The following is a 60,948-nucleotide window of genomic DNA, read 5'->3' as shown; positions in this document are numbered from 1 at the left end:
AGCTTTTGGTCTCCTGGCCGGTGCACCCCCCGCCCCGTGGCCTCACCGCTCCCGGGGGATGACGGTGGCCGCTGCCAGGCGACGCCATCAGACTCTCCCGCGGTCCCGGATACTCGTGGGCGCAGGGAAAGTCAGCGCTTCCGTGGCACCCACAGACAAGCCCCACGGCGCCAAGCGAGCTCTCCCAGTGCCGAGGAGCAGCCAGGCGGGCAGGGCGCGATCCCTCCCGAGAGCGCCGCTTCGCCGGGGCAACGGCCCCGAGCACCACCCCCGCCACCGGGCGGGCTCCCGGGGACTACAGCTCCCGGCATGCCTCTGGGCCGACCGCCCCGCTCACTTTTTTCCCGATAGCCTCTGCGGGGCGGCGCGCATGCTCCATGTGCGGCGGCGGCGGAGTGCGCGGTGGGTGGTGGCTCCGGTGGCGGGGCCGCGGCTCCGGTGTTGGTGCCGGCCTCAGGTAGGGCGGGCACCGCGCGCTGCGGCTGCGCCCCGCGGCGGGCCTTGCCGGGCTGGGGGGAGGAAGGAAGGACTGGGTCCGGTGTAGCTGCTGCCTGCGGTAGTTTCGGTCCGCCGGCTGTGCCTGCCGTGCCCCGTCGGTGAGCCCCCCGCTCCTGCCGGGCGGCGGCGCGGCCTCGCCCGCTGATTGCGGCGCTTGAGCGGCGAACGGGATCGCGCCCTGGCTCTGCCGCCTCCGCCGCCCAGGCTGCCCTTGCCTTGCCTTGCCTTGCCTGCCTCGCCCCAGCGCTGCGGGCAGCGTGCTGGTTCCTGCCCGGACGGCGGGAGGGCTGCGGGGCTGCCGGGTACGGGTGCGCTTTGGGGTGGACAGGGAACAGTGGCGGCCAGAAGGCGCGGGGAAAGCACAGCTATGAATTACTTGAATCCTTTGGGTACTACTAGCCAGCAAGTCTGAGTTTTGGTAGAGGCCTGATAGCTGATAAAGTTTGGGCTCCAGTGTTTTAGTTAAAGGGGTATGAAGACATCTTTTCAAATAAAAAAAGAAAACTAGTAACCATTTCAGGCATGTTTATCTCTTTGTATTTGTTTGTTCAACAGCTGTGGAGAGCTGAAGTGGATTTGCTTTGTTTTGTTTTTAATGGTAAGAGAAAGGCGATTATAACGTTATCTTTGTACTTTTGTCCTTTTTTGGATTAATAACACTTTTCAATGTTTTTGCTATCTCTTGATCGGTATATCTTTGATATTTAGTAGGAGAGTGACAAGATACAAGATGCCTTGCACTCCTTATAGTTATGCAGTTTGTATAGTTATGCAGTCACAGCACAACTCCAAAGACTTCTATATCTCAGCAAGGGGTTGGTTAATTGTAGTTCCATATTGGGTGCAAAAAGCAAACTGTGTAGTTAGGGAAGGGAAAGAGACTGGGTTATATTTAATGAATGGGTAATGTTACTAAAAATGAAGTTAAGTATGGTTAGGTGTAAAACAATTATTTTTTAGTAGCATGGACTTTTTTAGGTGTAGGAAGTGACACAGAAAATAATGGCACCTTAGCCACAAACTAAGCCTTCAGGAAATGAATCCTTCTGTGGCAGGGAAATTAATCCATTGATGCTGGAATAACATTCTGTATAGGAGGCTTTTTTTTTAATCATCTTCATCATCTTAACCAGCTGTTAATGCCGGTATAGCTATTTAATGTGCTTTATATAATACGCAACTGCATTTTTGAGTGTTCTCTTGCAGAATCAGCAGAGAACACGTTTCTACATTTACTGTTAGTGAAACCATATCTGGGTTGTAATTGTGTAGTGCAGCTACTAAAGACCATTGGTGCAGAAATAAAAAGTATTTGGATTTGAGGTGGGCATTGAAACTCCAAAAGTGAAAAAAGAGTAAAAGCAATTGAAGTATTAACCCCACACAAAATGAGAAAACATTTAAAATACAGCGTGGCTTGGACCAAGTAAATTAGTATGTTTTGCATCACCTCACATAATGAACTATGTCTAAGTGAATCTTCTTTTAGTGGAATAGATACTTACAGTTCTGGAGCCAAGGAATCACTTCAGCTCCATGGTGAACAGTTTGACCTACTCTGATAGAAGAGTTAGGCATACATGTTAAATCACAGCTTTGATAACAGTGTACCCTTGCAAAGACCTAATAGAAAAACTGCACCATGAAAAGCCTAATGGAATGTTATTTAAAGTACATAAGAAATCTTATACAGACCCAGCATACTAAGTAAGGACAGAGTAGCAGAGTCTAAAGGCTGTGTTTTCACCTTATACCTCACATGTAGCTTTTGTTCATTTATTCTTTGGAGTAAACAAGCATACAGTTTGTGCTGTTGCATTTCTGGAACAGTGAGAGTGGTGATAAGTGTTATTTTAGAGACACTATTTTTGCATCAGTGAGGCCACAAAAGATGTTTTATGTAGTTGCTCTAAATAGGATGGGCATTATTTTGCTACTGTTTAAACGTAGCAAAAACCCCCTAAAGGCTTGACCTTGAAATGTGAGATTCTGTTACTGATTTAAGTTTCTAAGTTACAAAGTACAAGCTAGACCTGTGTGGTTTGTATTTCAACTGGTGTGTACTAGTTGCCATATATCCACTCAGAACAAATTGAAGCTAAACCACCAGCTAAACCAGTAGCTTCTTACCCATTTTAAATTGTGTTACATTTTGGTCCTTGTTTGTATCAGAGTAACCTAAAATATCTGGAGTGTTAGTCCAGCTGCCTGGTCGCCCACAAGTTCTTTCCCCGTGGGAGATCTTTCGTCTGGCCTGCAACACAACCTCTGACTTTGTATCAGAACTGCCAGTGCTCTTCTAGTTAATCCTTCAGAACCATGTGAAGAGATGGCTGCAGGCCTTCCTGAGCAGTGAAGAGTATTTCTTAGTAGTCCCATGCCTCTTGATCTGGTAGCAAAAACCTTGCAGAAGGTTTTCACAATAAATTTTTTCTTGTTATATTTTTCCTGGTTTAGGATTTCAGCAAGATGAAAGGGAAATTCAGGCATGTTTTGTATTATTTCTCCTCTCATCTTCCCAAATACTTCTTGCTTTCTAGATCAGATTCAAGCCAAATCATTTAAATTTCAGCTGTGCAACTAAGTTTTTTCCTATTGGAGTTGTACCTTGGAGTGGCATGAGTAGATAAAGTTTAAGGCTTTGTTGGAAAGGCAAAATAGAAACAAAATTATGATCTCTCTCTGTCAGTAAACATTTGTAATAATCAGCACAAAATGTTCACTTTGACTCAGAATAAAAATAAACAAAGGTTAGCAAGTAGGCAATACAAATTAGGACATTAGCGGAGCCTCAAAAGATTAATTAAAAATGCTATTTTGAAGTGACTGTGCTATTGGTTTGTATATATCTGCTGATATTCATCAGTTCAGCTACCAGCTCTTAGATGAACTAGTTGCTTACCTGTTTAAAAATAAAAATAACCCTAGGAGTGATTTTAACGGCTTTTCACTTTCTTCCACCTTTGATAATTTGAAGGTTTCTGTGTGAACTGTAAGTGATGTTCTAAACAGTTCAGAACCTTCAGTGATTAATAAAGTTTGTGTCTCTAGTAAATAAATCTCTAGTATTGCCTGATTATTTTTTAGTAAATTGGCATGACACGTTTCAATCCATGCAAGTGCCATTACTCAGTAGAAGAAAAAAATTTAAATGTATGTTTAAGTTTCTAAAGTTTGATAGTCAGATGTGTCTAACAGACAAATCATAGTTGTTCCTGCAAGGGTCTTTTAATGTAAGGTAGCAGATAGCTAATGATGGAATGCTAAATAACTTTTGCATGTTTTGGGGATTGCAGCTGTGTTCTTGCCAAGATAGACACTTGCCATTTTTTTCTAAATTGATGGACAGAAAATGGCTTCTGCACTCCCAAATTTCCCAACTGAGGATATTCTTAGACCATCATTATGCATTTTTTATTTGCGACAGAGGTTTTCTTATGCAGACTACTTCATCTTGCAACATGTGGTGTGCTAAACCGTCCATAGTGTCATGGATTTAGTAGCAATCATTGAGAAATGTGTCTTCTTACCTTCTAAAGGTGCTTTGGCTCTTTTGGTGGTTGTTACTTGGTTTTTTGTCAGTGCATTTTTTCAGTTTTGTGAAACTTTCTTACATTTGACTCTTGCCTGTTATTCTTGAAGTCTGGATGAACTAATAGAGTGATCTCAAGAAGCTGGAACAGGATAACTATGTACTTTATGAGCCAAATGGGCTTGAGAGTTCTGGTTCTCTTCTGTCCTTTCCATTTAGTGTCTCTGTACAAATGTGAAAACGGTGCTGTGCAAAGTGCAGATTTCTGTGCCAAACAGCCTAAGAGATTTAGTCCAATGATAAGCTGTTTTGCACAGACTGGGTATTCTTTTTTTTACAGTTGGCTCTGATGACTACTGTGCATTTTCTGACTCTTAAGGTTTACTTTGCTGTTCATTGTTTTCAGCTGTATATTCTTCATGACACGGTCAGATATTGTTGTAAATTAAAGCATCCAACAGAAGTCTTTGTAATAAAGTATGCAAAGTACATGTCTGTCCTGATTTCATCCAGTCAAATGGTAGCTCTGTGGCTGTGCACTAAACCACAAGCTGGCAGTCATACAGCCCAAGGGCTGCTTAAAGTATCTCAGGGGCAGTCTTAGTAGCTGTGAAAGTAGCAGGTAGGTGAGATGAAAAAATAACCTGAGAGTTGGTCAGTCTGTTTGCAAGTTTAGGACTAGGCAGTGATGTGGTTCTCCCTTGCAGCAAGTCTGTTTTAGCAAAGAAGTTGTTAGGCAGCATTTTGCAGGTGTTTATCAAATACATCCATCATTGGAAGTGAAGTACTGGCCCTTGCAAGACCATACTTGGCTTGATCAACATGTCAGTTGGTAAGAAGGAGAATATATCCACTCACATGAGCAGCCCAGTCATATCAAGGCTCCAGCAGCCTCTTGCATGTCTGTGATTTGCAAGCTTCTCAGTCTAATATACTCCTTACATGGATTCTTTCTTTCCAACATCAAACTGATAATAGATTAGTTGGCATGAAAGTTATTTTGGTTGCCAAGAAGCAGTTGCTGTTTTCCACTGAGTTTAAGGGCAGGCATACTTTTGCCTGGCTTACCAAGTACGGGTGATCTTTTATAAACCTCTGATTTAGTTTTGCGTTCTCAGCATGTTGATGATCATTGCAGGTTTGGAGCTTGGAGTGTGAGGGTGGACCCAGCTACAGTAGCAGATAGGAAGTAGTAGTTCTGATTGCAAGACTTGCTCAAAATCTGCATTGTTATGCTAACATAAAGGACTGCAATTTTATTTATGCTTTAGGTCAGCAAGAACATTAAAAGTACTCTGTAATCAGACCAGGTGGAAAAAAGTAATTTTCCTAACTCTGTGTATCTTTACAGTACATTTCAGGAAAATAAGACCTTAGAATGCCAGAATGCAAGTCAGAAGGAGTAAAGTACCTGTACTGCAGTTTTGTGCAATCTACAGGTTTTATGTGGCCTTACATTTCCCATTTTTCTCTTTGTGCTTAGCCTGGAAGCAGAGTGCTTGAATATGAGGGCTTTACAAGATTCCCATTATGCCTCTCAGTTTTCAAGACCTAGTGCTTTAGCACACAACTAAAATTTGAGAGGGGTATGGTGTGATGCTTTAAAGGTTACTAAGTTTGATACAGTTCAAGCAGTATGTTGGGTGACTTGCTGCTAAACCAGAACAGTGCATTTTGTTGCATATATTCATTGCCTACAGTAAATTTAGTAAACCTGTTCAGGATTGTCTGGAGTGTCTGTGACTCAAATACTTGCCTTGAAAGACCAAGGTATAGCCATGTATTTGCATGTAGTTGTAATTGTATCTGTGATTGAAATGTGCGAAGATGAATTGCGATAAAAGCTTTCCATGTTAAACGTGGATATTTTCTGGAGTTCTCTGATGGTGGGCTAGCCACTAAAACATGAACTATCTAATAGCTTAAGAGTTCACTTTCATTCAAATGAAAACAGTATTTTCCCTACAGCTGTCATGTAGGTAAGTGGAGCTCTGTCAGGGAGCAGCATGGTCAATAACAGTGTAGTGTGGAGTTCTGGGTGGAAGGAATGCTAGAAATTCAGAGCAAAAAGAAAGGCTTGTGGAAGCATTAGTATCACCTGGGATTAAGGGATAGGTATAGTAGATGTTTTGACATACTTTTTCATGTGTGGAAAAGTGAAAACCTAAAAGTTGAAAGAGCTAATAATTAAGGCTGCTTAAGCTTTTCATTTTGGTAAGATGCAGTACTTAGAAATCAATTTTGGTTTTTTGCTAGTTGGGTAACTAGCTGTTTCTGAATAAGTATTGTTAAAGAATTAGAAGTCACCAAAACCCTACTCACCTAACAGAACCTTTTCTTAAAGGTTGAATTTAAATAAATCTTACAGTTGGTTCTGTGTGGTAATATTACTATGTCACAGTATTTAAAATAATAAAGGCTAGTATGTTGGAAAATCCTGATGTTTATTGTAGGTCCTTTTCAGATATCACTGCTTTTCAGTAGGATTAGTGAACTTCAACAAGTAGGAAGTGGACTCTTTAGAAGCTGTTGCAAAAAAGGAATTTCAAATTCTGGCAGGGTAGAAGCATAATGTTTCATATCCACCTTTGAAGGGGGATCTAAAAAAGTAATGAGTTAAAGTTCAAAAGTATATTCCTGTAGCATGCTTTGTTTTCTTTTTTTAATAAGATTTCTCTGTCTGCGAAGAGGATCGCAGACATGTTCAATTGTAAACTTATCTTAGTGTTTTAAAGTAATCAGATCAAGCCCATGGTAGGGGGATTGGAACTAGATGATCTTTAAGGTCCCTTCCAACCCAAACCATTGTGTGATTCTATGAAAAAGGTGTCGCAACATCCTTCAACATTATGGTGGGTTTTTTATTTGTTTTTGTTAATTACAAAGGTGGTGGCAGCTTTAAAAAAAAGGCTTTCTTTGTTGAAGTAACAATAGCCAGTGCTCCAAGTACTAAAAAAGCCCTTAACTGCCATTATGTGAGGAACACCAAATGATTTGGTTTGATTTCTTTGAAATTATATGTGTCCTGGTTTTCAGTTTAGCTGCACCTGCATCTTGTTGTATGTGTATTCCTTCCTGTACCTACTGTTCCTTTGCCACTAGTTGTGGTGGTGAGTGATTGTGAGCTCTCAGGTCCAGCCTCCAAACTACAAACAAGATCACCTATCTAGATCTTTGTGGCCTGTATTAAGAGTTCAAGAAGGAAGTATTAAGAGTTCAAGTGTGGAGTATTAAGAGTTCAAGAAGCATTTGGACAACACTCTCAGGCCCATTGTGTGATTCCTGGGGTTGTCCTCTGCAGGGCCAGAAGTTGCACTCAGTGATCCTTGTGAGTCCTTTCCAGCTCAGCATGTTTTATGATAAATCTGAACACAATTTTTTAAAAGCCCAGTAGACCAGAGGAAAAAAAAAATCACCAGAATTTCAGTGTTTAGGCCAATAAAGCAGACTGTAGCTTTCAAATAGCTCATCAGCTTTGATGTGTGAACTGTGATAAACATAAGGCTGCAGTCATTATGTATTCATGGATCCACATTATCTGGCTAATATTAGCTGCTCTGTGTCCTTACAGATGCTCCCCCTCTACAGTTTGGGGGGGAAAATACTCTTGTTCAGTCATGTCCATTTTCTCAAAATGAAGTTAGTGTTCAACTGTCTGTAGCTTTTCAGTATCATCAGTCCCAGCAGTTGGCAGTGGTCTATGCAGATTCACTAATGGTCAAAAGAAATACCTTTGACCTGTAGTTACCTTCTTACTCTTCCGAGGCAGAGCAGTATTTTCGAACAACCCAATACACAGTAATTTCACCTTTTGATCAGCTCACCCATAGAATATTATGTAAGTAATCATAAAACTGTTGATTAATAATTTCTAGAGCTTAGGAAGTTAAGCAAGATGAGAGAAAATAATACAAGATAAAGTTAATTTTGGTTTTTTGCATACTATTTTTTTTAGACAGTAGTCTCATGAACAGTCCGTGACATCAGAGCAACTGGCAGAGTTGAGGAAAAAAATGACCTTTTCATGAACTTCTACAAAGAATGCTAATGAGCCTAGTGTGACCTTCAATGGTAAGTTTAAAATTATTAATGTCCTTTACCTGTCCTTGAACCCCTGTATTTATGAAATTCTACAAGTTTCCTGTTTGTTCATCAGAACGTTCGAAGTTTGGTTTAGTTTTAATTGATTTTGAAATATTTTGAGAAACACCTTTAAATCTAAACCCCATAAATAATTGACACAGTATCTGCCTCATTGCTAACTAAGAATTTGTATATGTTAAATTACTCAGGATTCCAGAGAACTTATTTTTCATAGTTTATCAGTTTACACCACTCTCTTGAACTGCAATAGCTGTCTGCAAAATCTACATCACAATTTATTATAAATGCTTTTTTTTCTTTGCCCGCAAGTAAAACATGAAAAGTAGCAGTGTATCTACCTTTTGTAAGGCTTTTTAAGGGTAAGATATTTTAATGAGCGTATTTACTTTAAACACTGAACCATGTTACATGTGTGACTTGAGGAAAATCTTTTCTATCTTACTGATTTATAGGTATGGAGTGTCATTAACTTCTAAAGTGTTCGATGTCTTAATTTGACTTTTTAAATCAAGTTTAGTAAGTAAAGCTACTCAAGTTTCTCTACGTATATTTCAGTTCCTGTCCATGAAACCTCCTTGAGAAGATGGCTGACGTAAGCCTGAAGGAAGCTGCACTAATAGTTGGTGTGGTGGCAGCCTGCTACTGGAACAGTCTCTTTTGTGGGTTTGTTTTTGATGATGTTTCAGCAATTTTGGACAATAAAGATTTGCATCCTTCTACTCCATTAAGAAATCTGTTTCAGAATGACTTCTGGGGCACTCCAATGTCTGAGGTAGGTGGTTTGTGAAACACTTTGAAACATTTAGGAAATTGAAAAAAACCTTGCAGAGTGTTTTTACACTTCTTTTCCCTAGTGTGGTTTTAACGGAATAGCTTGGATTTGATGGAATTTGGTGCTGTTAGTGTTTTGTACAATAATATCAGGAACACGTGTAGTTTATATTCTTTCCCTTTGTTCAATAAAAGAACTGGTAAGAAGGTGAAGTTGTACTGACAGCATACAGCTGCATGATGTTATTTCCTATGTAATTGCAATATCAAAATTGAACAACTCTGACCAATTTCTTTTCTCTTTTCAAATTAGATAATGCCATGCAAGGGCATTTATTTCTGAATGCAACCTGGAAGGAAAAATAACACTTAAACAAAAAAGCTTGGAATTAGAATATTGATTCCTTTAAATTTATTTAAGTGTATATATATATATATAGATATATAGATATATAGATATATAGATATGAATTCAGAGTTTCTGATTTGTAATCATATAGAGTGGCTGTGTATTATCTGAAAAGCTGCATTGGCATTGAAGCTTTTGATAAACATCGTTAAATGGCAATAGCTAAAGGATTTTGATACAATTTTAAAAGTCACACATGGTGTTATTGCTGAGCAAATGAATAAAAATTCTCTCCCGTTCATACATTCTCTGCTTATCAAGGCATTCCACTTTATAATCTTTTCTTATGTTCATAACCTACAGGGTTAGTTCCTTGTGACCTACTATTTGCTAGCTCTGCAAATAGACTCTGATACATAACTTTCATATAACCCTGTAACCAAAGCTTCCAGATGCCATTCAGTTCTGTATTCACTGAGGGTAAAATAGGTTCCTAAATTCCCCCAGTGAAGTTTCAAGTAGTATGTTTTTACATGTTTTTACTGAAAAAAAATCCTTAACCATGCCCAGAGGAAAAAAGCTTTTTTTTTTTTTTTTTTTTTTGTGGCGCTACTGATTTTCCAGTCTTTGTTTTGAAGGTAGATGCCTGACAGTGGAAGGAGATTCAGGTATGGATAGGTGTTTAGGAAGGTATTTTGGAGTGAAAGTCATTTTGTAAGTTAGTGGTGACTGATGGTTTTATTTGTTTTCTTTCAGGAGAGGAGTCATAAATCTTATCGTCCCCTTACAGTTCTAACATTTCGCTTAAACTACTTGTTCAGCGAGTTAAATGCGGTTTCTTACCACTTTCTAAATCTGGTCTTTCATGTGGTGGTTTGCATAGTCTTCCTCAAGGTCTGTAAGCTCTTCCTGGACAACAGGAGCAGTGTAGTTGCATCCTTGCTCTTTGCAGTGCACCCAATACATACTGAAGCGGTAGGTACAGCTATGATCTGCTTAATTTGTTTGAACTGTGTTAATTAAACTTAAATTTCATGGTGTTTGTATCTGCTTGTATATATATAACTTCAGAAAGTATGATTTTATTTGTACTTAATTTTTCCTTTGCAGTGAGTGGTGGAAGTGACAAATTTCCATGCTCAAGAGTTGTTTTATATTACATGCAACTACTGGAAAATAATTAAAGAAACATGAATTTAGTTAATAAATAATTTAGGCCTTTGCTATTCACATTGGCTTTTATGACTTCAGTTTACGTAGACATTTGTGTTCTGTGGTGATTCATACAGTATCCTATTTTGCAAATACTATGAATGCCTCTTAATGCATTTCCAGAATCCCTTGTGGCTAATCACCATGCCTATTGTGTCTGCTTTCTTTTATGTCAATTGTCTCAGTGGGATTTTCTCTAGGATTGTTGTTCCTATGCTATAGCCAGCTTTGGCCCAATTCTGTTTAAACCTTCCATTTTTTTTTAACATACAGCATGCCAGGAAGAAGAAATACATTTCTCTCCTCTCTTCTTTGATTCTGAAGGAATTCTTCACTGCTGTTTTAAAAAAAAACAAAAAGCTTTGTTTGTACAAGTTTTCTGATTATATACTTTTTAATGACCAACCAGGCTTGCAGTGTTGTGGAGGAAATCAAGTCTTGTGATCACCATTCGTTAGATTTCTTTCTGCCAGAAAATCTGATAAAGCAGATTTCTGGCATTTTCTGCTGTTATTTCTGCTCCCGTTCAATTTGCTTTCCTGGATTTCAGTACACAGGTATTGCAAAGCCCTGTCTCTTTCTTTTTTTAAAATAGTATTAGCTTATTTTCAGAAAACTGAAAATGTTTGAATCTTTTGCTACTTTGAAGATTATACCACTTTATTGAGTGGAAGGAGTTTTTTTGGGTGGGGAAGAGGGAAACAGAGTCTTTTGATTTTAATAAAATGAGAGGGCTTTATGTTCTAATTTTTTGGTCCTGATTTTTTGGGTAAAGAGTTTGCATCTATCTCTTATTCACTAGTAGTACAGATCCCTTTAAGCAATAATTAAGAAACCTGCATCATTGCATTTTGAGCAAATTTTACAGGAATTGAGTTGATAAAGTTGGCTGTTATTTAAGCTACTAATACATCCTTGCTAGAAGTTAATGGGATGTTTAAAATGAGGAAGTTCAGCACCTAAAAATTCCTGCTTGCTCCAAAGCACAAACCCCTTTAAAAACTTGGGGAAAATATGAGTTTAAAAAATTAAAATTCTTTATTTAATTTGGTTTTCTGGTTCTTTGAAAAAACATGTTTTAAATTGCCAAATTTGGCTTTACCTCTTTGTAGTAAATGTGACAGGATCTTTGCAGCAGCGCTAGCAAGTTTCCAGTGACTTAGGTTAGTGGCTCACAGGTTAGATCAGGCAGTGAAATTTTATCACTTCAATTCCAAATTTCAGTGATTCTTTATTATGATTGAACTTTCAGATTCCGCCCAAAATACCAAGTAGCAGAGATGCTTTTAGTACTGTGCCATCAGAGTTAGTAAGAAGTACTGTGCAAATCCTACAGCCCGTTGTGTAACAGAAGCTGATTGTGTAAGGCAGAGCTTGTGGAAGGCCTGGTGTGGGCCACGGGAGGGCACTGCAACACAAGGATCGCTACAACCTGGTGCTGGCCTGGAAACGCCACCAAACTGCAATTCTAGTTAAATCCCCCTGCTGGAGTACCCCGGTACTCAGTGAAGAGTTAGATAAGGGCTTGCTTTCTTCTTACCCTCACCTCTTTCAGTGTGTAAAAAGAACAAATGGAAGCTTCCTTACACAGAAAAGAGGAAGTAATAATGAGATGTATGTTAGGACTAGGATTTTTGGATTTTTATATCTTTTATAATTATAATTGAAAGGTATCTGGTCTTAATTCCTTTAAATTAATCTCTTCCGTATTAATCACCTGTACCGGAGTTTGAAGCAGCAGATACAATACATAAATATTTCAACCCTTTGCCTATCTTAAGATAAACAGTATTTTCCTGGAAAAGTTATCAAAGCAGAAAAAGTAGAAGATCATTTTCTGCTTGAGTTAAGAATTAGAAGCTAGGCTCTTGCAGTGATATCTGTTTTTCTGAGGAAGACATTTTTAGGAAATGAGTTGAATAACAGCATCATAGATTCATCTGTCCTTATCTTTACAATTCCAGTTCAGTCTTGCTAACTGCTTTGCTACTGTTCTGGCCAGAAGTATGTAAACCACCTTTATAACTACAGGATGTCAACTAACTTTGTGAGTGCTGGAATTTTCTCTCATAAGTCACGTTTGTATCCAGAAATAGAACCTCTCTTTTGTTGGCAGTCAACTGTGGAGGCACACCAACATGCTTTATTAATGCTCTCTTTCAACTGATCTACAGATAAAGTTCTCTTTAATGTCTTAATGCTAGACAATTTTGGATTCCAGACCAGGAATCTTTGAAACATCTTAAGATATTTTTGGAAACAAATACTTAGATGCTCTTCAAAATATTAACACAAACTGTAGTGTCTTACCAATGGTGAAACATGCTCTCTCTGTGCGTGATTCAGTGAATCCTTTGGTAAACATACTGTAGTCCCAAGAGAAATACTAGAGTATGATTTCAGATTCAGATTAGAATGCTTTTCTTTACACTGTGACCTTGGATACTGAGTTACTTTCTCATTTTATGCTGTGCTGGATCAGTCATGCTTGACCAAGAATGTACTAGCAATAAAACTTTCTAGCTGGGTCCAGATGGAAAAAAGTCAGTTTTCAGCATTGTCATAGTTAAATCATGAGCTATGCAGTGTCCTTAGCTAAATACAACCATCTACCTCAGGACAGCATGCTGTTTTTCAGCCATGTTACTTGTAAAAATTTGGAAGCAGTCAGAGGCACTACAGAAGAGGACAAGTGAGGAAGAATGGTGGTCCTAGAAGGTACTGTAGGCAGCACAGTGGCTACTGCAATAGCCATGAGCATAATGACCTGTCTTCCATATCTGAGTGTTGGTTTCACTTCAGCATTTTTTGAAAACAGTTTTCGAAATGAGAATGAGTGTATTTCTTTGGGGATTCTGAAAAAACCCTTTGCCATATGCATTTTAACTCTTCTTTGAATTTCATAAAATCCACTCCTCTCTGTCTCATCAAGGGAAGAGAGGTTGTGATTGAACACTGAGGCGGAAATATTGTTGAGTACCTCAGCCTTCTACTTGTCCATTGTTACCAGTTTTTTCAGTACTGTTGGTGTGGGGAGGTACACCTCTGACATTCCTTTTCTGGTTAACCTACCTGTAGAAGCCTTTCTTGTTATTCTTTATGTCCCTTGCCATGTTCAGTTCCAGCTTTGCCTTGGCCTTCCACACTCCATCTCTGCACAGCTGAGCTTTGTCCCAAGTTGCCAGTCCTTGCTTCCTCTGCACGGGCATTTGCTTCTTTCACTTTAGTTTGACCAACAGTTCTCTACTCAACAATACTGACCTCTTACTTTCCTTACCCAATTTCTTGCTCCTGGGGATTAGTAACTCCTGTGTTCTATGGGATACTTCCTTAGAGATCTTCTATCTATATAATAATAAATATCTAGTAACATATAAATGGCATACCTAGATTATTAATAAAAACTCAATAAATGCTATCTTAAAATATCAAATAATAATAAATACTTAATAATAATTAAGGTTTTTCTTCTTTTATTTTTCAGGTAACTGGAGTTGTGGGCAGAGCAGAGCTTTTATCATCTATTTTTTTCCTAGCTGCTTTTTTGTCATACACAAAGTCTAAAGGTCCAGATAATACTATAGGTAAATGATTGACAAATAGAGATATAATTTAGTTTCTTTACCACTGATAAAAATGCTCTTAGAACCATAATAGAGGTGAACTGGTTATTCAGCAAGTGTGTACCAAAACTCCTTCAGAGCCAAGATACCCATATAATACTACTTTCCATTATAAATTGCATTTTTTTCCCCAAGACTTAGGCATTTCTTTAATGCCTTCTTAGTTTTATAACACCTACCCTAGGATATTCTTGCACTGACTTTTATTACTGCAATTTAAGTGGAAGTGTGCTGAGGTGCCTCAGATGGTCAGTCACAAGTAAACTCCAAAGTTTCAGTGCAGATAAAGGAGGCTTCCATCTTTGCCAGAGTCAGATTGACATAGTGAGTAAAATATAAAGTATTCCATTTGAAAAAGTGCTCTGGTGATTTAGGAAGTACTGAGATATTTTGTTTTACTTATTATAAATTAGTCTTTTACCCTTAATTTATTTTATTCATTTTAAGGGAGGCAATTTTAATATTGGTGCATATGTATTATTTTCTGTAGAGTAAAAGTGGTCATCTTTCGTAAGACATTACATATACTAAAAATATTTACAGAACATACCATATTCAGATGTGAGGAGCCAAAGCCTTCACTTTTTAAAGTAATTTACTTTATTAAATGTGGTTTTTGTAAGATGGAACACTTTCAATATCTTCTTTATTTGCAGTGTGGACACCAATTGCAGTGACTGTATTTCTAGTAGCTGTTGCAACGCTGTGTAAAGAACAAGGAATAACAGTGGTGGGGATATGCTGTGTGTATGAAGTCTTTATTGCTCAAGGGGTAAGCTGTTGAAAAATAAAGTGGATTTCTGTTATGAGACATTAAGTATTTTGAAGCATCATATTTGGCACTGATCTTTCTCAGTTAAGGTTAACTCAATAGTTCTGTTACATTTTTCAGATTTTTTTTGAGTCAATTCATTTTTGACAGTTAACAGTGAGGGAATCAAATAATTTCCAAGTTGTCCTTTATGTGCCATGTGGAGATGTTAGCAAATATACTCAGTAAAGACTTGACAGGTCTTAATGGAAGCCTTTGGTTTTAGCTGACTGAGATTTGCAAATCCTGTAGTAAAAATAGAGAACATATTATATACAAATTCATTTCATCATTTTCTATTGAGTAACCAAATGCTTTAGAGTAGTTCTATTTGAATAAGTAACATTCTTAAGGAATTTGTTGTTCTAAGAATACTGTTATCTGATATATTTCATTTTAAGCATTGATAAGCCTTTAAATTAATAGTGACTTTTCCTTAAAGAAACAAGATTCTCCTGCAATTAAATAATTCTAGACTTTTCAATAACCAAAATAAATTAAAAAATAAAGCTTAGCATTCCATATTTTAAGAAGATTTTATAGTTATTTCTTAATTGCTTGCCGGAAAATTTTGCCAAAAATGCGCCAATAAAAGCCAAAAGATTGTCAATCCTGGGGACACATAATCAAGGCTGAAATACCAGAATCACATTGATGTCTTAGTAACTATTGCCTTTGCAGGTCTAGTGAATTAAAATACAATTTTCTAGCTGGATTTTTAAGGAAATCACCAGTATGTGACTGGTTTTCAACCTACTATTCCTTTCTTTTAGTAACTTTTGATCTGATCTTCAATTTCACTGAAGTTTAATAAGATTGTGTTAGTCAGTTGAGTAGGAAAGATAAAATGCAAACTGAGGCTTCTTCTTAAAGCACAGGTGTCACATGAACTTAGATTTTTACCTGTCCTCAAAAACTTTTCAGTTTGTCTAGTTTAGCCAGCCGGTATATGTGAATCAATAAATCATCACCAGCAGAAGTCATGAAGACAAAGGGAAAGAGGTACACTGAGAAGAAATTAGCTTATATAATGGGAATCTGTGCAAGGTTATGATGTTCATGAGGCAAGGAGGGATGACTTACTGCAGTAGTGGCATAAAATATAAAGCCAGGGCTAATCAGAAAGCAAGTAGTATTTCTGTCATTCATAAGGAATTTTGTTTATAGGGCAAGTTTTCAGAGGGGCAGATAATTCTGAAAATAGTGATTTTTCTTCTTGAGAGTTCCTTTTGTGGTTTTGATTCATTTGTTCAAGCCTCTGAAGAGGATACAATTTTTTGATCTGTCAGCACAAAATAGCTACAGGTGTACAGGTTCAGCTGTGATAGCGTTAGCAAGAATACTTGACTAGTTTATTAGAATGGAGACCTGATTTTGGGGACTTGTCATGAAGGTACTAAGAAGCTGAATTAATTAACTATTGGGAGCAGACGTTTACAGAAAACCAAGGAAAAAAGTATTAGGTAGCTCATATTTATCTAAGGAACTAATGTCTGATTATAAACCATTTTTTAATTTGCAGTACACCTTGCCAGCATTATTGGACACAGCTGTACAGATTCTTCGAGGAAAGGGCAGTATTCCTTTCTCTATGCTCCAAACACTGTTGAAGCTCATAGTCCTAATGTTCAGTACACTCCTGCTTGTAGTTGTCAGAGTCCAGGTTATCCAGTCTCAGCTTCCAGTGTTTACAAGGTAATAGTAATGTGCTTCTTATTTACAGTTGTTTATAAATAAGATGTGACTTAATGAAGTCAGAATGAAATGGCCAAAAATATATGAACTTATGTGTTATTCACCTGTTTCAATATTATTATTCAGTGTCTGTACAATATTGCATTTTTTGTGCATTATTTTGCCATTTAAAAAAGTTTACAGTTGGTAGTTCATCTTAATAATTCAGAAATTACATGTCTTATTGCTTAAATATTTTTATTGTCTCTTTATTTGAACCTTGTCTGAATTTTCCAAACCTCTTAAATTTTTCCTCTTCTACATACAGAATATATTTTACATTTTATGTGTGTACTATGCAGAAACCATGGTTGTCTTCAGATAGACTACTTGAAGATGTATATGAATGACGTTAGAACTGAAAGACTAATTTTTCTTAAGCTTGAGCAATGTAGAAACACAAGAATCTAGAACTGTCCCTGAAAAATTGAGACAAACTATTAAAAACATGAACAAGGACCACTGAACTCAACTTGAGGTGTAAATCATTCTGTTTCTTCAAACTTATGTTGATTATATCCCAAAACAGTTTCATAAACATGGAGGAGGCTCTGTCCCTCTCTTCAGTGAATCACTGTGCATGGTTTCACACCTGACAAATGCAGGAAGAGTAGGATATTTTATGTCTGTAATTAGTAATTCTAGCTATGACTCTAAAGTTTGCCACAAAGTGAATCAAGATCATATCTTTCTTCATTAAAAGCTCCTTTTTCTCCTTTCTTTTGCTGTAGGTTTGATAACCCAGCTGCTGTTAGTCCATCCCCAGCGAGACAGCTGACTTTCAACTACCTCCTCCCTGTAAATGCTTGGCTTCTTCTCAATCCCTCAGAATTATGCTGTGACTGGACAATGGGAACTATTCCTCTTGTGGAGTCTTTGTTAGATGTTAGAAATATTGCCACCCTTACCTTCTTTTGCTTTCTGGGATCTTTAATGGTCTTCAGTCTCCGATACCCCGGAGATTCCTCCAAGACAGTATTGATGGTATGAATGATGCCCTGGTTTTGTCCTTTTGTTAAGAGCAAGTGGCTCAGGTTGTATCGTCAAATGTGTAATCTGCTGTGACCCAGAGATACTATGTGTATCTAGCCTTTTAGGCTAGAATGAACACATAAGAGGAAAATTGTCTGGTGACAAAACTGCTAAATTGCAGTTAAGTATGTGATTCTGTTAGAGATGAGAATAAATATGCCCCTTGTTATGTATTTGTAAACTGTATTGCAGCCTTTCTCAGATATTCAGAGCTCAACTGGCACATGGTGGCTTTCAATAGAATTTAAATGTTTCAAGGACCAGAATGCATTTTCATCCTGCAAGCTGTCTACTTTGTTTAAATGTCAGTAGTCATGATATGTATTTAGCAAAAGATTTGATTTTCTTTCTCATAGGTGTAAAAGAAAGGACATATTTTTGCATTTAGGAATAAGTTTCCACTTTTGTTATTGTTGTTTTGTTTTTCTTCTATAAGTTGTTTTCATATTATGAAAAACTAATTTTGTCAAGCTGTAAGATCAGTTCCTGTGTCTGTTCAGTATTATATATAATCTTAAAACTGAGATGGATTAACAGAAAAGAATATTTTGGAAGAAATGGGAAGGATCAAATGAGCTGGTATTTTTGAAAAAAAAAAAAAACCAGTCATCAATTATTGATTCCATTGCAAATTTTTGCAAGGTGAATGATAACCTGATACCATACTTTTTTATTAGTTCAGTGATGAAGTTATGCATACAAATAAATTGCGTGCATTTATCTTAGTCTGCTTCAGAAATAATGCATTTTTTAGTATGTTAATCAGCAAACAAAGTTTCAGATGGGTGGAAATATTTATGCATAACCTAAGATTTAAGTAGTTCTTTGCTAAGCAGCTGGCAAATTTTGATGCACTTCTAAAAGACCTAGCATTATAGTTCTGACTCATATGTTTTCTTCTTGTCTTGTCACTGGAGCAAGGCAATATATTTCCCTAGAAGACCAGTGAAAATGGTATCTAGTATTGCTGATGAAATTTCTTGTCTTGAATTTGGAAACTGTGTATGAAGAGAAGAAATTATTTATATAGTAAATGTGCAAGGTAACATGCTTGGAAAATAAGTGCCCAGCACTTCAGATATGCAGAGTAGTTGCATTTTCCTCCTTATATAAGCTGAGGCATAAGTTTTTCTCCACTGCACTGTTGGCAGGAAAAATGTGTGTCGGGTGTGGTTCACTTTTTTTATAGGACAGCTCCTGAATATTAAGGCTGTTTATTTCCCTGCATCTGTTTATTCCCTACCTGGTGAAGTTCACAAGAGGAAAGGGTTAATGGGTTTTTTAGCATACATTGGTGTAAGTCAGCTAGGTTTTGTTTGAGGGTGGTATTTTTATATGTGTTTTTATTATTTCAAGTGGGTTTTATAGGAAGGATATTCTGAGGTCATTCACTCCGGCATGCAAGCCTCAATGTCACCTGACACAGTATAGTCCTGGTTTAATGCAAGTTGTTTTCCTTTAATCTATACCTATGCTGTGTATATAAATTTCAATATTATGCTGATTTTCTTCAGCATTGAAGTGCCTGGGAGCAAATTTCATAGGAAATGGGAATGCAATATTTTATATTAAATATTAATGGTTATGTGCTACAAAATGAAACTATATGATAGGCCAAAGCCTATTACTCCCTTTCAGTAAGCCATTAATATCCCCCAAGTAATCAATGCATTCTGTATGTTGCAAGGCTCTGTTGTGTTTTTGTTTTCATGGAGCTTAATGAAATGCTATGGATCAGCAGCTGGGCTGTGTTAATGATCCACGTGCATATTCTTGAAATATCCTTGAAATACGAGATAAAATCTTAAAGTTTTAAATCAGTGTTGCATTTTTATATATGTAATCCTGGGTTGATTTTCAAACTGGATTATTTAACTGTTTTAGCATGGAAGAGGCAGTTAATGTCATGCTTAACTCTAGGTGGCCAGTTGTACTGAAAGTTTCTAGAAAATTCCTCTTTCTTCAAAGAAAAATTCCATTTCTGTAGGTTTGTTTTTATGGGGTTTTTTTTGGTAACTTGAAGGCAAGATATTTTGAAATCATTATTCATGTCTTTTCTGGAACCAGAGTTTGGAAATCTGCTACTTAACAGTCATTCAGGACTTAAAGCAACTGGTCATGTCCACTTTCTTTGCAACAGATGGATTTCTTTGTCTCTTAATAAACACAATTTTTGATAAGAAGTGAATCCCCAACCTAAGAACTACAATTGTGCAGTTCTTAAATTCATTGTAATTTCAGATACATTGGGGTACTCTTAGCACTCTGTCCAAAAACTGCTGCTTATTCAGTGACTGATTCTGGTTTTGTTATTCACATTTCTTACAGAAACACACAACAGACTCTATTGTACTGTAAAAATAGCTGCTTTATGCCTCAAATAAGCTGATACAAATTTTTAATTGTCAGATAATGTCCAAGCTTTTATGCTGTCTTGTTTCTGTATCTGGAACTCTTACTAAAATTGTTTTGAATTTAAGTAATCTGTTTATTTGTCCTCTTTTTGCAGTATAGTAAAGCAAATATACTTCCAAGCCCTTAAGTAAGGAATAGAATAATTTGCATGTTCCTACTTGCTATATTCAATGTGAAACAGATCTGAATATTAAAAAAAGACCGAATATCTACTATTTATGTCTGGTTTTATGGGATTATTTTTGTAATTTTTAACTTGTTTCTTGGGTACAGCTTGTCTCTGCCAATATCTTGATTACTAATGTTGTTTGTATTTCCTTTCTAGGCTCTCTGCTTAATAGTGCTACCATTCATTCCTGCGTCAAACCTGTTTTTTCCTGTTGGATTTGTAGTAGCAGAGCGAGTGTTATATGTTCCTAGCATGGGATTCTGCATTTTAGTAGCACATGGATGGAAGAAATTATCAAATAAAAGGTAAATAAATTCATACTGATAAAAGCCCTAATGGGAAAGCTTGCATAGCCATAAATATGGTTATCTTCTATGAAAATAATTGATGAGTGTAAATCAAAACTGGTTTAACTTTATTCAAAGTTGATTACTGAGTGAAGTTTATACAGTGCATGTGAGTCAGCCAATTAAAGTTGCTGAAAATTTAATCAGTAAAAAATTAAATTTTCAGAAATGTCATGCTAGGAATGGATATCAGAGCCATTCCGTACTTTTTAAACAAAACAATTCTTTGGTTAACAATTTCTCCTTAAAAATTGTGCTCTAAAATCATGTTTTGTACACACTTTTGTGTTTTCTGATATCTTTTGCCTTGACTTGGACATACCTCCCACTGATGCTTTACCCTTTGCCCAGTGGTATCCTAATGCCAGTTCAGACAAATGGAAAGGCAGAAATTTGCAGTCTATGTTGTCTGCTATTGTTAGAGATGAGGCCTTGCAGTAAAATTTACACTAACTGGTGCTGCTGAAGCTGACAGCACTGGATAATGAGAAATTAGTGATATATTGTGGGAGTGTGGATTTCTCACAAATCCCACTACAAGGCAGTAAAAATAGAAGTGATGTGAAAGAAAGAAAGGAACCAGGAGAGAATGGCTGGGGAGAAAAATTAGGCAGCTAGTGTCATTTACTACAAAAATATTGGAAATCAGTTCTCTAAAATGAGAAAGAAAAGGTTCCTTGCTTTAGAAATATGTGGAAAGAAGAATTCCTATAAGCCTGATGGGTTTACAGATTACTGTATATGACAGTTCTTATTGATCACTTTGGTAGTATTTTAGAATTACTCTCTTAATTTTACAGTTTCCCTTTTTTAGTATTTTTAAAACCAAACATGGTAGACAAAACATGCATTTTGTTTATCTTAGAAGTGGATGGGGAAAAAAACTTGCAGTTTTTAGTAAACTCTTGTGAAATAGGTAGCAGAGTGAACAACTGTTCCATAAGTCAAATGTGAGAAATAGTGGTTAAGGGTGAACACCTGCATGTCCACTCCAGAATGAGATTTTTTTTAAAAACAAATAGGATTCATAATTGTGGGAAGGAATTAGAATCCAGAAACAAAATGATCAACATGTTAATGTGTATGTTTTAGATCTGTCATATTTCAACTCCAGAAAAATAAACTGCACAAAATGAAGGTTATTCCTGACAAGCTTGTCACAGAGCGTGACCTTTGCCCCAGTTTGCAGCTTTATAAATAAAATTGCTAGAAAAACACTAAACCTTTCTCCTACTTAGATATTCCAGTAGCACTAGGATTACATTTGCTTATGGAAGACTGGGTAGTCTCCACAGACCTCTCCATTAAGGTGTGTTCTGCAGTGTGGGAAAGATTTGCAATGTGTGAAGTAAAGAATATGTGTGGAATTGTCTGATGTGAAACAAAACTATGAGAGGATTTTTTAGTTGCTTTTTTCATTTTTTAACATTTTGTTAAAAATAGTGTTTTGGAGAACCTCACTTTTTGGCATCATATGTATTGTCCTAAATTACAGATAAGTTTTAAGAGAAGTAAAATTTTTGTGAACATTCTATAAAAATTCTATTGTGTTGTGTAAATTGGACTTGTTCTTATTAAGGGACTTGCATGAGCATAACAACAAAAGCAGGTAAACAAAATTAATTATAGATTGAACATATTTCCTTTCAAACTCTGGAGTGTGCTGATCACAAATGTGGTCCTTTGTTTGCCTTTTAGCATATGATATACTTATTCTAATAAAAATTAGAATTGCTGATGTGCTTACAACAAGTCTTTGTTTGTTTTATTTAATAGTGTACTAAGAAAAATTTCTTGGGTTTGTTTGGCTGCGGTACTGTTCACTCATGCCTTAAAAACACTGCATAGAAACTGGGATTGGGAGTCGGAGTACACTTTGTTTATGTCTGCTTTAAAGGTACTGTATTCTGTTTGGAAAGGCTAATGGGAAGTTCTTGTTGCTGTTCTTAAGAAACTGCAGTGGAACATGATAAAAATTGACAAAAATTATGCCTGTTTCAGCACATTAATTTCTATATTGAGAGTATTGACATCTAATTAGTTGCTTTTGGGAATGCTTTAAAGGAAGTGTGATGCACACATAGAATTTCATATGCAGAAAATAGATGATAATTTTTCTTCTGTCAAAGCAGTTGAATTCATTCTCTTGTCTGGATGAAAGCCGGATTATGTTTCAGTTCAAAAAGTTTGAGGCATAGAATTATTAGCCGGATTATGTTTCAGTTCAAAAAGTTTGAGGCATAGAATTATTAGCCGGATTATGTTTCAGTTCAAAAAGTTTGAGGCATAGAATTATTTCTTCTAAGTTCATACGGCACGATAAGGCAATTTGCAAAATATCCCATAACAGTTAAAATGAATTTTAAGATGATTGGTATTTCTAAGAGCAAATAACTAAAACAAATTGTTGTTGCACAACAAGATATCAATGTAATCATTCTGTATGTAGTGTTCTGTTATTCTTTGCATATAGAGGTTTGATGAAATCTGTCATTTGCAATACATTTTTATGTCTTAAGATATTGTTAAGAGAAACTCAATTGTTAAGTAATTTCAACTTAATACCTTATGCTTTGGTATCTTTTTCTGGGTTTAGGTGAATAAGAACAATGCAAAACTATGGAACAATGTGGGGCATGCATTAGAAAACGAAAAAAATTTTGAAAGAGCTCTGCAGTTTTTCATACAGGCCACACAAGTGCAACCAGGTAAAGCTTTAACTAATTGCCATCTCTTCACTCCTGGTATTTCAGTATACTTTAGCTTACACTAACAGCTTCTCAATGGACTGTCGTGCTTCAACTGAACTTCAAAATCAAACAAAGTCATGTAATAAGTTAATTGATCCAGGGGTTTTGAAAATAAACTAAAAAAGTCCTCCAGAAGAGATTTCTGTCTATAAAAAGCTGCAAATACTTTCAAAACTATTTCTTGTATGACATTCTTTATGAATTAACTTGAACTGTGATTTCCTAATGGAGTATAAATATGGCTTTATTTTTTTTACTCAAAACTAAGGAAGTGTGTAAGAAAATGAAAAATCTAGATAATAATAAAATGCACATTTGATCCATTTTACATATTGTTACAAAAGTTCCAGGTATTACTGGACAATCTTTCCTTTTAGAAGATTAATAAATAACCTTCAATTTATATGCCTCTATTATAGCAAGAAATTAGATACAGGGAAGTATGATAGGACCTTAAACTTTTTACAGTTTTAATTTTACAATCCTTCATTAACCAGTTCCTGGTTAAATTAGTAGCTTCATAATTAAGATGAAAACTGATAGAATTGCTTTCTTCTTTTAGTGATGGAGATGTTTCATCAGAAACATCTGTATTTCACACTACTCTGTACAAGAAGTGTTTAATTTCATGATACTAAGTGCATGGAAATATTTTAAATTTCATTCTTTTCTTTATTAAGATGATATTGGTGCCCACATGAATGTAGGAAGAACTTACAAGAACCTAAACAAAACAAAAGAAGCTGAAGAATCATATATGATTGCAAAATCATTGATGCCACAGGTAATTAGGGACTTCATCTACCTCTGCAGCACAGTACCTCTATTTCTGATACAATTTTTGGGTTTTTTCCTCTTGCTTTGTGTGGCTGTCTACTTTAAAGTTTATCAGTGTTCTTTTAAAAGCTATCTATGAAAAAATAGGCTGTATACTCATGGCTGTTAAAAAATGCTAACTTGGAACTCTGCTATAAATGTTTTAATTTACTTTATATAATACTGTGTTGTGTTTTGGAGTCTGGGGTTTTTTTCTGAAATTGTGGTTGTAAAAGAAAGCAGCAGCCAAAACCTACAGTTTCTAGTAACAATTGGTTTATTTTCACTCACAGCTAATACAATGATGATGACTGAGTTTTTGAGCCCTTCAGATAAGGCTTAAATACAGCATTGAAGGTTGGAGAAGGTAGCCACAGCAGCAACAAAAAAATTTGGCCTGAATATGCTTTTATAAACATGTGTTTTGTTACCTTTTCTATTTGTTAAATTATATTTATACTTAGGAAATTTTACTTGTTCAGGCTGTTTAGAGTAAAAGATAATAGTATTTTGAAGAATGTGTGAAGGTAATAAAGGCTGTGGTGAAAATGAAACTGGTAACAGAAATGAGCAGCCCGTTGAATAGAAGCATGGCATTTAGAAGTCTGTGAAATACTGTTTCTGTGAAACAGTGGGAAGATTCTAAATGGATAACGTATAAACAGTACAGCAGTTGCAATGTCATAGGATTTTCATCTCTCCTCACTACTTTTCATTTTCTCTATCAGGTGGCAAATCATTGGCTGTAAAATCTTACTTACACTTTTCTTAGGCTGAAGGGTCATAAAAAGGAATTAAAATGTCTGACAGAATCTCAGTTTATGCTTTAGGCAAAGTTTTTCAAGGTCTGTTTGGTTTCAAATGGCTTTCTTCATGAACCAAATTAAGTAGCAGCAGAACTTAAATATTGTACAAGTTTTTTATTCTTTATTTCGATGAAAACATAGATAATATTCTATTTATTTTTGATGTGATTTTTCTGGGAAAGAATTACTGTTCTTTGTCATTATCAAGAGCCTACACAATACTGTCCAGTAGTACCCTAAAACAAATGTGGCAGAGTGAAAAGGAGTTCTATACTGATCATCTTTCATATTTCTCCTCATCTGTGTTTGGTAATATATTGTCTTTGACAGATTATTCCAGGGAAAAAGTATGCAGCAAGAGTAGCTCCTAACCATTTAAATGTTTATATCAATCTTGCAAACTTAATTCGAGCAAACGAATCTCGCCTCGAAGAAGCGGATCAGTTGTATCGACAAGCAATTAGTATGAGGCCGGATTTCAAGCAGGCTTACATCAGCAGGTATATTTTCTAATTTTAGAGATACATATTCTTGAGTAAACTTGTTTGTATTTGTAGTACTATGAACACTATTCAGTTTGTACAGTTCAATTAGCTTCTGAAATTGTTTCGTTTCCAAGTGAGAAGATGAAGATTTGGGATGATAATCAATTATTCATTAAAAGTCTGTTCTTTTAAATTCCTCCTTCAAATGGCATATTTCCATGTAGATTCTGTAGTCAAACATTGTATAGAAAGACACTTCCATTAGATTTCTTTATGAATCTCTAACTCTAGTTTCTAACCTCATAGTTTAGTTTTGAACTAAAAAGCTTTTGGTTAGTGTGAATCATGGAGCTTTCTTTATACTTTCTTGTTAAAGATGGTCCAGAAAATGCAAGTCGTAACTATTTAGTTGACATTATTGCATTTTAGTTAATAGTAATGTGGATGTGGGTATTGAGGCTTCTGTCCACTGTTTTGTTCGTTGTGATTCCCACTGGGATGTTGAAGGATGCCTGAACTATAGCTTTGCAGTGTAATTACAGAGCCAAATCAGGCACCCTTGATCAGTTCCTTTTTGATCACCCTTTTTGTTCTTGTCCTGCTTATGCATTTGTTGTATACAGGTTTTTGAGAACTGAAAGCTTTAGGAATAGAATGTAAAATAAGGTCTTGTATTGTTTTGTGCTTAAAACTAAATAAAAAAACACTGTTATCTGATGCCTACTGTCTGTAGGAAGACAAACTTTAAAAAAAAAACCTGTCAATTCTTATACGGGTAACAAGAAAAGTATGGTTCTTCAACAGGGGAGAATTACTTCTAAAAATGAACAAACCTCTGAAGGCTAAGGAAGCTTACCTTAGAGCTCTAGAACTAGACAGAACCAATGCAGACCTGTGGTACAACTTGGCAATTGTTTACATTGAACTGAAAGATCCAACAGAAGCCCTGAAGAATTTCAACCGAGCTCTAGAACTCAACCCAACACATAAACTGGCGTTATTCAACTCAGCGCTGCTAATGCAGGAATCTGGTATGTTAATTGTCCCTTCTGTGCTTATTGCATGTTTGCATTTATAGGAACCACACTGTTTAATTTTTTATTAACTCTTTCAGTTTTGGAAAGGAGAAGTACATAGCATCATCAAAAAAGAAGCTATTTATTATAGCTTTGTTATTTTTTAGTGTATGGGATTTGTGCAAAGTGTACATACACCTTAGCTGATCAGCATCTTTAATACAAGCAATATATTTTACAATATATCTTACACATATAAAGAATAGTGTTACTCAAACATCTTCAAAAGAATACCTATATGAACTTTAAAGATAGTAGTTAGTAAAGTACATTTAATACCTGGTTTGCATTTATAGTGATTGATTTAATTATTGACTCAAAAATCTAGCTTACATCTCTGGGCTTAAATCCTGCTCTACAAATAGGAATGTTTTCATAGGTTTCTCTGTAATACTGCTAATTAGGATGAATTCAGTTGGATTTTCATGAGTTTGTTTTTTCATCTGTATAGCTCTGTGGATAAGGGTGAGTCCTTAGTGAATTAAGGCTGTTGCAGAGAGTATTTGGCAGGTGAGCTGCTTTCCCTTTTGTTAAAATGGTAAACTGCCCCTAAGAAAGATAAAACAGAGTTGATTGAAGCTGAAGACACTTAATAATTTTCCATCCCTTATCACATTGTAAATTAGGTAGTTCAAGACATGCCTTGTTCCTTTTCTGTAGAAGTACAAGCAGCTTCAAACAAGCAGAAGTATTAACTATTTAGCATTCACTTTTTCATACTAGAAGGTGCAATATTGTTTCAGGAGGTGAAAGAGGGCAGATTAAAACAGCTCCCCTATCCTTCAGTAAGTCTTTGTCTGCAATTTGTTACTAAAATACATTCACTGTACTATTCAGTAAAATAGCACAGACCACAAGCATGTCTAGCTAATCCTGGTATTGTCAGATAAAATTGTTTTAGTAGATCTTCCTTAAATTTTGATGCAAATTAAAGTATAGGGGTTACAGATTTTATTGTTTTGGTGTTAGAAGATATCTTAGCCTGGCTACATTAGAAGTCCCTCTATGTGCTCTCTAAACTCTTTCAATCTATCTTTAATAAAATGAGATCTTCCACTCAAAGTTTGCCTCTGTAAGAGCTGGTTTGTCAGAACTGATGTCTGTTCTGCATTCCATTTGCTCAACTGTGCATGAAAATAATTTCTCTTAAGCTTGTAGAGACACCTTTTGTATCTGTTATGCCAAACATAAATATCAGTCAACAGCTAATAGAGTAATGATGCTGAATTTGGCTAGAAGTCAACTGTATATAGTTTCATTCTATAAAGAAGGTAGATAACATTTGTTTTTGCTGTTACACAGCTATGATGAAAAATAGCTTTTAAACCCTTTCACTTCTACAGTTGCATTTTAATTTGTATAAGGACTGCATTTTACAGTCTAAAAATCCTTCAGAATAAATGTTTCAGGAAATATCTTGAGAATTAAATGCATTTTCTGTCACTTAGGTGATGCTCGACTTAGACCTGAAGCTAAGCAAAGACTGCTACATTATGTGAAAGAAGAACCGCAGGATTCAAATGGATACTTCAATTTGGGTATGCTGGCAATGGATGATAAAAAAGACATGGAAGCAGAGGCGTGGATGAAGAAAGCTATAAGGTTACAACCCAACTTCCGAAGTGCTTTGTTCAATTTGGCCCTGCTTTATTCTCAGACAGGAAAAGAATTGATGGCTTTGCCTGTCTTGGAAGACCTACTGAGATACTACCCTGATCATACCAAAGGTCTGATTTTGAAAGGTGATATCCTTATGAACCAAAAGAAGGATATTGTTGGAGCAAAAATGTGTTTTGAAAAAATTTTGGAATTGGATCCCAAAAATGTACAAGGAAAACATAATCTTTGTGTGGTTTATTTTGAGGAAAAGGATTTAATAAAGGCAGAAAAATGTCTGGTTGAAACACTATCACTGGCACCTCATGAAGAGTATATTCAGCGTCATCTAAACATAGTTAGAAGTAAAATTGCATCACTTGGTGCTATGGAACAGTCATCACTTCCATCAGATGGGACTGCAGCTACAGAAGCAAAAAAAAACTCATTTCAGAATTTGAAAGAAGCAAAAAGTGAGAAGACAACCACCCAATCAACAGTTGATAATAAAGAGCACTCAAAAAACAAGAAACCAACAGAGAAAAGCAGTGTGGACAAAGAGACTCCCAAAAAATCTACAAAAGAAATCAAAGACATTGAGAAAAAGAGAGTTGCTGCATTGAAAAGACTAGAAGAAATTGAGCGTATATTAAATGGTGAATAGTCTTTACCATGTCACAAAAGAATAAGGGGAGAATACTATTTTTAATTATTAATTTGTGAGCCAACTGGAAAGTGTTCTCAGTGCTTTGAAAATAGAAATAATGTTGACTGCATATCACTTATCAAGCAGCAAAAGGCATTACAATGCTCTATGTGAGAAAACCACAACTTTTAAATATGATGGAGGCATGGGTGGGAATTAAAGGATAAAGGGTTGAGAAAAATCTTCGTGCAGAATCCTTAATAATGAGAAAATAGCACTCATAAAAGCCGTTGGTAGTCAAGGATATTAAGTAATGCTACTTTCAGTGATTCAGTGGAAGAATTGAATGGTGAATTATTGGGATAAGCCAGACACTCCTCCTTTCCCCCAACAAATCTGTTTGTATTCTCATTATCTACATTTCAGTTTAAACATCAGCTGAAATTTTTCTAGACCTGTGCTGTACAAGAAAAACAGTTTTTCTTTGCATTATTTGTTTCCAGAACTTAACAAATTCATCAAAATGCCACTGGATGTAGTACAGGAGGATGCAACAACACACTAAAATTTTCAGTTGCATTCTAAATATGGAATGATATTATTAACTTTTAGATGTTCTTTATTTACGATGCTAATGGTTTGTACTCTTTTGCCTGGTAAGAAGTCTTACAGTGCTCTTAAGATCTTTAGACTCTGCTTTTTTATTTTAAAGGAAATGTGTGGGGTTTCTTCAACTGTCAATCATCTGATTGTTTTTAAAAACTATATTATGAAGGGTGGTTTCTTCCCCAGTTCATTGAATGCTGATAAATGCACTTTGGTACAGTAACCAGTATGCTATGCAGTAGTCCATTTTGTTGACTTTGTATCAATGGCTGTGGATTGACACCTTGGTGTAGTAAATTCTTCTTTGTATAGTAATCTGGTTTTACTATTTCTGTCATTGCAACAGTATTTCTATTCTCATGACTTTTTATGACACTAATATAAGCAATGTTTGCTCAATGCAGTGCGATAATTAAACCACTGAATTTAGTCATGTTTAACACAAGACAATGTAGGTAGTGTCCTTTCAAATTCTAAGTTCTATTGTTTTGATACTTTGTCTTGGGTGTGTGGTTTTTATTAAATATTTATTTTGACTACTAAAATATTCCCATTTACACTTTTTCACTAGTGCATCATTTTAATTTCTTACACGAAACAAAAATCTTTCCAATTTCAGTATTGCTTTTATCCTTATGCAATGCATATATTTTTGTTCAAATATGCTACCAATTACCTAAACCTGATGTTTTCCTTAATTCTCAGAAAGAAAAGAAGTGTAAGAGATGAGTTCACTCATAATTTTCACTGATCATTAAATCTAACTCTTACTCTTCATGTTTTGTCTTATTTCATGATGTGGAATTATTCCTTAACAATTCTACCATTTAAACTTAATCCTTTCTGTACGTGCTCAACTTTCTGCCTCAGGCAGTAATCCAGCTGTAAGATGTAATAATAATCTCTGTGGGAGAGATCTTAAATGGGTAAAGGGCTTCCTTGCACAGACCTTTTATTCACTGCTTATCATTCTTAATGTTAGCACAACAATTGCTTGCATGGTAATAACGGCGGGGGGGCAGGGGAATGTGTTTTGAAAAATGTTATTTACAAGCAGCTGACAGGAACAAATATATGGTGTGCAGCTGTTCATCATACAAAAGAATATTTAAGTGCTGCTTTTAAAGAAGTGCTCACAGGAATCTGTTGACCACACCTTGAAAATCACTTGTCTGTGAATAACTCAGATACTTGCACCTAAAATAGCGAGTATCGAGTATGTTGACTTTTATAGAAACATTAACTTGCATATTAAGTCTTCCTCCAAATCTTTGTTTTAGAAAAGGATTAGCCATTGTTCTGGGCAAGATGAAGGAATCTTCATGTGAAAATGGCAGGAACTACATAGTATGAAAAGGTATTCTGATAGAGAATTTCAGGATTCTCCTCTCTTCCATATGAAGAGCTCCTCTTATTGCCATTGCCCCACCATTTTTATTTGGTGTATCAATTGAAGAAGGGAGTAAAGACACGGTCTCAGTCTCTGCATCTGAGTCTCTGTCATGTCTCATCTTGACCATCCGAGTAGCTCTTTTGGTACTACCAAAAACTGTTAGATTTATTGGTGCTAAGAAGTGCCATCACTTTTAACTAAAATCATCAGATGGATAGAAACTGAATGTTGCTGGATGAAATGTCTTTCAAGTCTGTTCTCAAGTGCTATTCCCCCTTTGTCTCTCTCAAAGAAATGTTAGTAAAAACAAGTACTTTGACTAACAAGTTGTATTTATCCTGTTAGGATGGGTCAGCCATTTTAAAATTAGGCTTTCACAAAAAAAAAGGGTTCGTTAAATTGAAGTGACATAGCTTGTGAAAAACTATCAAAATAGCATTTGCACATAGGAAAACCATCAAAAAGAGTAATTTTGGCTTTTTTTGCTTGCAGGTAGAACAGAATAATCAACAGGTATTTTTACCCCTTCTAGTTCAACCTGTCTTTTCTCTTCCCGCCATCATCATGTGCAAGATGCCATAAATATCCCTTTTCAAAATTCCCCAATTTCACTAGACGTGCAATGAGGAATTTCTAAGAGTGGGACAGGCATACTAAAATAATTTGTAGCTCTCTATTCATACAGTGCAATTACTGTGGTTGCTGAAAAAATGGAATGGATGTCTTATATCATCTTGGCATCCATATGCAAAATTTTTCCCACTTACACATACAGCTGCAGAGTATGCATTTTTAGTATTATACATATTTGTGCATGTGATTTGAGTACAGATGTGTGCATTTGTCAGATTATTTTTTGGATCTTTTGCAGGTGAGTATATGCATAGATAGACTTGTAAGCATATGGATTAATTGGATATGCATGCATATAGTTGGGACACTCGGATACCTAGAGGTTGTGCAGTTGCAGAGGGGCAACAAAAAAGTACTTTAGTTAAGCTTATTCATTCACTTCCCTGCATTCCTCCCATATCAAACTATGACAGCCTTGTAGCTCACATGCCTTTCTCAAGGGTGTGGACCTTTGTGCTGAGAATGCAGGTATCTGTGCCTTCCTGAAGTTTCTTATGGAAAGACTCAATGAAGATCAAAACAATACAGGGAAGTTTTCAGCCCATCCCAGTCTCTTGCAAGCTTTGCATTGTACAAAAGCTCCAAGAAGGGTCCTCATTTAGGTGAGTGTACATGGCTAGGCTTTTCCTTGCAAGTTCTATAATTCACTTCTGCCTGGCACAATGTCTGGAATTGCAGCAGAACCTGCTTCACCTGCTGCTATGTAACCAAAACTATGCTTGGACTTTGAGCCTAGGAATCCTGCTCTGTCTAGACAGAAACCTTGAGAACGGAAAGGCTGTTAGACACCTTCCACCCATCCTTTTCCTTACTTCCTTCCCATACAAAAATACAACACTCTGTGTAGTGTTTCAACTATAGCAAGAAGAACCTGTCCCCCAAACCTCCAACAGAGCTTATAAAAACATAAGACATTCCTTCTTGAAATCAAAATAACAGAGCTTAGTATGTTACAAATAATGCAATGCTACATTTTGTTTTAGATACGACATTTTTATAGTTCTGAGTAGTAGTGCAGTTAATATTCTTAGAAAAACTTTAAAACTGCTATCTACAGTCTAGTGCCTGTCTACAAAGTAGTGGTTTGGCATGTGGGTTATATGTCCCTTGCAAACAGCCAGAGGAAATCACATACAGATATCAACTAACAGAAAGCAATAATGACAAAATCAAACCAGGGGAAGAAAAAAAAAAAACCCAAACAAACAAATCAAAGGACTTCATGCGTAATTATCTTGGTTTCAGAGCAGCATAATAAACTTTATAATTTTCCTGGGCTAGGAAATCATCCCAGAAAAACACATTTAACCTTCTCTGGCATGGTCATAATTTAAAAGATTGCTGGAAAGATAATTGGAATTTATGGATACCATCTACTGTCAACTAAGGAATTCTGTTTAGAGTAAAATTAATATCATGTCATTACTCCAGCATAGTGCAAACAACTGTCAGTTGCTACATCTTTACCAGTATAAGAAAGACACTACCAACAAAAAGGGAGTAAAAAATCCTTGTTCAGCTTGCGTCTTCACCAGTGCTTACAGAATTTAAAATGTCTTTTGCTAAATACTCATACAGAGGCACTAACATTACAGCAAATTTAGGGGTTACCTGCTTGCATGGGTGAGTTCAGTCTTTTGTGGTTATGAACAGAAACAAAGAAATTAAAAGCTTGACTCGGGATGTTGCATGCACCACTACGCATTGGCATTGAGGAAAAATGTATATATACTTTCTGAAATTTTAGTTACTCAGAGATCATATCACATTGTAGCAGGCAATTTGGTGTATATGATACAGTTTTGGAGGGTGATACAACTTAGATGATTTATATGAGGCTGTGAATTCTGTAACTGGTGAACCTGAAGCCTTAAAGGACTCCACATAGTCATTGGAATAAAGCATGCTGTTCAAATATCCTACCCCTATTTAGCATATATGTTTGTTTCTCACATGTAATTATCAGGGTATTGTCTTTTTAAATAGGCATGGCAAGGTATTTTTAATTACATGAGTATTCATCTGCTCACAATGAGAGTAGGTGGAGGAGGAAAATACAACAATTACAGGATGTCTTACCAAAAGTAGAAGTCATAAATCTTGTTTTTTAAAATACCATCTAGAACATGCACTCACCTTGATTTCATTTGCAGTTGTTAACCCAGCCTTACACTTTAGTTGTACGTGAGCATCATTGTAGCGCGATCTGTGGCGCCGACTCCCCAGTACCGAGAGCTGGTAGGAGATTGTGACACCGGGAGTTGACAGATTGGGGGATTAGTTGTTACCACTCCTTGGCCTCCAGCTGAATAATCAAGGTTTGCTTGTTTGTTTGGGTGCACTGCTCCTTTCATCTACAGGAACATCAGGCGTTATGGATGATTATCTCAGTTTGCAAGATATAGTAATTTTTCTGTTAATAAAAGTGGCTTAAAGGGAGCTTCTGAACTCCCTTTCTACCCCTTGAACAAATTTTGAACAGGTCTAGAATACTGGATTGTCTTCAACTCTATGCATACACTTTTATCAGTTTTCCAGTATAAATAGCTACAAACAAATAAATAAAAAGAGTGGAAAGGAATGTGACAGCTTAAATCTCATGAAATTCAAATACTGGGCAAAAACATAAAAGAAGCTGAATTCTGTACTACTTCTTTAGATATATTTATGTGAGAGGGTTTTCATGAAGTTACAGTATGATATGTAACACTGACTACTATTTCTATAGTTCACCCTGTATTTCTGCCCCTTACTTGGATGAATGTAGCCAAAGGTTTATTACAAATATTTAGGTTTAAATTTTCTATTCCAAGAATAATCCTTCCAATGGTTTAACAGATATTGCAAAGGAGCTAATTTGCATGTTCAGGAAAAGCAAAAATAAGTATAATTGAGTTTAAGGAGTTTTTTCCTTCTGATCAATATACATGAAAAATTATGTATTTGACCAAAAAATAGATGTATTGCATGAAGATAAAAGCACCACTGACATTACAAAGATACATAAAGATTTTTCAAAGATTTTCCAATTATCTGCAGTGGTTTATCTTGTACTAAAAAGGATCCTTCTTTCCATTGACTTCCTTTATATTGTGATTATTTAATTGACTGTAAGACCTTTTCCCCTAAATAACAGCTTTTATAAAAATTCAGAGTATAAACATGACTGTTGATCCTTCAGCTTACAAACACAGGACATACTGACTAGAAAAACAGAAAACCACATAAAACAGAAAGCAACTGAAATGCAAGAAAGCAAATGGGAGAGTTTAGTTTAAAAATTAATAACAAAAAAACAAACACTGTTATCTTAGGCTGGTTTGTGTCTGAGTGTCTTAAGAGCCTTCTAACTTATGAGGAAATAAAGCAAACTTTTAACTCATCAATTACTGACAACCTCAACTTTGGAGTCTAAAAGCTGCGTCATTTGGCTGGTTTTAGTATTTATGCTGCTCCTTCTTCAGCTCTAGATGAACCTGCATAAAGGGATTGGAGGTGAGATTGAATTTCAGTAGCAGTCTTTGTATTGTATTGTTTTTGATGTCTTTATGTTCTCTTTCCTTTGTTCTTTCTGTGGCAGTGATACTTTCTCACACTGCCAGTGTTCCAGGACAGAGGGCTGAAAAGAGGAGGTAACTGAAGGATTAAAGTCTTTATATATAACTAATAAGCATCTTCAGTGTTCTGCTCTTTGCTTTTGGTTAAATGCATATGAACATATGTATTTATACATGTATAGAAATTGCATATCTAAGTCTCTGCTAAAAAAGTGGAACACAATTATTTCAATATTCACTATGAAAAGTGCTCATTTTGCTTTATTATTCAAAACTCTGATTATTGTTCTTGGAACAGCAACGTAGAAAAATACCTACAGGGACTGATGGCCAAGTAACTGCTTCAGGTTATTACCCATTGTGAGGCAGCTACATAAATCACACAAATGATCAGCTAAAAGCAGATACTTACATAAATAAATTAGTACAGTTGTATAATATATAGAGCATAAAACCTTGTGGCTGTTTGATTTTTGCTGTTGTGTATTGTGATTGGATTCCTTTTGCTCATGATCTGGCAGGGTTTTGAGAAGGTGGGAGTTTCTGCTTCCAAGGGCAGCAGCTGTTCAAACTTGTTATCTACTGTTCATTATCACTTCAGAGGTGAAGGCTGCTATCTTTGTACTTCTTGGTAAATATATTGTTAAAATGTGGAACAGAGGGTTCATTTAACAGGCTAAACTAGAACACGATTTGCAAAAGATCGTGATTGTATCACTCTACAGATGAAAAAATTAGACAGAATTGTTCTGTGTTTCTACCCTGAATTCACCTATTTACAGAATGTTTTCTTCATAGTCCTGGTAGCAACTTTTGTATACCTTAGGCCAGTAACTATAAATCTTAAGCAACAATCCAACCCATGTTCTCCATGTGACAGGATAAATTGCAGTGCTCTAAATAACACCACTGTAAGATGTAGCCTCTGACCTGAGAATCTTTTCATCATGGAAGAATGTGATGATCTAAACCAGGAAATAAATAAAAATGGCATTTTCTTTACATATTTGGGACTAGCAAAAAAGCATCTAGGGTCTTACAAACTTTCTTAATTCTACCAAAATATGACAGTCTTCATGATATTGTTTGTTAACCTTCCACCAAGCCTGTGATTTTCTTCTGAAGAATTTATTGCTTTTCTTCAACTGCTTAATTAAAGAGAAAATACTAATTTGCTTTTAAATGTTACAGTCAATTTCCATATCAAAGTTTTTTAGTTTTAATTCAAGATGATTATGCATAGATCCTGAAGCTCGTGTACCTACAGTAGCACCAAATAGTGAAACTGCTATGAAGAGTATATTTGGAATATTGCAGGTACAACATGACTGGAAAGGCTTAAGTGGAATAATAAAAAATGAATAAGATTTTTGCACACAAAGGTACCACCAGTGAGTCAAGACATATATACTCTACAAATTACTGGATGCTTGAGTAAACACTAGATTAATATCACTTCCAACTTGCTTTACACTTTTTCTAAGCATTCGCTTTCAGATACTGAAAGTGGGTTACATAGACTGGTTTCATTTGGTGTGGCCATCTGAGAAGGAATTCTGCAGCGTATCCAAGGGGGTCAGGGGCTGTGGCACGTGATGTGTGAAGAGAGGCTGAAGCAGCTGATTCATTTTTTCCTCAAGAGACAGGACTTACAGGGGCTTCTTACTGCCATCTTCAACTCTGGATGGTATTTGCACAGAAGCAAATAATTTGAAAGGTAATGAACACAAGCTGCAGCAAGGGTAGTTCTAAATAAATGCAAGAAAATAATTGTTCTCAGCATTGCCATTTGCAGATGATCCTGCTGTTCAGAGGCTCATCACCCCCTTGGCACATTGCCTTCTTCAGGCTCCTCAGCAGTCATGCCCTGTGAGGACAGCACTGTGCTGGCCAACCACTTCAGCACAGCCAGAGTGAGACATTTTGCATGGCAGATACCACTGGGGCTAACTCCTGGTGTATGTGTTAGTATTCAAAAATGTACAGAGAAAGATAACAGCAACTAAATTAATGCAGAGGCATTGCAAAGTCATGCATTACTTATGCAAGGATTTTCCAGAGAAGAATCATGCAACTTGCAGTACAGATGAACAGGAAGTGACACTATTTCTCTTAACAGCAGGCTGAATGACTTAAATGGATGAAAATTTTGTTGGTAAAAATAATATCTTTACAGAACACAATCAAATTTTGTTGTTCGTTGCAAGATGTTAAGGTTGGTGAGGTATAAAAATTACAAGAAGCAAATAGCTACATTCATGAAAGTGAAGATCTGTAAAATGCCATGCAACTTTTGATTTAAGAAGGTACTATTGTGCAAACTCCCAAAACCTCATAGGACATACCAAGAGAAGAATCCACCATGCAGAGTTCCAAAACTTGCTCCTAAACTCTTCCCCTAACTATTTGGCAGCAGAAACAGTCAGGGATTCCATAAAGCTAAATGGACTTTAGGTCTGACCTATGCCATAAAAAATATTATTCTTAACTCCAAAATCATTAGAGAAAAAAAGTAGAAATGTTTTGTTTGGAGTAACACAGTAACACCAATTATCTATTGTAACCCAGCTTTGGCTATTTCAATATAAATGAATGTCTGTAATGTTTCTGACCAGAGAAATGTTTGGGATCTTTGACTTTGCAGGCAGAAACTGGGGAAAAATGCTGAGGATATGATAAGACCTGGATATTTGTATGCATACTGACCAGCCATTTTTTAGTTAGGTTATGAACCTGCAGAAAGTAGCATTATTTAAAATTATTTTTGATAAGAAGTAGAGTATTTACGAGATTGTCTGTAAAAAAAATCCAGCATATCAAAACTGGGCTTTCATGAAAAAAATAAAAAAAAGGATTTATTTAAAATTAAATGGAATTAAATAGCAGTAATCCATGTCTGGATCTGCAAAAGGCAAATTTTATGCACAGATATACTGAGACAATTCAATTGACCACAGAAAAAGGTGAAAGTAAAACACTGTAAAGTTCTCACTCTATGTAAATTGAGACGCTATTTTTTGGTTGATTTAACAGATGAATAAAACACCTGATACAATCTTCCTGAAATTGAGCTTGGGAGAAAATAATAGTTGAACTACAAATGACAAGAATTAATGGAATTATTAGAAGATGGATAAAAGCTTTCCACAGGGAAAGACAATTCTGCAATATCTGGTAGCACAGTAGTTACTGGAGATATTCCAAAAATAACTTGTCACTGAAGTCCTTTAATAATGTCAGTCATGACCACGGTGGAAATACAGTAAAAATACTGATTGTGTTTGTTGACAACACAAATATGTAAGCATTGTCAATATAGGGTATGGTGTTGTATAAAAATTGCTTATTTCAACTGGATTAATAGAAATCAGATAAAATTCAATAATAGATAATATAAGGTGATGCACCCTTCCCCTAAAAGGTGGGTCATCACAACCCTGCTACTGGTATCCCACTTCTGTTGAAAGCTAGAATTTAGCAAAGAAATAAACTGGAAATGTACTTGGCTGTCCTGCATAACAGCAAGATTAAAAATTAGTGAATTAATTTAGCCCAAAAATGATGTGACTGTGTCAGAAAGGCAACTCCAATAGAAATAAAGACTCTAGTGATGCTAATCTGGAATACTTTCTTAGTTTTGATTGTCTATGTCCAAGATCAATAAATTAAAACTAAAATAATTACACAAAATCTCAGCTGGATGGATAAGTAAAGAAGGAGGAATGTCTTCTGCAAAGAGCCAGAGCTTGTTATCTGAGGTTAAACAAGTGAAAAGGGCATGTCTTTGTTAAGATATTCAGTAGAAGGGTTAAAACTGGAAGAAATATTGCCATTTAGGCTAAAAGCCAATGTTTGTACAAGAACAAAAAGGGAGAAAACAATTATAAATACACTCAAGCTGGAAATGAGGCAAAAGGCTCGGTCTACTGGAACAATATATTTTGGGACTATCTTTGAAGGAGAATGGTGGGGGGAGGAAAAGAGTTTATTTTAAGCTAAGGCTCTGAACTGTTTTGAAAGTGAATTCATCAAATGCTACCTGTAATAATAAAGAAGTAAATTTTGTGATCCAGAAAGTTTATTCTAATTTTGTGCTTCCTTAAAGCACTCTAAGCTAAAAAATGATAGGAATTTACATCCTAGCCTCTGTTTATTTTAAAGCATATGTTTAAATTGGAGGTACTCTTGTGAAAGCAACAATGCCTATTGCAAACTGATGTATTTGACATGTGAAATCATTCTGCACAGAACAGTACAGAAATAGATCACATTAAAATGTCTTTCAGTGGTTATAATTTTAATGAAATCATAATGTAGCAGTGAAGAGTTGTCTAAACTTGCATGTTTATTGTCTTCTGGAATTATTTTGCCATCTTATTCCTTTGTACTAAGATGCTCTTGTACTGAGATGCTCTCTCTACAGGTTAAATAAATCACCTTTTAGAGAGCCAACTCAATGATGTTAAGACAAATCCCTTGATGTACAAGTCCCACAGCTGTGTGTGCCAAATTACTGCTGCAATTCATGAGGTAGTACAAGAGGTTAACTGAAAATTTGCAGTAGAATTCAGCTTTTTCTGAATATGCAAATAATTGCTTTTTTATATGTATTGGAGATGGTAGTGAAAGCCTTACAAAAGATTGGAGTGAATCAGTATTGTGAAGGTAGAGAAGAATATGCAGTTCTCTGCCTTCCTTTTTTTGCTTCCATGCCCTCTACCTGGTAGGCTAGTTTTCTAAAAACCTTTATATAATGAAAGGTATTTATTCTGTATAATAATAATATAATAACAATAATAATAACAATAATAATATTATTATGATGATGAAAAACTGGTTGTAAATTTAAAAAAAATGAAAATATATTATTAGTATTGGTTTCTAATATAATATACAATTCTGACTTTATATGAAAAGTAAATTATGGGCACAGAATTGTTTCCCAGAAACATTTTAACTAGTTAAGGTAAAAAAAAATGACAATGTAATAATAGAACTTACTGTATTCTGTTATTCAAGAAATGGTTGCTGAAATAATTTGTTAAATTTCAAAACAACAGCAGCAAAAAAAAAAAAAAAAAAAAACAGAAGAAGAAAAAGAGCAGTGAAAACAAATCTAAGTTCAGAAGTCAGGACTGACAATCCCAAAGAACATAGAGAATGTATCCTTAAATATAAAACATTGTGCCTCATTTAAAATAATCTTCCTGAGCAGCAGAGGTTTAATCCAAAACCTAGGAATGTGTCCCAATATTCATCCATGGTACCTTCTTGGTGTATAATACCTCTTTTCCAGAGTTTACTTCCCTCTGGGTGCAGGTCCCTTTGTGTCTCTACCTGCTGTGCTAGAGTCAAATCCTTGTGTGTCTGTACTCTAAAAAAAAAGGACACAGGCACTCTGCAATCCATGCCTATTCAACAAATTCTTAAAAGTACATATAGCTTCATTTCATATTCTTATTACAGAAAACCAGTTAACTACACAGTTAATTTAACAATCCAAAGAGGCTTTTTTTGTTTACTCTGATATAGCTTTTCCCACTTTTTTCCTCCCTTAAGGATTATCTTCTTCTCTTACCTGCAATCTTTTCAGCTACTCTTGGCTGCCTTCAAAACTTTTATTTCCTAGAAGATGTATGGTTTCACCTGTTCCTGAGCAATTCTGTACATTCGCGTGCTAGACCTGTGAGGTGCTTAAATGTCTGGCATGGGGAATCCAAGGCTGAAGTGCCAGTCCTCAGTAACCCTGCCCTGCAGAGGTTTCCTCATGCACACACCTCAAGAGCACCTTCAGGTCCTGCTTGTCGAGATCTTCTGGGGTGACACTTCTGTCACTCCATGCTTGTGTGTTCCCAAGTCCTTAAAGGCACCCAAGTGCTCAGTTCTCAGCCTGCAGGAGGTGGAAACACATGTGCTCATGTTCCAATGGACACTTACTCCCTTGGCCATTCTTAAAATGCATTAGGAAGATTCAGCTTTGCCCAAAACATAAGTCAAGAAAAGGGCATTTAATATTTTTACATCTAATTTTCTTTTAAATGTTGGGTTGTCTGTTTCTTTCTTTGGTTGGTGTTGGGGTTTTTTGTTGTTTTTGGGGGGTTGGGGTTGTTTTTTTGTGCATCTAGCAACTGTTAGTACAAGTTTGCTTTGTATGCAGAAGTTTGGGGTATAAAGGTAGACTCTTGATTGGAGACTGGCCTCAGTCTGCAGAGGGGCTATGTTCTAAGGCAAGCTTCTCATACTCTCTGCCTGAAAACATTCCATTGAGAGAAATAGGGATTTAGTATAGTTCTTTATCAGGACAAAAGCTGGTAGGAGTCAGGAATTCCCCTAACACTAGACCTATTCACATTACATCTGAATTCTTGCACCATCTTTCATACTGCTTTATCTCATCTTTACTGGAAATTACAAGTTTGAGGTTGTTTTTTTTAATTTAATTCTCTCCTGTTTTCAGAGAGAAGATCTTGTTTGTGTGGATTTTTTTTCTATCTAGAATGATCTATTTTGTAAAGGAAAGTAATTTTTAAAATATCTAATGGAAAACTATAAGGATTTTGCTTTTTAAATATCTCTGAGTTCTGGCCTACAACAAAGTGCTTAATTATTCTGCTTTGTACTCAGACCCCAGATATGTCTCATACATGAAAAGAATCTTGATTAGATTTTTCCCCAATCTGGGATAAATGAGGCTAGTTATGGAAAAAAAATGTTTCCTCCTCCTCTTGTCACTTCTATTCCAGAGTAGGTTTTTTTGGTTTTTTGTTCTGTACTATGACTCTGGTGAAGAAAAAGTGTTTTGCTTTAATTTTCTTTTCAGGAAAAATGTCTGTTTAAATCAATGCTTGTAAGTTATATCATAATGTAGAAGACATATTCAATTAATCTAGGAAAAAACTGATTCAATTTGTGAAGATCTTGCATTCTTCTATAATATATATAATCTTCTATAATAGAAAAACATATGAATTAGAGAGAGAGATGGATAGGATATGGGCAGTCATAATCACCGAACACATTTTATTAAGGTTAGCATCAATAGGAAATGTTAAAGGTAATACAAGGGTAAATGACAATAGGGAAAATAAGTCTCAGGCAAAAGGAACTCTCATTAATCTATTGAGCCAGTTTTACTTCCAAAATATAATTGGAGTGTAATTCAAAAGGAATATGTTGAAAAAACCCGTGGGAGTAAGGAAGAGGGGAAATTATGCATGTATATTATATATGTATATGCAATATTTGTATGCACTTACATGTACTATTACATATTGGTATATAATTCTGTCTACTAAAGATTATATATTATATAATTCATATGTACTTAAAAGTTTTCTGGCTGTTTTACCACATTCATACATTTTAATGAGTTTCTTAGGAGAGGCTATGCCTGCCTGTATGTTATTTTTCATAGCTCTGTATCCTTTTCTGTGTCCTTTTTTTCAGGCATAAAGCACATTTGATCAGATCCTGTGGGGTAGGTGGTTGAAATTTTCAGAAAGATTTGTATTGGCCACATGGATAAGCTATTGTATGACTGAAGTAGGAAATCTAGTGTGACTGATGACATTTTTGCAGTCTACTCACCCCATCCTAATTGATTGTGCCCATGTCTTCTTTCCACAGTAAATGAAAAGAATGTAACACTAGGCTTAAGGTGGCAGTTTCCAACCAACTAATGCATTACAGATTCATAGCCTGCCTTTTTCTCACAATAAGGGAGTGAGAGCCAAACCAGTTTTGGTTACAGTGATGCCTTGAGTTTTTGGTTTTCATGTTTTCCAGATTCTGTACTGCATGTAGTATATAACTCTGAACTTCATATAGAGTGTTAACAAGTTCTCTTTACAGTTTAGTGAGACAAAACAATCCTTTTCCAGCCCAACAATCAAGGACAGCATTGCAGCTTCAGGCCCAATAAGTGTAAACGACAGTGAATTGCGGAGAGCAGTCTGGGAGGACGGGACTTCAACAGTATTCTCAGCCTGTCGTATCACTCAAATTAGTAAGCAAATAAACTACAAAAAATGTTGTCCTAATATTTCAGTAGATGTGTTGTGCAAGATATTGCTTTGATTAAGTGGAATTTTGTATAATGAATGTGGAGTTTTCATTGTATTCCCTATTCAAATAGTATTTCCAGAAAGATTTCTTAAGTCATTATCACAGCTATTCTCACAGATGTTTTTACTATGTAAACACATTGAAAACATTCAAAATTGAAGCTGTGCTTCTACTTACAATTTGGTTGCTCTTTTATTCCTCTTGATTAATTACATTTGGAAATAATGCTATCCAAATAGAAGAACTCCTTTCATAATAGAAATTTTTTCATACATTTTCAGGTAACCTGTGTAAGTACATTGCACAGAGACATAAGTGAAATCAGATGTGGAAGAAAACTGTGTGGGATCTAGAGCAAGAGGACTTGAAAGAAAAGGAGGTCCTGGGGTTAAATCTCCTCTTTCATAATTCTCACATGCTTATAAACTGTTCTGCTCTTAAACCATATTGTTTGTTTGGATTTTTTAATCTCTAATGAATTAAATACATGAAAAAACACATTAACTCCAAAGAAATTCGTGTGGGTTTAATACACTCTGACTAGGCAGGTACCTGAGTATTAGAGTCAGCAATGAATTCATTTAACTTTGATGTAAAATCCTGATATTAAAGATTAAATTTGTCATGAGATTTTAAAAGCATAAGTAATGTGGTGGAGGGAATATAATTTTGAAAAGGCTAATCACAAATTCTGTAGGCCTGTACTTCAGGATGTGGGATCCTTGATGACAGCAATATTTTAAAAGGAGAATACTTGTAAAGCCTTTAATAATAATATATACATTTTTCTGTGTATTAGAAGGTACATATCAGAAGTCAAACCTAACAGACTGAGAATCTGAGAAATAGTTTTCAAAGTGATCTGAAAGATGAATGCTGAAAATCTGTTGGTTAATAATTTGTTGCAGTTAGCCTGTTAATAATTAATGCTGCTAATAGTAGATATTTAACAGTATGCAAAATGTTAAACTCCTCAGAGTATCTCAATAATCCCTATGTTTATTTGACCTTACTGGAGATTCAGCTTTTATTTTACATTTACATTTTACATTTATTTACATTTTACATGTAGAGGTCAGCACTTCTGTTTGCATACCAGACCATTTTTTCTAGTAGGTCTATAAGATCTCATGCTGTTGGAATAAACTCTAGGCTTTATTTTTTTTTTTTGAGTGATCAGAAGAAAACACTGAAGATGTGACCTTTGGTTTTCTTTCTTTTTGCATTTTTATATGACTAAAATAAAAATTATTAGCTTTTAAGGTCAAAACTATATTAAAAATTAGTGTGAAATACTGCCCTCCATGAAAATTTTGGTGGAATATTTTCCAGTACACTTCTCCTTGAAATGCTGGCTAGTGAACTGAATGAAGTCCAAATTATTTATACATTCTGAGCAGAAATGAATTCCATGCACATATTGTATATGTAACTTGCATTGAACACTTCAAAACTTGTACAAAAAATGAAGTTGTTGTGACTTTTGCTTCAATGGATTTTCAGAGATAGAATTTTTCAACTCACAATGGAACTAAGGACCAAATCATTAAATTCCAAAGAAATCTCTGTGGTGTCAATTACCACTGGTCATTCTTTCTTGGTGATAGTGATGTATGTTTCTATCTCACAGGACAGATGCTATGCATGTATTCTAAAGTCAGGTTTTAAAATACTCTATTTCAAACCCAAGACACCAACATCATTACTGGACCACTGCCATCATAAAAGAGCTGGTGGATAAACTTAGGAAAGAATCATTTAGGAAAATCAGTAAATAAAAATAAATAATCTAAATTGTAATAAATATTCCCATTTAAAAGAGATATTTGTATATAAATTGTTTAGTCATTACTCCCATGCTTTAGAAAATTTATGATTAAAATGGGAGTTAATAATATCAAGGGTCGATTTTCAATAGGAAAAATCATTTATGCTATTCCTAAGAGTCATATTTGAGTGGTTCAACAGTATACTGGATAATAAGTACTCTTAAGTAAAGCATCGTTTAAAAAGGAAATTTATGGAGCTTGATTGTGTATTGCTCAAATGAACTTTTGAGGATTCAATAAATTCTGGGCAATGTTGACACAGCAGTCTCTTTGGGATAGGGAAAATCTGCCAGGATGTTTGGTGGATGAGCAGCAGGTTGAGAAAAGCTGCATTGCTGGAAGCAGCCGTGGCCACCAATCTTGTAATGACCTGGTAATTGACCTTGGGAGTAATCTTGTAAATGACTTTGTGAATTGGTTTTAGGAGATTTGCTAATTCTCTTAGCAGTGCGATAGCCAAGAACATAGGGGGAGAGTCAGGGCCAAAATCTTCCAATTTACTGGAAAGTACTTTCAAAAAGTAAACAAATTCTGTCAAAGCAGAATCCTAGTCTTCAGGGGCATTGTATGTTTATTAGAAATACCATGTGTGAATATTTTTTGCCTTCTCTGAGAGATAGCCCTTAGTTATAAATCTGAATGCTAAAGGTACTTAGACTGAAGTGTAGTTTGAAGGCACACGTGCTTCTCAGTGCACAAAGGTTCTTGGCGAAGGCGCACAGGTTCTCACTGCTGTGCGGTAAAACATTCATGGCTGAAGCATTTTACATGATATCTTGGTAATGTCCAGCCCACATTCTGCTTGCAAATGAAAATACTTGCTGTCTTTATAAAAGGTTTATTAGTTTGGATTACATTCTACCTTCTTCTTCTAAAGCCTGTTAGTCTGAAAAATCCCAAAAGCAGTAAGTTGAGTTGCACTGAATTGGGCCATTTGCAAGGTTTACCTAGTAGTCAGTATTAAGTATGCTATGAATATATATATAAAAGTACAGTCATGTAACCTAAATCTGGAAAAAAAATTAAAAATAAAAGAAGAAGAAAAAAAAATCAATTGTGTAGCTAGTAAGGATTAAGAAATATTTGGAAAATATTTCCATTTCAGAAATTAGAGTTAAATAGATAAACAAACTCCTGTCTGTGAATGTAGGTAACAAACTGATGCGTCACTTCTCTTGTTCTGTTTATGATGTTTTGATTTTAGTAGTCATGATAAATTATGGCCCAGTTTCTTCTGAAATAAACTCATAATACCCTGTAATGCTATCTAAGTACTGACTCAAAGATCATGGCATTTACCAGTATTTGATTGTCTCTCTCTTCAAATCAATGTTATTATATTTATTTACAAGTATTTAAATGTAAAACTTTGTGTAATGCAAGCCTGATAGCTCTTTTATGTGAAAATTGGTGGTTGATGTGCAAATATAGGAAGATACTTAGGTACTCTAATTAAGTATCACTAAGAAAAAGATAAAGAAAGACTTCTACATTTTACATTAAAATATATTTATTTCTTGGTCCAAAGAAAGTTTTTATTAGTATTACCTCCCAAAAGAATTACAAGAATGCCTATGAAACAAATATAGCTAGAACATTAACACTAAGGATAATTTAATAAAACAAAACAACAAAAAAAAAGAACAATGAAGTAGAGGATTTTGTATTAAGAAAACTAGAGTCAAGATACACAAAATCTTTTTCTAATTACAGTTTTGAAAACTGAAAAACATTGAAGGCTATTAGCTATGTACAACTAAGTCGAGAAACCTCCTCCATCTTTGGTGAGACCTTGGAGAAATATGAATAATTAATCTGGTTTTGCTTCCTGATTTCCAGTTTTCTCTACTGCACAATTTTCTCTCATGTGCTCTTTCAGCACTGCAATCAGTCTTCGTTAGCAAACTATAAACAGTAGCAAAACAACAGAAAGGAAGAAGCCATGGTACAGAACCAAAAATAAACATTTAGTTTAATGGAGCATCTGGAACATACTAGATTTACTGAGGCTTACTTGTTAGTGATACGATGTTCAGCTTAGTGCTGTTACAGAAATACTAATTTTAATTTTTCTATCAATAATTGTTAAACAAGCCTGAAGTTAGCTTTTAATGCTCAGACCTTTTCATTGCTGCACTTAGGTAAGACCTGCTATGGGTTATGGAGAAATAAACTTTGTTCTTCTCTCTTTTGTCGGAGGTCAGATTAATTATTGTTCTAACATCCTGAAACTGTAATGTCTGTTGATCTCTTTGAATTGGAAAACCAGAAATTATCATAGAAGCAATAACTAAGAATTCAGGAAGTTTTTTTTTCTATGTTCCAATTTCATTGCATTTATTTAGATTGTTTCATTTTTAAAATTATTTTTATGAGTAAGGTAGCTACTTTTAAGAGGTGTGTGTAGCTTACTCGTCTTTGTGCTGCCTCTCTTAAATCAGTGTAGGTGAGAAGTGTAAACTCCCTGATCTGCTCCCAGTAGTTCCAACTCCCAAACTAGTTTCAGGAAATATTTGGATGGCCTGACTTTTCTTTTCCTGTAGGCCATGTATTAGTACTAATTTGGGGGACAAAATTACCTGGTGCTTATCAGCAAAAAGTCTCTTTCTACAGCACTTTCTGATAAGTGACTGATGAGGCAGACCTGAGAAGAAGCTGTAGCCATAGATAGCATGTAGTGATGATCTTTGTAAGAGAGAACCTGGCTCGTACTCCACTTTAACAGGAAACACTCAGAGCATGACGGAATTTGTTTTGATTCATCTCCCACCAGATGTGAAAGTTTTGCAGATGAAGTTGTTTTCTTTTTTTGGTAAATATTTATATTTTGAGTAACTTTAGGCCATGTATTTCTACCCTCTTTCAGTAGAAATTCAGAAATTATAGAACTTCTGTTTAATTCTTCAAAAGATTTTGTTATTTGAATTTGAAAAATGTCCATTTTTTGGCTGTTCTTATCCCATCTCAGCTTCTGGATAGAGCAACCTTTCTTTTAACTAGTTATAATTTAATACTTTTTTTTTTTTTCATGAGAATCCTATGTCTTAGTTGAGCAAATACATGATATTGTCTTCAAATCTTGCTTTTTCTACCAATTCTGCATGTGGTATATTTAATTAGGTTCTACTTCCATCTTAAATGTTCTGGTCTGTTTTAATTTCTAGAAGTACTTTTCAAGATCTTTAAACTTTTATTTATTTTAATGTATTTGGGTTTTGGGCACTGAACAAACTAAGTATACCAAACATCAGAGGTCATCCATCTGAATTTCTATTCTGTTCTCTGTGTTCTGTACAACTTTAATTCTGTGCAGTTTTTAAACTTTTGCAACATATATTGGGCCTATTGATTATTATTGACTGAAGCTAATAATTTCTACTTCAAATAGACAGTTGTTTGATAGACTTTTGAGATAAGGTGACCTTGCTGCACAGCCCATTAAATCAAACGCTGTAGTTTATATTGATGCTAAACACAATCAGAATATAGTATTTACATTTATTACAAAGGATTTCCTAATGTTCTGTTAACAGAGTTTATGCTCTGACTGAAATATGGATCAGAAGTTCTAACTGAAAACCCTTAAGTTTATACCAATAGCAGTAATTATGCATTTCATCCACTTACTTTTTTGTGGTTTGTGTGTACTTCAAATCTGTCTTACTGATCTAAAAAGTGCAGGTAGAGTTTAGACAACTTTCTCAATGCCATGTACTGTATACCTAGTCCTGCTAGAAATCTAAATTGCCTGAGTTTTCCTGGCAGCATTTTATTGTGCTTTTAACTATGGCAAATATTTTTTGCAAAATGACTATTTTTCTAGGGAAACAAATACTTCCTCTGCAAAATCTAAATTAATGATGTGAGTCCAGCAGGCATAATTTTCCAATATCAGAAGATAATGTTCAAAATAAAAATAGATTAAATAAGTTGATGAGTTCAGTGTTCAACATTCATCTGGGATGAAGGATGCAAAAAAAATTCTCAGTCAAGTACCAAGCAATATTAAATATTGTGCAGATACTAGTTCAAGATCCTCCCTTTGATGTCATGTTCCAAGAAGTGTGTCTGTGTAGAAGGGATAAAGAGGAGCAAATATCTAATTTCCTCCAGTCTTAGACCCAGTACAGAGCCAGGTTCTTTTGATGGCTTGCTCTTCTCTAGTGCTATGGCAAACATGAGGACATCCTCACCTCAGCTAGATTTTAACCTGTCAAAGCCTTTTCCCCTTTCACCAACAAACCTAAATTTCAGCCCTGGCAGATTTAAAACACTAAGGCCTGCAAGCTGAGGGAATAGATGGAATAGGGAAAGAATGTCTGTATTTTTTGCATTGTGTGTCCTGTGTGAAAGTATTAGTTGAATCATGGTGATTCAGCTGGTCAATATATTCACTTACCATAAACTATACCAATGCTTGCTTCTAGGAAATGTTTCAGTATTTCACCATAAGCAATCAGTGGAAAGGGGATTAAAAATCACCTTTCACAATCAGCTCTCAATAGTGGGTCCATTAATGCAGCACATTATTACCAAATTGTGTCAGGACTGTTAAGTTAGTTTCAAGGAAATTTTAAAGAAAAGCAGTATTACAAAACTACCCAAATCCTCTGAATTTTATATTCTAAAGGAATCAGAAATTTATCTGCTTTTTAGAAAGGTCATTGAAGAGTGTTTATTTTACTGAACAATTAATTAGGCCTGAATTAAAAAAAAAAAAAATCTGTTATATAGTTCTAATGAGAGCTACTTCCTGTAGGCCACAGAAGGTGCAGAAAACCCTCACTAACTAAGCATAAACTGGGAAAGCCTGGCACTGCAACTGCATAACAAACAATATTTCAGATTTATAATTTTGTTCACTAAGAAAATGTGGGAACCTCAGTACTTCCAGTATGTTGAGACTAAATTCTTCCAGCAGACTGTAGTGGGCTTGCACACAGCGACCTCCCAGAGATGAGCAGATTGACAACAGAGCTGAAACTGCTTTGCATTACATGTTAATTATGCAGTTGATGATCGTTCCTTATTTTTAGAAAATGAAAGATAAATTTTGCTTTTCTATGCTTTGAAATAAAAATGGAGTTTGTATTTCTGACCTTAAACGCTGTACTTTATTAAATACAATGACACATTTCTTATTTTAGGGTCCTGCATTTTATTTTTCCTTTTATTTTCTATGTATTTTACCTTATTCTTGCCTGCTGCTCTTCTCTGTAAACATTGATGACTTGATGTGTTGGAAAAGAAGCAATCACATGAAATATAATGGATTTAATCAAAATTGTATTTTGTTAAAAAATCTTACGCTGTAAATTAATAAGATTTTAAAAACAGAATATATGTTTTTCTGAACAGAATTCTGAGTTCATTTAAAATGTTAGGACTGCTTATCACATAAGCTCCGTTCTCCTGAACACAGAGAAGATTTATGACTTTTTCAGAAAAGCTGCACTCTGACACACTCATTTATTGACAAAAGAAAAATCATAGGTAGCTGTGCAGATGAGAGGAAGCACAAGACTTAAATTACCTTTTCACATTCAAGTGTTGGCTTAATGAATATTATGAGAATAGAATAAATGGAAATAAAATGGAAGAGATGTGAGAAAAAATTCTTGTCAGGATTTTCACTAATTATTATCAAAACAAAATAATTTGAAAATCTTTTAAAAAACCATACCTGCTTTACTTATTATTGGTTAATTTTTTAAGGAAGGACATTAATTACTGTTTATGGCACGGCTAAATTCTTATCTCTTGCACTCAGAAGTCTTTATTAAGCTTTTTAATAAAACATGCACTTTCCTTTATAATAACAAATGTTTCTGCATGAAGACACATTACAGTTCTTTTGTTTGTTTGTATGTTTTCCAGGAAAAGAAAAATTAAGACTTTGTTTTAAACAAAACAAGACTTAAGAATTAATGAAGCAATGTGATTCTATGAAATTAAGAATTTGTAAACTTAAAGATTCATCACTGTTTTTCATGTAGGTGTTTCTGTGAAAGATTTTAGAGGATTAGGTGGATGAAGATGCACTGCCATGACTGAGTCAAAGGCAGAGTGCATTATTCCTGCTAATGAGAGCTTTATCTCCTGCAAAATATTTGATTTTTAAATGACCTTCGCTATGAATTACAATTTGATCCTCTTCTTAGAAAGCCTTAATCAGGTTAAATTAAATTAATATTAAATTAAATTAATACTTAATTAAATAAATGAAAATTTAATACTTGCATTAATCTGTAGTTATTTGTTGTACTGGTTTTTAATTTGGTTACTGGGTCAGTCTTTAAACAAAATTAAGCCTCTGTTTTACTCATAAAAAAAACAACCAAACAAAACAAAACTTAATATGACAGCCAGGTTTTTAGAGTAGTTTTAGTAGTAAGTAGTAGAACTAGAATTAGTGATCAGCAGGCCAAGGCAGGTAATGCTCCCTTTCTTCTCTGCTCTTATGCATCCCTGCCTGGAGAGTGTGTCCAGCTCACGGGCCTGCAGCATAAGGAGGGCATGGACCTGCTCAAGGAGGTGCAGAGGAGGGCCATGGAGATGGTCAGAGGGCTGGAGCACCTCTCCTGTGCAGACAGGCTGAGAGAGTTAGGGCTCTTCAGTCTGGAGAAGCCATGGGTGCCCCATTCTTTGCAGTGTTCAAGGCCAGGCTGGATGGGGCTTTGAGTAACCTGGTCTAGTGGAACGTGTCCCTGCCCATGACAGAGAGGCTGGAAATAGATTTTATTCAAGCTCTTCTTCAATCCAAGCCATTCTAGGATTCTGTGAACCTCTGAGTGTTAATGGTTTTTTAATGGGAAGCTGGTATGAGAAGTGGTGGTAGATCTGATATGTTTTGAACATAAGAAGCAATGTGCAGGTGAGACGTGTCAAAGAATTTAAATCTTCTAGTCTAAAGTGTATCAGACAGGTGTCATTTGAGAAGTGGTCAAAGCCTGCAGTTCACCTGAATGAGGCAAAATTTGGTAGTTAAACTTGGCTGTCCAGTGTCTCTGTTTGAGTTTTAGAGTCAACAGTTGACTAAATTTCACTTCAAGAAAAGTAATTTTTCCCTCAGTGTTCTGTGCTAAGAAAGGACATACAACTACAAGCTGCCATGTTTGTAACCTGTCAAGACATCAAGTCACACAGACCATTCTATGATTCGTCATTCTTTGATTACATCAAATATAACACTAATTTTCTTTCACAAATTTGCCTAGAAGCTGTGTTAGCATGATCCCATTGCTGTCAACAGGAAAGGACATATTTTTAGAAAATAGTGAATAGACTAATTGTAGAAATTGAAGCATTTCTAATGGTTCCCACTTTAAAAAACAAATTTCTATTTATGGGACAACTGAAAAGCAAGTATAGCTCTCATGTGAAAATTAGTCCAAATAATTGAGATGGTAGGACTTCTCTTTTGAAATTACATGCAGATACTCCATGGCTACATTACTTATGCAGAAGCAGTTACACAGGCAAGTGTATATATGTGAATATATTTGTTAGGAGTAATAGGAGACCAACACGCAAATTAAAAAATATCTGAATTAAATGCAGGTTTTGTTATTTCCAGAAGTTAATTAAAATCTTGGCAAGATTTTTTTCTTTGATGTCCTATATATTATTGTTCTTTAAAAATGGATACTCTTGATAAACTTCCTAGAATTGTCTGGTATCTTTAAAGACGCAGTTAGTGTAGTCAGTACCTTGCCCTCTGTTCTAAAAGTTAACATTGCCTTTGTTCTTTCAACACAAAACATGTCCCTATTGTCACTTCCAATTTCATTTTAAGCTGGTCAGAGAATTAAAACAGTTTGAATTCTGGGGCAAGTAGATCTTTCATGTCTAACTGCATCAAAGGGTCATCTTTACCTTATGATTTCATCAACCTATGTGCAGCTTCATTCATATATCATCATTAGGTTGCAAAGGGATGCTCTTAAAATTTAGGAAACACTGGAAATGAATTTTGCCTTTGAATATTATGTCAATGCCCTCTTCGTACCTTGCAGTTTTAATTCTATCTTTAGCCTTTAAGATGTGCTTACAATTAACTTCACAAATACTTCTTTACCTTTTCCATAATCATTCACGCAGGCATAAAAAGATGGAGCTGAAACAGAAGGTGCAATAGAAGATAATTGACTGAGAATTTGTCTGGGGTGTTTGAGTTAATTCACACACATTTCATACTTTAACCATGTACTTAACTCTTATTTTAAAACATGTTCAATTCCTAAAGAGCTTAAGGCTAAGCAAGAACTAATTCAGCATATGTATGTATATATATACATATATATATATTTAAAATATATATATATTATAATTCTCTTGAGCAAAAGCTTTTCTCCTAGGGAAGCATAATCTGGTTATAGAGAAAATATATATGTGTATATATTTGTGTGCGTGTATGAATGTTTGTGAACTGTGAAAATAGATACAGAAACTTTTTAATAACAAAGAAGGAGTAATTTATATGAATCATGGCATACTGAGACTTAAACATCAACACTGATTTTATTGGAAGTTGTAAAAGATGTCCAACAGATCATGGCTGGCCAGCTGAAAGAGGCAGCTTTATTTTTCTTTATTTTTGTAACCATGACTCAGTTCTCAAAGTTTTAGTTAACTCAGTAGAAGACACTAATGATTTGAGTATGCTAGATTTGGCAAAACCAAGGAGTACTCACCAAGGCTTATGGAAGACAAAATTATGACTTGCATCTGACCAAGTACAAATACTTGCAAGGTAGGACCCTCTGTTTGCGAATTAACAGGTCATACCCTAGCTGAGATCTGAAGTGACTGGACATTCAGGTGCTGGATCATGTTAAAATGTATTGGGTTTATGTGACAAGGTTTTGATGGTGAAGGAGCAACAAGGGTGGCATCTGTGAGAAGCTGCTCCCACATTGGACAGAGCCAGATGCAGCCAGCTGTCCAAAGCTGATCCTCTCAGTGATGCAGGGAACATCTTTGTGATAGTGTTCCAAAGAGGGGGTAAAAACACACTTCACAACAGCAGATGAGAGAAAGATGCAAAGATATTTGAAAGAAACAGCCCTGCAGACAGCAAGGTCACTGCAGATGGAGGAGGAGGAGGAGGTGCTCTGGGTGCCAGAGCAGAGATTCCCTGCAGCCTTTGGCGAATGCCATGGTGAGGCAGCTATGCCCCTGCATCCCGTGGAGATCCACTGTGGAGTGGATTCACCCACCACACCTTAATATAGACAATCTCTCCCAGAGAATCTTCGTTTCTCCTGTTTTTGTTTTTCTTGGCAGCTGGCACTGTAGAAAAATTTAGAGGGGAGGATTGCTGCAAGACTTGAAACTAATTCCTAAAATAAAAAAATAATGTTTCCAAACTGTGATAATGATGAGTGAATGAATACAGCAGCTTGAGTTATTGGTGTATTTAAAGATTAAAACAATAGAAGCTGAAATAGGCACATTTGTCCTAAAGGAACGTGTGAAATATGTACATTGGTGAATAACACATTTAAAAAGATATATTGTAGTGCAAAGAAAAATAGCTGCTGGCTCCTATTGGACTGGCCAAGCACCAAGGTCTATGCTATTGTCAGAAGGATATCCTCACTGTGGGTTCAGGGGTTCAGGACAATTAAGTAGTTAAAAAATGTCTCCCAGAGAACAGAGAAACCCTTAATAAAGACAAAAGGGAGTTGAAAGAAATTAAGACAGGACATGTATCAATAGATCACAGCATAGCTGAGATCACCACCAATGTGTCTGCCTTTACTGGTGAGGAAAGTGTCCATGAGACAGATTATTCTTGAAAAATTTTATTCATTTTTGTTACTTAACCTGGTGTCTTGCAAATGCTATTGAGCAGTGTTTCTCCACAGACATGCAGTGAAGATAAAAGACTGAAAAAATGAAAACTTATGAAGGTTCAAATTCCCAATCTGACAGAACTATGAAATTTAGTTCCCCACAGGTACTTCCAAAGAATTAGGAGCAAATGTAGAGATTTAGGAATTTTGAGCACTAGTAACAATTGAAAGTGTAATTCATCCTAAGATATTTATTTTGGTACTTTGAAAACTCCACTGAAATGCTTCTATCTGTGCTGAAAAAGATGGCCTTTGAGAAAATGGAAAAGAACAGGCATGATTATTCTTCTTTATTTATTTTTTATTAGGACTTGGTCATATTACACCTACTTAAGTACCTCCAAATAGATATATATATATATATATATATATATATATATATAAAATTGGTTTGAACAGGTCACTCAATGCATATGAGAAAGTTTCATGTGTTTAACTATGTCTGTATGAATCAGATTATAAACCAATGTTGTTTAAAACTGGATCGAAAATAAATGCATGTCACAGACACAATCTCTAAAAAACTTACAAAAATGCAATTAAACAAAGTACAGAGGTAATCTTTACAGCAGCATGTTGCAAAATGGAGATGGACACTCCACAGCCTTGTGGGAATGGGGCCTACAGCCACATGATATGCTGTCAGATATGTGGTGATAGGATTCTCATGGACATGGTGGCCAGAGGGGTTACCAGGTGGAGGCTGGACACCCCTTGTGGTGCAATCAGCCAGCTGGACGAGGCAGTGATACTAAGATGTCACAGTTCTGTTCCACCCTTGCACAAGACCCACAGCCTTTGTAATCTTTATTTTTCTAATCTTTCCAACATTTATGATGGCAGTAACAGAATATTTGACTACAGTCTCACCTTCACTCTCCCAAAAGTATAAATTGGAATTTGAAATCCTCAGGAGCAGAGGATGAGAATATGACCACTCACAGGCAAGTTGGTGGGCTTTCTCATCTCTCCTCCCAAAATCAAGGACACCACTTTGGCAACATTTGCACCTCCAACCACATCGGACTATGCTCAGGAATACTTGTACACAGAACTATACATTTATAATTTCCAAGTTTAGTGAATTTATCACCGTTATCCTAAAAGAATCTATAATCTTTTGCTCCTACTATTTGTGTTTTTGTGCTCATGAAAGTTCCTGTTGAATTCAACCAGACTTAAAGTGTTGAATTGGTAAATCACACTGTATGTGAACCTGTGATCATGAATAAGAAGACACTCTACTGGGTGCATCTGGGATCTTACTGAATGTGATTGGATTTATAGCATTGAATGGATTATAATGTGCATCCTACCAGGCTCAATGGACTTAAGGATGTGCTGTTTGTTTAAGCACCCCCTAAAACTGTTACTTCACCAAAGGTCTTTGTTCCTGATTTTCTCACTTATCTCAGGAAATTTGGATTACTGAAAGTTGGTCTAACTGGTAAAGACCAAGCCAAAGAAAACATTGCATACCTCAGCCTATTCCATGTTCTTTGTCACCAGGTGTCCCACCCATGTCAGCCGTAGGTCTGTTTTCTCTTGTCTTACTGTACTGCTTGTCTGTCTGTAGAAGCCTTTCATGTTGTCCTTCATGACTCTTACCAGATGCAGCTCTGCTGCTTATTTTCTAACACCATTTCTGCACAGCTGGGCAGTGATTTTGTATTCCTTTTGTGTGATGTGGTCCTGCTTCCATTTCTTGTGTGTCTGCTTTTCAAGTTGGGATTTTTAAAGGTTACTTAGGTATCTATGAAGGCCTCCTGCCACCTTTGCCTGATTTCTTACTTGTCAAGATCAATCTTTCTTGGTCCTGTAGGAGATGATCCCTGAAAATTTCCAGCTCTCCTGGAACTCTCTTCTCTACAGGACAGTCCTCCAGAAGAGTCTTCCAAACAGACCCCTGTGCAGGCCAGAAGAAGGCAAAAGTTCACTGGAGTGGTTTGCTTGACGGCTTCAAGATCACAACTCTTTAGTTATTAGAAAATCTGGCCTTCCCTCCACACATGTGAATAGACAGCACTATGCTTGTTGGTGGGGAAGAGAGGTTGCAAGCTTTTATAGTCTCTCTGCATGCCATGTTCTTTTTTTTATCCCATCTTTCATTAGGGTATCCATCCCTAAAACCAGAAATGTTGAGGGAACTTTGTCTTTTATATATACACCAAACTGTGAGTAAATAAAGTAAATATATATAAACAGGTTTGAATTCACTAAATTATTCATTTACTTTAATTATTTTCCTTCTATTAGATAAGCAGTAGATAATGTGTTTCAGTTTTTGTTTTTTTCAGTCATGCTATATTCACAGGGGTCTATTTTTTGAGAGATATGGGCATGATTTAGGCAGTTTATGATGAAATATGGATTTAGATATGTAACTGCTGGTGCTTATAACCCAGTGTCAGAGGTTGACAGAAAGAAAATACTCAGACTAATAAAATGCATACTGAAAAAGAATACAGTCAGACACAGATCCATATTTAGCATGGTTGCCATGGAAGAGCACAGATTAACATGCTATTAGCCACTGACATAATACTCAAGAACTGGGAATTAAAGAAAAAAAATGGACAGATAAGACTTCAAAATTACTTATATAATATTGTATTTCAGAATAAAAGCGCAGGTGCTAGAGATGGTAGGAGTCAATGATTGCCAGACATTGAAACATTAAAGGTGCTGTTATACATCCACCCTAGTTAGGCTCATAATGGAAAGGATTTACTGCCATGTTTCCTACGTTGAGTTGGTGAGGAAAAAGAACATTTATTCTGCCCTTTTTCCTGGAAAGAAACATCGATTTAAGACATGTAAATAGCAGGACATGGCACTGTTATAAGAAATTGCTTTTTCCATCTCTCAGCAATACTTAGAACAAGAGTTTTCCAAGTCCAAAAGGCAGAATGAGGTATGCCAGAGGCTAACTGAACAATTTCAGAAGGCCTTGAAGCTCTGTATTACATAAGAGCTATTTTTTTGTTGGTGCTATGCTGGTCTGGCAAGAGAAGATGTGCTGTTACAAACCGTCTTTATAGCAACTTCACTTTGAAGACAGGATGTCTGGGACAGACAGTATTGCAGACACTGGTGTTTTATTAAAACAGCTCTCAGGAGATAAATGAAACAGAACTGTGTCATATTTAATTAAGCCGCTCCCCTTATGCTAGATCTTTGGGTTTGATTACAGGTGTGCTACAGTGGGCCAGCCCTGCCATTCAAACAGCAACTGCTGGTACTGGGAGACTTTCTCAGCAATGTGTTTTCATCAATAAACATAGACTTCTGTATTGTTCACATTAAAACTGAGTTCCTGGTATAGAAAAAATAAAGGCATATGTTATTTTATTCATTAGGAAAAAAATTTGCCTGACAATTGTTTCTTTTTAAGTAGATGATCCATAAGGTAAAGAAAATATCTTAAGAATGTGGTGACTGCATAATCTGAGCAATATTGTTAGTGCCTTGGTCCTATTAGTTGTTTTTGTTTACATATTGCCTATTACTTGCAAAATTCAGATAAGTTGTATTTCAGTTGGTTACTTGGAGAGAAGAGGCCACCTTTTATACTGTTAGATCTTTGAATGCTATTCTTTCCTCTTTTGCCTTAAATTATGGATGCATATAATGTATAAACTAGAAACTCTGAAACTCCTTAGACATCTTAGACACATCACTAGACCTTATGCATTAGGAATGTCATGTGACATTGCCCTCCTCTCCCCCCACCCCAAAAACCATAACATGGCCACCTGAATTCATCACTCAGTAATGTGTAGGAAAAATAATTATAGGAAAAAAGGCTGCAGTTATGTAACTTTTCAAAGTATACTAGAGAGGAATGATTTTATAAATGTTCATTCAAACTGGTTTTGGTATGATACTGCTCTTCTTATCTCTTCCCTTACACAGAAGCAGGAAGAAACTCCTGTTGCATTCATGTCAGGAAACAATGAATAGAGGAAGCCCTCAACAACAGAGGTCTATTTTAGTTCAGAAAAGTCAGCCATAACAGCAAGGTATGCATGTATATGACACTTCAGAACATATTTCTTACATGATACTTTTCTTGTGTGTATACCCTCAGGGATCATCTGTTAGAGTTTAGTTTTTAGTCAGAACTAGCTATTTTCAATTCCCATAATAACATCTTCCATCTACATGAGTTTGTCTCCTGCTTTGTAAGAAGTCTTAGGGATAAATTATACTCTGTGAACTTGGAATGATCAGTATGACCAAGTAGCTACTTTGAAATGATGAATGGTGAAATTTAGTTAGCAAGACTTGCAATAAATATCTTTAAGTAGTTAATAAAAAAACATTCCAAAGACAAATTAATCATGATACATGAAACATTTCATTGCTTCTGTCTTATATTTATGGGTTTGGTATTCCCTTTGAATTTGTTTGGATTTCTTAGAAAAATTTGTAATTTTTGTTGGGTAAACACTCTTGTTGACAGATTATGTAAGGACAAATGTCGTACTGACAGCACAGTTTTCAGTCAATCTACATGGTCTGATACATGATCTCTTGTCAAAGATTGTATCTCAGAATGGTTTCAAAGGATTTTAATAGTGTAAGGTTTAGATAACGTTAGCAGTAATGAATTTTTCCGCATAATTCTAGTTTACAAAAGGAGTTTACTGCCTTCCCAAGTTGTTTTGGAATCAAATTAACAAACCTGAAAGTTGTAAACATTTATTTCTGGCAGAAAAACATGTCAGTGCTAAATAAGTGCTACTAGTCATTTAGCTTCAATTTTGGAGACTAGCTAGATCTTTAGCTAGGATTTCTATTACTTTTCAAAAAACCAGGGGAGCAGAAAATTCTGATAATTTAATTTGTGAGATTCCTGTCAAAGTACAAAAGGGAAAAGTCAACAAAGTAAAGAATATATATGTATCTAATATGTACAAAATATTATTCCACATACAAATAGATGTATGTTCAATGCCCATAATACATTGCCTGTATTGACTATTTGCACACATATATTTAAAAATATTATATGTATAATATATATAATACACATAATACACACACACGCACACACACACACACATATATGTATATATATATAATGCCTAATGGTTTCCTTGAAAATAAATAAATGCAAGGCATGAAATGCAATCTTGCCACAATTAAACTTGTTAATTTCTCCTTTTGGCTAAAAATGAAGGTTTAATTGAAAACAATTGGATGTATGCAGAGCCCCAGATATTCAGTAAACTGTAGCTCATTATGAGGCCTGGATGGTAAGGGAAATGAAAGTAATGGGTGCTTCTCCAGTGCAGCATTTCCACAAGTAATGCCAGATTATGGGCTTCCTTCCTTTCCCTGTCTTAGGCCATTTATTTCTGCTCCTGCAAGACAGTTCAATTTCTCTATCACCTCCTGAGACACTAATCTGTTTTGTATTAACTGAGAGAAAGCCATTGCACAAGATATGAGGCAAACCGTGAATATCATTGCCCTACTTGTGCCTGGTTGCCTTCTCCTGTGTGTTAGGGGGATCTACTGTCTCCAGAAATCCCATACTTTTGTATCACCACAGATTCCAGGCCATTCTTGCTTAATATGAGCTAGAATAAAGATTCATGAGACAACAGCTATTGTCTTTCCTTCAGACTACTGGAAAAGTGGGCTGTTATTCACAGCATTATTTCTTGTAATGTGCAGCTCAGTACTCTGCATTTCACCATATCCCTCTGAGTGTAAATAACAGGAGCTGGGTGCCGTGCACAGCCTGCAGCAGTGGTTCTGTACCATGCTGGCACTTACCTGACAGAATACTTCTGATATTTTGTGTAATACTTTTTTGGTTTTTGTTTATTTGCTGTTTGTTTTTTTTTGTAAATCTTTCCTCTCTTGTCTATATTCTGGAAAGGAGTATCTTTGGAAGGGAGTAACAGAATCATGTCTAACTGTCCCAACATACCGAATGCTTCTTTACCTGGAGAGTGTAAATAAGAGAAAGGCAAGGTAATATATTAAGAGGGGTATCAGATTACTTTACAGACCTGACTGAAGAATAGAGAAAACATACTGACAAACTGTTTTCACTGCCAGGGTTACTCTCTTGTGAGTGAGCCTGAAAGGAAGAAGTCAGATCCCATGGAGATTCCAAAACAATAAACAAAAGTGAAGAACTGCTTCAAAAATTATTTATTTTATGTCAGCATGTAATTAGTGGTTTTAGATAGACATTATTTTGTTTCATCAAAGCCCTGA

General features: G+C 35.6%; 1 protein-coding gene across 2 annotated transcripts; it reads left to right on the top strand.

Moving 5' to 3' along the window:
* Nucleotides 1-369: 369 nt before the first annotated feature.
* TMTC3 (transmembrane O-mannosyltransferase targeting cadherins 3) lies at nt 370-30,153 on the top strand. Of its 2 annotated transcripts, XM_066550111.1 has the most exons (16): nt 370-457; nt 1,054-1,096; nt 7,986-8,101; nt 8,690-8,906; nt 10,011-10,229; nt 13,951-14,050; nt 14,746-14,861; nt 16,423-16,595; nt 17,366-17,618; nt 20,407-20,555; nt 22,374-22,494; nt 23,194-23,305; nt 24,028-24,131; nt 25,300-25,469; nt 26,259-26,485; nt 27,979-30,153. In XM_066550111.1, exons 4-16 carry the CDS (start codon nt 8,718-8,720, stop codon nt 28,788-28,790), a joined length of 2,745 nt encoding a protein of 914 aa, XP_066406208.1. In that variant the 5' UTR covers nt 370-457; nt 1,054-1,096; nt 7,986-8,101; nt 8,690-8,717; the 3' UTR covers nt 28,791-30,153. The 2 variants fall into 2 exon arrangements, with proteins under 2 accessions (XP_066406208.1, XP_066406209.1); XM_066550112.1 differs by lacking the exon at nt 1,054-1,096 and having other exon boundaries at nt 385-457.
* The last annotated feature ends 30,795 nt before the right edge of the window (nt 30,154-60,948 follow it).

Source organism: Molothrus aeneus, chromosome 5, assembly GCF_037042795.1.
Source record: "Molothrus aeneus isolate 106 chromosome 5, BPBGC_Maene_1.0, whole genome shotgun sequence".
NCBI classification, from domain to species: domain Eukaryota; kingdom Metazoa; phylum Chordata; class Aves; order Passeriformes; family Icteridae; genus Molothrus; species Molothrus aeneus.
Note: the sequence above shows the minus strand (reverse complement) of the source record. Positions and strands in the feature narration are given on the sequence as shown.

Bases quoted from the DNA above. Each gene is read 5' to 3' on its own strand.
- TMTC3 (XM_066550111.1), top strand. From the start codon at position 8,718: ATGGCTGACGTAAGCCTGAAGGAAGCTGCACTAATAGTTGGTGTGGTG. The intron at 14,862-16,422 runs GTAAGCTGTTGA...TTTAATTTGCAG, and splicing joins AAGTCTTTATTGCTCAAGGG to TACACCTTGCCAGCATTATT. The intron at 20,556-22,373 runs GTAAATAAATTC...TTTATTTAATAG, and splicing joins AAGAAATTATCAAATAAAAG to TGTACTAAGAAAAATTTCTT.